The sequence below is a fragment of the Schistocerca americana genome, chromosome 6 (genome assembly GCF_021461395.2).
Source record: "Schistocerca americana isolate TAMUIC-IGC-003095 chromosome 6, iqSchAmer2.1, whole genome shotgun sequence".
NCBI classification, from domain to species: domain Eukaryota; kingdom Metazoa; phylum Arthropoda; class Insecta; order Orthoptera; family Acrididae; genus Schistocerca; species Schistocerca americana.
In genome coordinates this window covers 8,448,216-8,520,304 of record NC_060124.1, presented here as the reverse complement: position 1 = coordinate 8,520,304, position 72,089 = coordinate 8,448,216, and positions in this window count along the sequence as shown.

The following is a 72,089-nucleotide window of genomic DNA, read 5'->3' as shown; positions in this document are numbered from 1 at the left end:
GTGAGAACTCCTTCCAAGGCAAATGTCTATCAGTGTCCTAATTACAGATCACATTACTAAATGCCACCAATCGTGGACCAGATATTGGCGTCTTTTGATCTCCTACCCTCAAACAAAGCATCAAGTGGCAGCATTCTGTTGATCATACCATTCCACACTCGCTTCCTGTCTTTGCTTTTCTCAAGAGGTCACTCCCTGATTGTCTGTGTGAACCAACATCCCGAAACATGCAGACAGAGGTTTGCATCTCTCCTCAAACTGCAGTGTTCCTATTGGCTACTGGTGGAGATAAGGGAGAGCTGATGCAATTTAGATATCAAAAATATACTGAAATAAGCCATTTGCACTACCCTTTCAAATTAATTGTTAAACAATTTACAGGAGTCAAATAGATCATTTAAAATACTCACCTCCACCTTACAATGATCATTCTTCATAATAAAACATATTTTCAACATTTGAGTATCACACACAAACATTATGCAAATCAAGTATTGAAATTTGCACCACAAAAGTATCATAATGCTAAATATATCCAAGATCCTGTACGCACCAACATTTGAGAGCATAAACACCATCCTCCACCACAAAGTTCCACTAAACATACCTGACAAAAAAAATCCTACTGATCACACAATCTGGCGATCGCAATTCACGTGCCATTCACTGTCTACAGCGTAGTACCCATCTGCACTGGCTGAGAGAGAGACCTACACCCGAACACATGCCACCTGGAATTTGGAGGAGATGGCTGGGGCACCAAGGATATGATTCGTGACTTGGGGTTGTTTTCGTTGTGATGAGCTTTTAACAATATTTGGATCTCTCGCCTACACAATGAGAGATGACCATCATAATAAAACTACTTGATGAAAGAATACTTAGAGGGGATATAGTCTATGCCATAGTTCTGTACAGGATTCTCACAACACGTAATGGTACTTTAGCGATGTAAAAACGTGTGTATTGTCTGATTTTTCTATCTTCGAAAATAACTCATATGAATGGGACGAATCTACATTTAACGTGAGAAACCTCGTTAAAAAGAAAGGGTGAAGTGGTTTTTTAAACTGAGTGGTCTATGTTGGAGTGGCATTGTTTGGAACTACTGTGTACATCCAAGCTGCAGCTGCTTGTTTTGCAGTGCACTGCCTGCGGCTGCAGCAGTGGTCATGAGGATCAGCAACCAGAAGTAACAGATTAGCTCAGCCTGTGATGGGTACTAAGAATGCACTGACCTGTCTGATCTTGCCCATGGAAGCGAGGACTGGCAAAGTGGCCGGTGTACTGGGGGACTGCGACAGAAGTGATGGACATTTGCGCTGGAGGTATTGATAACATCTGAATTCCTACCACTCCCATCATCCCCAGATTTCCTCCACGGCCAGGGGTGGTGCACTCTGGCACTCTGTCATACATATGCATCCACAACTACGGCTGTGGCAGTAACTGTCACTGAGCTCTTTACATCGGGCTGGTGGTGCACGTGGGGATGGGCATAGTGTGTGGTGGAGATCGGGAAAGGAGTGTGTGGGGTGTGCAAGTGTTTTCAGCTATCTCCGACATCTATTCATGAAAACTACTGCCATCAACCAGATCGTGGTTTAAGTGTGTCATGTTTAGTGCTTCTTAATACATCACAGTGGGCTCTAGCACATTGGACTCGCATTCAGGAGGACAACAGTTCAATCCAGCGTCTGCCCATCCTGATTTAGATTTTCCGTGATTTCCCTAAATTGCTCCAGGCAAATGCTGGGATGGTTCCTTTGAAAGGGCACAACCGGCTTCCTTCCCCATCCTTCCCTAATCTGATGAGACCGATGACCTCACTGTCTGGTCTTCTCCCCCAAACAACCCAACCCCAACAGTGCACTCTGTCTTGAAGCGGTATTTGCTGTTGTCTTTTTTGTATCACGTACCTTCCTACCTCCTTCAGAATGTAGCAGAGAGAACCAATTTAGGAATTCTACTGTACTTTTAAAAACCCAATCGTGACATCAAATTCCCAATTGAGCAATTTATTGTTTCCGATAGTTGTATTGCATGTACACATGTGTTCAGGTGTGGTTCTCTCTCTCTAGGCTGGCGCAGATGGGTGCTACTCTGTAGATGGTGAGTGGTGCCCGCCCTGTGATCGATAGTTTTTGTGAGTGGTAGCATTTTTTTTCATTAGGTATGTTTAGTGGAACATTGTGGTGGTGGGGGTTGATTGTGCTCTCAAATGTTGGTGTGTATCAGACCACGGACGCTATTAGCGCTACAATCTATTTTTGATGGAAATTTCATTACTTGTTTTGCATAATGTTTGTGTGTGATAATCAGTCATTGAAAATATGTTTTATTATGAAGAAGGATCACCGTGAGGTGGAGTTGAGCATTTTGTGCAATCTCTTTGACTCCTGTATATTATTAAGCAATTAATTTGAAAGGGCAGTGCAAATGGCTTATTTCATCATATTTTTGATATCGAAATTGCATTAGCTCTCCCTTTGTCTCCAGTATTATCCAATAAGAACACTGTATTCCAAGGAGAGAGCCAAACCTCCATCTGCAATATTCAGGACATTGGTTCACACAGACAATCAGGGACCGGCCTCTTGTGAAAGACATAGACAGAGGAAGTGAGTTTGTAGATTGCTGATCAACAGAATGCCGTCACTTGACGCTTTGTTTGGGGGTACAAGATCAAAGTAGGCCGATATGTGGTCCGTGGTCGGCGGCATTTAGTAACATGGTCTGTAATTGGGACGTTGACAGGCATTTGCCTTGGAAGGAGTTGTCGATTGCACGGGTAATCCACAGGGGTTTAGCAAGTAAACACTGCTTTGTTTGCAGTTCAGTCTGATGACACCGATGGCGCATGTAAGCCCAGCAGGGGGAGAAATAGAGAGCACGTGTTTTGACAGGTATTTCTCAGGTGCTTTTGTTCAGGGACTAGCATGACATCTGGTCTGTCAGTCGCAAGGCCCACGTGGATACCGGCGCGAGGAGTGGCCACGGACGGACGTGTTGACACTCTACAGGAGGCCGCAGGGACGCCCTGACTCCAGGCAGTCTGCACAGGTAGCACGACAGTGTGAGGGATGGTGCGTGCTTCACAATCGAAAGATTTTTAACAGTGTAATTACATGTGATGGGTGTTTTATGGTGGTTTTCCTTGCGAAATCGGAATAAAAAGAAAAACTATTGATTTAATTACTTCTTTTCAATGTATTTTACGAAACCTACATCTTCCCAAACGGTAGAGAATGATGAGCAACAGAGATCTAATCCCTGAAAAAAGAATTTTTTATAAATAGACAACATATATTCTGCTATGTAATTGAATTTCCTGTCATGAGATCCTTCCTCTCCAGCACAGAGCTGCCAATTTCAGGCAGGGGAGGGGGAGAGGAGAGGGTAGGGTTGGGGGGTGGGTTTACCAGAGCGGCAGGGGTTAATTAATTGATCAATTTAACTAAGCAGTCAATCAAATTGATAAGGGTGAGAGGGGGCTATTCAAATAATCCAGGCCTAAAATTGTATCAGTGAGTGGGAGGGGGAAGAGTTGAAGGCCACCTGAGGGGTTGCGAGTGGAAGGGGGAGGGGTTGGTTTGGGGGAACAACAAGTTAAGTACCTGTCAATCAAAAAGAAGGATTATCCCCAGGGGGTCATAATCCTCTTAGCAGAACAGTAAGTTAAGGACCTGTCAATGAAAAACAGAGCAATAGGGTTGCCCCTGAATGTATACTTCACCCTGAATGTAGGCAACCACAGTAACAAAATGTGCTCATGTCGGCTTGTCCCACTACTCATGCAGGGTCACTTACCTTCCAACATCTGCCCACAGTATCAGTCCGATTCAGTCAGCCAGCGACCACCCATGGGTATTGTACATTGATCGCAAAAACAGCACCTCCAGTTGGATTAGGACATATTACAACTGAAACTGCTGTTATTGCCACCAGTTATGAACAGTTTTGAATCACGTAATTGGTCGTCTGATAGCTACAATGTGATGCAAGTTGGCTTGGGGAGTTTAGCACGTTTTGGCTACACTGCGTACTTTATGTTTGGAGGCACTGGTAAGTGATATTTACTATGGCGTAATCAGCTGTGCGAATTTCAACAGTAGCAACATTTGAATCCTAATATGTCCCTGCATGTTCTAAATGTGTGGTTACAGATAGTCATTTGTGTGTGTGGGTTTGGTTTCTTTTGTGGTAGATGGTTAAGTAATGCAAATGTAGGTTATCTGTCGAGGTATGTTTGGCTTGGTGACTAAGTGGGAGTCAGGCTATAAATCGAAAAGTCCTAGGATTTTTTTCTTTAAGGAATAAAACTATGTCGTCAGATTTAGCTTTACTTTTTATTTTACTTAAAAAAACAAGTTACGAAGATCGTCGATTTTTCTTGAGTTCGAAGAGGGCTACCCCTTTAAGATTTCTCATGCAATCCACGTAAGAAATCACATAGATAATCATTTTAATAACACAAAAAGATCTAGTTAGTACACACTCACGATATTATACTTTTCTTTCAGATATCAGGGTAGTTATTAATGCAGAAAGTGCCAAGTTGCACCATGGTTGGGTGGGGGGGGGGGGGGGGAGGCACCTTACATTGTAGGTCCCCCTACAACTGACTGGATAAGCCAGTTCAGAGAATAGAAGAAGATATTACAACAAACAAGCCCTCGGTCACAAGTATTAGTCAAAATTGACCAGGTTTCGACGGTACTATGAGCGTCGCCTTCAGAATTAGACTAACTGTTCTAAAACATATTAGATATATAATACATTAATAAAATTAAAGTTTGTACTGACTGGAAAGAGATGCAGTACTTACAAGTCACATATTAAAAGAGATCTAAGCCGGAAAGGCGACGTCATGAATAGTTGTAAGTGAGATGGCGAGCCGCTAAGGGCTGCTCGTACTGTGAACAAGGGTTGCAACAAGACTGAGGTGCCCACGTTAGAAAGTGTGGGCAAGTAAAGATGGTGTTGCTACGAGCGCCATCTAGTAGCCGCAGAAACAACTAGGCTACTGTACATTCAAAATTAAACACATGAAATTGTAATGAAGCTGATTGAGGCATAACGTAAGCACTAATAATACTAAGATGAAGTTACATATTTATCTCCTTTAAAGATATACATTTTGTAACGTAAAAAAAACGTCAGTTATGACATACAAGAAAACAGCAAAGATGTAACAGGAAAATATCATTTCGGCGAACTGCATGAGGAAATCTGAATCGAAGATCAAGAAATGGGTTTATACAGTCGAAAAAGTTTTTATTTTGCAGCTGCAGCTGTTCGTTGAGAATGAGGCCATCATGACGAGAGAGATGTTTGAAAAATCTCCAATTCCTCTAAGACTTCTAACCTACGCCCCTTCTTTTCGGTATGCAGAATATTGTTATCGGCTATGGGTTTAGGCACGTGTCTAGTAATTAAGAGATGATCGGCAAAGGATGAATTTAGGGGACTGGTGCCGTTCTTTCTCAAAAGACGTTCTTTATTTCTGATGGTGAAAGCACGTCCAGTTTGCCCTATGGCCTATAAAATAGGAGGAGCAGGTATCGCAGATGATATTATAAACGCCAGAACTTTCTGTAGGGGAGCGAATGGATTTCAAATTATGAATGAAGTTTCTCTTTAGTTTACTATTAGTAGAGAAGGCACCATTGCAGTTGTATTTGTTGCGAAGCATGCGCTGAATCTGATAGGAAATGGGTCCTATGAAAGTTTTTTGGGGTTAATTTCAGTGCATGAGGTGTTGAGTGTGGTAGTTCTTGCAGTTTTCTTTTTTAGGATATCGTCCACTATGTTAGGCGTATATTCATTATTGACTGCTATGGTTTTAAGTAAATTAATCTCCTCATTGAACTTTTCTGTTGAAAGTGGTATGGAGGTGGCTCGGTGGACGGCAGAGTGAAAAAAGGCCATTTTTTGAGACTGTAGATGAAAAGAGGAAGCAGGCACGATTTGGTCAGTATACGTTTCTTTTCGAAGAATATTGAAAGCGATGTTATTGTCTTCTATTGTAAGCGTTAAGTCTAAATAATGTAATTGGCGGTTTTCGTTTTCGAGTTCAATAGTGAAAGAAATTTTTTCATGGAGGTCGTTAAAACGTTAAATATATGATCAATGCTATCGGCGGGTTCGTTATAGATGACTAGAATATCATCAACGTATCTTGTGTAAGAAAGGATACGTAGTGAAGCGGCTGAGACACGGTTAAACAGCTTTTTTTTTTTTCAAGGAAAAGGAAAAGAGCTTGGTGTCTGAACTGCATACTAAGTTTTTTAATATTTTGGACCAAAACGTGGCTGTTAGGAACGGAATAATTATTTTCGAAAACGAAGGATTTTTTAAAGTTTCGTGTAGAAATCGGGTCAAATCGTGATATGCGCTATTCATGCTATTGGAGATTGGACGTATTGGGTGATTAGGTTTATGAATTTTAAACTGGGAACGAATTTTAGGGGGCTGAAGGCTCATATTGATGAGTAGTTTCTTTTGGAAAGGTTTTATAAGAAACTTTGCATTGTTAATGGCTGACCTCACTTCTTTCAGTAATTTAGGAGTCGGATCATCATGCAGCCCCGATATGTTGTTTTCACTGAAGAAATTTTCAGTTTTAGAAATATACTCAGAAATATAAGCAATGACTAGACAAGAACCTTTATCGGATTTAGTTATTAAAGCATTTGCTGTTTTAAGTTTATTATTAATGGAAGTTACTAAAATTCTGTCGTCATGCGTAGCATTAGACAAAGTAGCTGCATTTTTCTCTAGCATGCGAGTTACATCATACGCAATTCTGGCTTGAGAAGCATTATCTATCTTATTATAATCGAGACCGATTTTTAAATCAACAAGCATATTTTCTCTCACATTTCTGTCTGACATTGTATTTTAGTCAACAGGACTTTTTCATTCTCAGTAAAGACGATGTTGGTTTAATTTAAAATTCTTTCATGAAAGACGTGACTGCTTTTTTGAAATGTATTCTGAGGGCATTTTTCATCAGAAAGCAGACAAAAAAGATTGCTGAGCTTCTTCTCGTGTTTCTGCATTATACCTATTTTACAAATCTCTAGATGTTCGTTAATTTGCGTCCACATATCGTCAATATTAAAAATAGAAGAAGGCAGTGGTTTATCGCCTCTAATACAACCACACCTAGCAACATTACTTCGTGGCTTCTTACAGCCTTACGTTTACACTGGCATTTGATTGGTTAGGAAGGACTTTTTGTCGCCCCTTGGATGCCCTTTGTTGTATCTAGTAATTCTTCAGTGATTTATGTGCGGAGGAGCGCGAGTGTTGGCTTCATTTTCCTGGTGTGGTGGCGGCCTTGTTGCGAGAAGTGACACGTTCACAGATTCCAGAAGGCGGCGTTAGTCAGCTGGCCGGTTAGGCGGACCTCGGCTCGTAGCGGCAGAGGTGCTCCGGCGCCTGGCCACTTGTTTTCGAGGATGTCGCCTGTCCCATTAGCATTGGCTGACGACACACCACTGGGCTGGCGGACACACAGTCACATTACGAACCTCTTGCTCACGTGGACTGCGGAGGAGATATCAATTTCTTTTAAAAAGGACGGCAAAAGAAGGATCTGTCGGTCTCTGGGGAGGGTGCTTGCGTTACTCCTAATCGTTCAGAGGTATCCAATATTATCAACGTGAACGTGGCGTATATCCAGCGTCCCTCGATGTTATTCAGCAGGAGAACTGAAAGTGATATGATGCCCTCATTGCATCCGAGCTTATTCTATGGGAACATATGTTAAACGTTAATTACAAGGAAGCAGGGAGTCAGAAAACAATACGGGGCTAGAAAAGAATTCTTTCCATGGTACAGATCCATTGAAGGCAACAGGATGTTTAAAAAAGATTCGTCCGTTTTCACAAGTCTACATGTACTACAAGAATGACGACATAAGCTTAGAGTGAATTTTAAGTTATACGTCGATACTAAAGGTTTACCTTGGCGCCCCTTGTAAGTTGCTAATAGGAATCAAGAAGCCTCAAAAATCAACTTGTAAATTTCTCATCTAACTTTTGGAAAATAAAAGAGCGTGAAAGGTAAATGTCACAACAATGGCAAGCAATTGTAGAGGATTATGCGCCTTCACTTGTTCGCCCACGTACATATAACTGTTGCCTGAAACTGCAGAAAACATTCCAGACATGCAAAGGCGAAAATCCGCAGCCTGATTTTACCTTCCGTCAACAACAAAACCAGCACGGCTCGTAGGCACTCAGTTGGAATCAGCAAACCTTATCAAGTTCCCATCAAACCAAGACAGATATGGAAAGATTCTCCACCAAAATAAATAAATAAATAACAGAAATATTAACTTTACAGAACATAAATGGAAACAGATGCAAACAACAGTATGGCGCTCACATCATTTATACTCTCGAGTTGCCATACACTGCAGACGTGTGTCCACAATCGTAGTCCGGAATTGATAATGTTGAGTGTAAAGTACGATGTAGTCAAAATTGTGAGAGGTCGTTACTATTATAGGCCTGTGATTGAAGAACCAGGCAAGGATCCAAACAGCGGAGAAAAGTGGGCGGTGGGTTGCAGAAGAATATCACTGAAGTAACAAATTATTGTCCGTATACAAAATATTTTATATATTTTATTATTATTATTATTATTAAAATCCTAGGGCACCTGTGCCACGTTAAATATGGGTGTGACGGTAATTATTTTTCCGTGGAGGAAGGGAAAGAGAGATCCGAAAGCTGGATCCACTCCTGCGAGATATCATGACCGAGATTTAGCTAGACCTTCTGGAACAATCCAATATGAGTAGCAATAGAGATGGCAATGAAGCGTAATGTATTCCTATTGTACTGGAGACCACTTGTAATGCGCGTGATGTTTCATTGGCAGATCTGCTGCTGATATTGACCCTTCACTCTACCTACCGAAAAATAATATCCAACGCACAAAGGACTTTTTGTGATTCGCGAAAGACGTTTAGCAGTCAAAGAGCGATACTTACTGACGACTGTAGCTAAGTTATCAGCAATTGTTATTCATAAGCTTGGTTAATCTCCGCCTTTGCGCTTTGGAATTTATATCATAAACAATATGTATCCTTTGTTATTGCCTTGACTATACTACCCAGCATCTGGCCTTCTGCTTAATGCTTAGGACGTTTTATCTCATGAACTATTAGTCGTACATTCGTATAGTTTTGTAGGTACATTCGGCGGCATATTAGAATACTGTCTGCAAAATATGTTACGAACGGAGTGAGTGGCAACGAAGTAATAAATTCAAACTTCATGCACGATGCCGCAGTTTCTCACGTATCTCACTGTTTATGACGTCATATGTCCTGAACTATGTGTAGTACAATGATAAAATGTTGCAGGTACAAAATGGTTCAAATGGCTCTGAGCACTATGGGACTCAACTGCTGTGGTCATCAGTCCCCTAGAACTTAGAACTACTTAAACATAACTAACCTAAGGACATCACACACATCCATGCCCGAGGCAGGATTCGAACCTGCGACCGTAGCAGTCGCACGGTTCCGGACTGCGCGCCTAGAACCGCGAGACCACCGCGGCCGGCGTTGCAGGTACATTCAGCAGCATACGTGGATACTCTCTGCGAAATTCACTGCGAACAGAGTACGTAGCAAAGAAATAATAAATTTAAACGTCATGCACGATGCGGCTGTTTTTCACGCATCTCGTTCTATATGACGTCAAATCTCTTGAGCTACGTGTTGTGCAATGATATAATTTTGCAGTTACATTCAAGCATACTGATTGTAAAATGCGTCACGAATAGCGTTAGTAATAAAGTAGTCATAAATTATAGCGTCATGCCTCATGTGGTACTTTTACTGCATGAACAGCGCAAAAATAGTAAGCGATGAATATTTTTCCTTTCATCACTTTGGAGGGGCTATGAGCGAGAAAAAATTTCGTTAAGGTTTCAAATTATGTGTACAGTTTGTTGCAAGTCGCTAAGTGCTGTCATTCTCAAATACTGTCATGAAGTCTGTGAATTCACGCGTCGCTGGTCAGGTTTCTTTTTCAAGCACATCCCGAACCGTTTGATAGGTAGGTGGTTCTTAACCCATAGCTATTGTCGCCTGACAGTAAGCTAGTTGTGTTCCAAGTTTGGTTGAAATCGGTGCAGTTGTTTCGGAGGCGATGTCGAACATACATGCACACACACATACTCACACATACATACATCCTTTTTTGCAACATTCATGGATGTGTGTGTGTATTCGGTAATAGAAAATATTGCACCTTGAGCAACCAATCTGGTCACGCTTTCTGGAGGCATTCATCGCGTTGCCGGTATTAAATGATTAAAATTTCATTCCGTTCGGAGCTGATGTCCATTAACATCAATCGGCGTCGTGACCCACTTGGGTACTAACACACTCCTGTAATTGCTGTGGCATGGAGACAGACTTTGAATGGCTTCTTGCGGGAGCTATTCTATGTCTGAAACACGTGATGTATCAGTTCACGGACATAGCTGGCTAGAGGCTCGTACATATTTTCGACCAAAAACCCAGATACGCTCTACAATGATAAATCAGTGGACAGAACAAGCCAGTCAACGATCAATACATTTCTCAAAGCGTTTGTGACGTGAACTGCAGTGTAAGATTTTGCATCTTCCTCTTGAAATATACAACTTGATATCTTGCTCGTGAAGGATATGACAACAATTAACAAAACAGACCTGTTGTCATATCCACTCCACAGTCCGATGGCAGGACTTGTATGAGACTCGAGGACCATTCCCTCCTGTGTCCTTTTACCAAATCATCTATGGACACATTGTAGTGGATCTGGCAGCAACAAACACTGAAAACCGCTGAGTGCCAATGTTCCAGTTGATTCTGGCTCTTTGCCATAGTGTCAGTGGCAAATAATGTTTGGTAACTCAGTGTCTACCTCAGGGAGTCACACCTAGTGATACGTGGCTGGCGACCACGGGGCCCCGAGCTGAGTCCTGGCATTGCTTCCACTTACTTATGCCAGGCTCCTGACTTTTATCTTTCCTATCTGGCCACCCTCGGCCAGCTCTTGTTCTTTTTCGACCCTGACGCTATTAGGTTTCGAGGGCTAGGGGTCTTTCATTTTCCAACCTATACTTCTCATGCAGCGTCTGACCCGGAGCGGGCGGCTGCAAAAGGCGTCTGTATCCCATGTTAGGGGCGGCCTCCAGAACTGCGGAAGGCAACGGAATACCACCGCAGATTATCTTCCCTGCATAATGCAGTCTCCATTTTATGCACAAAAAATGGCTTCCTCTCATGTTAAATCAGTGTCCGGAGGTAAAATAGTCCCCCATTCGGATCTCCGGGGGGGACAACTTCAAAGGAGGCAAAAAATCAAAACGAGAATTGGTACCTGGAATGTCAGAACTCTGCTACAAGCAGGAAAACTAGAAAACCTTAAAAGAGAGATGGAAAAGAATCATATGGACCTCGTAGGAGTTGCTGAGGTAAGATGGAATGGACATGGAGAGTTGCAGTCAGATGAATATGTATTCTACTACTCAGGAGGAGAAGTAAAAGGAATTAATGGAGTAGGAATGATTATGACAAAGGAATTGGCTAAATGTGTGGAATATGTAGACTATGCAATTGACCGGGTTATTGGTGTAAGGCGGAAAGGAGCACAAAAACATTTACTGATTGTCCAGGTGTATATGCCAACTTCAGAACATGATGACCAAATTGTAGAGGAAACGTACAATGTAATAGAGAGAATAATGGACGAAAATAAAAATGCTGTAAAATAGTAATGGGAGACTGGAACGCCATTGTGGCAGAAGGGAAAGAGGGAAACATAGTAGGCAGTCATGGTCTTGGAAAGAGAAATGACAGAGGTGAATGGTTAATTGACTTCTGCAGGGAAAGGCAGCTGATAGTGGCAAACACATGGTTCAAGAACCATAAGAGGAGGCTCTACACTTTGAAATCACCAGGGGATAAATATAGAAACCAAATCGATTTTATACTGGTAGAAGAAAGATACAGGAATGGAATCAAGAAGGTGCACACATTACCAGGTGCAGATATTAATAGTGACCAAAACTTACTTATGGCAGAAATAGAAATAAGAATGAAAAAACTGAAAAAGGCGACAATGGTGAAGAAATGGGATCTAGAGAAGATAAGGTCCAACAAAGATCAAATTACAGAAATGCTGTCTCGGGACTTTCTAAACACATTACGAGACAAAGAAGCACCTGATAATGCCAACGAGTACTGGAATAAGCTGAAAGAAGGAATCATTAAAGCAGGACAGCAAAATATAGGATATGTAAAAGGGAAAAGGTCAAAAAAAAACCATGGGTCACACAAGAAATGATTTCCAAGATGGAGGAGAGAAGAAAATTGAAAAATAAGAACACTGAAGATGCAAGAAAGATATACCGAAGGTTAAATAACGAACTGCGAAGAGAAACAGAGCAGGCTAGGAAAAAATGGCTAAAAGAGGAATGTGATGAAATTGAAGAACTGGACAGGAAGGGAAGATACGACTTACTATACAACAGAGTAAAGACTATGACATGGGAACAAAACAGAGCAGGAAGTGCTACTATGGAAATTTTGAGTAAAGACGAAGAGGTAGTGTATAAAGATCGTGACGATGTCCTCCAGAGATGGGAAGAATATATAAAAGAGCTATATGACACAAATAGCAAACCAGAAACTCTGGAACTTGAATCACACAACAGTGTAAGTGATGAAGAGAAAGGACCGACCATCATAATGGAAGAAGTAAAGTCTGCCATTGCTGCAATGAAAAATGGCAAAGCAGTAGGTACAGATACAATACCGGGAGAAATACTAAAATGCTTGAACCACAATCGAATAAGAGAAATATTGAGGTTATGTAATAAAATATATGACAGTGGTGAATGGCCTGAGGACTTTTTGACAACAGTAATGATTCCATTACCGAAAAAACAAGGAACCAAGAAATGCAGCGAGCACAGGACAATCAGCCTCATTTCACACGCAGCCAAAGTGATGTTAAGAATAATTAATAAAAGACTTGAAAAAGTAATAGAGGAGAATCTCGGCGAGGATCAGTTTGGCTTTAGACGGAATACGGGCACCAGAGATGCAATAGGGCTCCTACGAATCTTGGGAGAAAGGTTTATTGAAAAAGGAAGAGACCTATATATGTGCTTCATCGATTTAGAAAAGGCATTTGACAATGTGGTTTGGGACAAGCTGGCGACTATTACGAGGGAAAAGAGAGTGGACTGGAAAACCAGAAGACTTATAAATTCATTGTACCTTAATCAAAAAGTTTCAGTTAAAGTGAGAGGAGAAAGTACAAACTGGATCAGACTAGGGAAAGGAGTAAGACAAGGATGCTGTTTATCACCTACTCTTTTCAACCTGTACTTGGAAAATATGATTGACCAATGCTCATTAGATGACAAAGGAGTAGAAATTGGAGGAAGAAGAGTAGGGTGCTTGAGATTTGCTGATGACATGGTCTTTCTAGCCACAGGGGAAAAAGAATTACAGGATTTGGTGGACACCATTGCAACTAACGGAAAAAAATATGGAATGAAAATTAACACAAATAAAACAAAAGTATTGGCAATAGGAGGAAATAAGGAAATAAAAATTGTGCTGAATGGAGAAACACTAGAACAGGTGCAAAATTTTAAGTATCTTGGAAGCAGGATAGACACCGACTGGAAGTGCACCACAGAAATTAAAACAATGATAGCAATGGCAAAAGAGGCGTTTTATAAGAAAAGGAGAATCTTCTGCAGCGGTATGGACAGAGAACTCAGAAAGAGACTCATAAAATGTCTTGTATGGAGTGTTCTTCTATATGGCGCTGAAACATGGACTATGAGGAAAAAAGATAGAGAAAGGCTGGAGGCTTTTGAGATCTGGACATGGCGGAAGATGGAAAGAATAAGTTGGATGGACAGAGTAAAAAATGAAGAGGTACTGAGAAGAGTGGGAGAGAAAAGGCAGTTACTAGATGTAATAAAGAGAAGAAAAAGAAATTGGATTGGGCATATATTAAGAAGGAATGACGGACTGATAAAAACAGTTTTAGAAGGTTATGTAGAAGGGAAAAGGAAGAGAGGAAGGAAGAGATTCCAGATACTGGATGACATGATGGACGGTACAACATACAGCAGCCTTAAGAAAGAAGCAATGGATCGCAGAAAATGGAGAGGCAAAGGACCTGCTAATATAGCAGATAACTGATGACGATGAACTCAGTGTCACGGCCCAGTTTCCAGTAATCTGTTTTCAACAGCTCGTGGTGATACTCTGTCTCTGATCTCTGACAAGATTTCAGCCATTGGCGGTTGTCTACTCTTCAGAGCCAGACAACAATTCTACAATCGTCTAGTGGCGTTTTCCTCGTGGCATCGTAGATTGATACCACCCCCTGGTGTCCCACGGTTTGTAAGGCATCACAAGTTTCTGTTAGACGGCGACAACAGTTGTGCACGACGCAGTGGACCCAATGAAGCACACCTGCCGTGCCACACCCACAGTTGCTCCGCAACATGAGCGCCTTCCGCCGCCGCAGTGGCAGCCACAGGGCTCATTCGCATCAGGCACGGCCCAGTCACAATGGAGCCGGCATTGAGATGCAGCCCAGTCGTGGTCCTCACCATCATTCGTGCCACAGCCTATGATGCTCTTGTTACTGTTTCATTAGCTGGACTTTTTGCTGCAAGTTCATTTCTAAAGAATCATCGTATACTCGTAGAAAGATACCAGTTAAGTAAAGCTTTTGGTTACTGTATTTGCTTGTTCATTCTCTGCTCCTGTCCAGCTTTTGTACGACGGCAGCTCTACACGACTCTGTGGCCTGCCTCTCCTTACTGTTGTGTACGAACTAGTGTACAACAGTCCTTCGAGAAGGATTTGAGCATGCTCCTGTTGCCAGACTGTTCTCCTGAGTCCGTCTCGTCACCACTCGCTCTGCAGTCATTGTACTGAAATGGCGCTCTACATCTACATACATACTCCGCAATCCACCATACGGTGCGTGGCGGAGGGTACCTCGTACCACAACTACCATCTTCTCTCCCTGTTCCACTCCCAAACAGAATGAGGGAAAAATGACTGCCTATATGCCTCTGTACGAGCCCTAATCTCTCTTATCTTACCTTTGTGGCCTTTCCGCGAAATATAAGTTGGCGGCAGTAAAATTGTGCTACAGTCAGCCTCAAATGCTGGTTCTCTAAATTTCCTCAGTAGCGATTCAGGAAAAGAACGCCTCCTTTCCTCTAGAGACTTCCACCCGAGTTACTGAAGCATTTCCTTAACACTCGCGTGATGATCAAACCTACCAGTAACAAATCTAGCAGCCCGCCTCTGAATTTCTTCTATTCCTCCCTCAATCCGACCTGGTAGGGATCCCAAACGCTCGAGCAGTGCTCTAGAATAGGTCGTATTAGTGTTTTATAAGCGGTCTCCTTTACAGATGAACCACATCTTCCCAAAATTCTATCAATGAACCGAAGACGACTTTCCGCCTTCCCCACAACCGTCATTACCTCACTTCATATTGCTCTGCAATGTTACTCCCAGATATTTAATCGACGTGACTGTGTCGAGCGCTACGCTACTAACGGAGTATTCAAACATTACGGGATTCTTTTTCCTATTCATCTGCATTAATTTACATTTATCTATATTTAGAGTGAGCTGCCATTCTTTACACCAATCACAAATCCTGTCCAAGTCACCTTGTATCCTCCTACAGTCACTCAACGACGACACCTTCCCGTACACCACAGCATCATCAGCAAAGAGCCGCACATTGCTATCCACCCTATCCAAAAGATCATTTATGTAGATAGAAAACAACAGCGGACCTACCACACTTCCCTGGGGCACTCCAGATGATACCCTCACCTCCGATGAACACTCACCATCGAGGACAACGTATTGGGTTCTATTACTTAAGAAGTCTTCGAGTCACTCACATATTTGAGAGCCAATCCCATATGCTCATACCTCAGTTAGGAGTCTGCAGTGGGGCACCGAGTCAAACGCTTTCCGGAAGTCAAGGAATATGGCATCCGTCTGATACCCTTCATCCATCGTTCGCAAGATATCATGTGAAAAAAGGGCGAGTTACGTTTCGCAGGAGCGATGCTTTCTAAATTCGTGCTGATGCATGGACAGCAACTTCTCTGTCTCAAAGAAATTCATTATATTCGAACTGAGAATATGTTCAAGAATCCTGCAACAAACCGATGTTAAGGATATTGGTCTGTAATTTTGAGGATCCGTCCTTCTACCCTTCTTATATACAGGCGTCACCTGCGCTTTTTTCCAGTCGCTCGGGACTTTACGTTGGGCAAGAGATTCGCGATAAGAAACAAAACACAACATGTTGTTATGAATGGGGAGACGTCTACAGACGTTAAAGTAACTTCTGGCGTGCCACAGGGGAGTGTTATGGGACCATTGCTTTTCACAATATATATAAATGACCTAGTAGATAGTGTCGGAAGTTCCATGCAGCTTTTCGCGGATGATGCTGTAGTATACAGAGAAGTTGCAGCATTAGAAAAATTGTAGCGAAATGTAGGAAGATCTGCAGCGGATAGGCACTTGGTGCAGGGAGTGGCAACTGACCCTTAACATAGACAAATGTAATGTATTGCTAATACATAGAAAGAAGAATCCTTTATTGTATGATTATATGATAGCGGAACAAACACTGGTAGCAGTTACTTCTGTAAAATATCTGGGAGTATGTGTGCGGAACGATTTGAAGTGGAATGATCATATAAAATTAATTGTTGGTAAGGCGGGTACCAGGTTGAGATTCATTCGGAGAGTCCTTAGAAAATGCAGTCCATCAACAAAGGAGGTGGCTTACAAAACACTCGTTCGACCTATACTTGAGTATTGCTCATCAGCGTGGGATCCGTACCAGATCGGGTTGACGGAGGAAATAGAGAAGATCCAAAGAAGAGCGGCGCGTTTCGTCACAGCGTTATTTGGTAAGCGTGATAGCGTTACGGAGATGTTTAACAAACTCAAGTGGCAGACTCTGCAAGAGAGGCGCTCTGCATCGCGGTGTAGCTTGCTGTCCAGGTTTCGAGAGGGTGCGTTTCTGGATGAGGTATCGAATATATTGCTTCCCCCTACTTATACCTCCCGAGGAGATCACGAATGTAAAATTAGAGAGATTCGAGCGCGTACGGAGGCTTTCAGACGGTCGTTCTTCCCGTGAACCATACGCGACTGGAACAGGAAAGGGAGGTAATGACAGTGGCACGTAAAGTGCCCTCCGCCACACACCGTTGGGTGGCTTGCGGAGTATAAATGTAGATGTAGATGTAGATGTAAATGCAAGCTAAGTAAGGAGCCAACGCAGTAGAGCACTCTCTGTAAAACCTGGATGTCTTCTGGTCTTGTTGTGCGATTTCCATCTGGCATGATCTAGTAACGTTAAACACACCCAATAGCCATCATGCAGTGACACCATTCTTCATCTATAAGAATATCTTTTTTCTGTCCTGATATCAAGCTCACAAACAAATGAAATATCAAATCAACGTAGCCGACAGTCAATGAAATATATCGTGATGGTCCAGTCCAGAACGCAAAACAGCACCAATTCTGAGAATCGTGAATTCGACAAGTTCTTGGCAATTTTCCGGAAGTGTGTGACCAGATGACTACGAACAGCTCACACAACTCCCCTAAATTACTGGCCGATGGTTTTTGGGCGCAGATTCGGCGACCGATGGCGTCTCTGTTGTATTCGATTACATTCAGAGTAGAGGGATTTGGTGACCAAGACATAAACGTGAGTTCACTGTCACGTCCCTCAGATCACAGCAGCACGATTCTGGCCTTCGGAGACGAACGGTTTCCCTGCCGGAAGACGTCATCAGCACAGTGGAGAACATCAGGCTTGAAAGCATGCAGGTGGTCTGCAGTAACGTTCGCACAGGCCACAGCTGTAAAGTTGCTATCTGCAAAAACTACAGTTCTGTAGTTTTGGCACATTACGTAAGTCACGTAGTAAATGGTAGAATTACTGGTACTATTGGTGGCATCGATAGGGAAAGAAACACGTGTTTTATTGTTTGTTTGGTTTTTTTTTGCAGATAATTAATGAAATATATCGTGATGGTCCAGTCCAGAACGCAGTTTTAGTCCATTGTGTATTTTGTATCCTTACAGAATACGAATTGCATTTTAAAAGTAATAAAAATTGGTTTATCGCGTAACTTGTGGGCTTTTATGTAACCAAAGCTGTTACGTTAAGCCGCGCGGGGTAGCCGCGCGGTCTGAGGCGACCTGCCACGGTTCGTGCGGCTGCCCCCGGCGGGGGTTCGAGTCCTCCCTCGGGCATGGGCGTGTGTGTGTTGTCCATAGCGTAAGTTCGTTTTAAGTTTGATTAGGTAGTGTGTAGGCTTAGGGACCGATGACCTCAGCAGTTTGGTCCCATAATACCTTATCACAAAATTCCAAAATTTTCTATTACGTTACATGCAAGTTCTGATAAATGCACAAACATGAAAAATATAATTGGTTGTTATGCTTACTCAATAGAGCATTCTTCATCATGAACAAAGGCAAGAATTTCCTGTTATTATTGATAAATACGATTGTTGTTTCTGAATAAGACAAACATGTTCATATAAGGTCGAGGAAGTATTGAAGCGATGTCTGACTATATTTTTTTGCGTTCCTTTTTCCTTTTTATTTTACCTTTTTGTTGAGGACATTACGTTTTCTACCGCTGTATGTTAAGCCTGTGTTGTTTTCTTTATATTTACTACGAGATCCCTCTGTTTACCGTTATAGATCAACAGTTTTCGAATAATACCTGAATTAAACATTGTCAGCTACAGATTTGCTATGAATACTGTTTCTTTTTAAGTAACAGACAGGAGAATATCTATGGAGAATAGAGATGATCCATAGGTTACTCAGCCCTTTACATATCCGCACTCAGTTTCCAGACGGTTCACCGTTTGCGATTGTTATGGGGATGTAGTAAGAGAGCGGCCGTCTACGTAAAGAAAGCGGTCGTTATGAGGTAACGCCAAATAGGTATGCAGCACACCTAACGTACAGATAAGACAGGTGGAGCCTTAACTAACCAAAGCTCCTACGACAACTACCATAGTCTACACTTACCTGTGGTAGTCTACGGTACCCAATGGTAGTTTTACAACTCTGCACAGCTGTCATGGTGCCTTGGAGTACTACTACAGATCACATGCAAGTCCACGTTAATGTCGCCCCCCATACCACAGCGTCTGTGGTGCGCTGCACGCTTCGAGCAGGTGTTGGATTGGATGATGGAGAATCCTGACACGACATGACTGTAGACCCGATGTAACAAGAAACGTGTTTCACCCAAGCGGGGGCACATTTTCATTAGTCCACAGGTTAGACTCGATAATCCCCACTGCAATCGTAATTGTCGGTGTCGTTGCATCGTACACTGTCGCCAGATCTCTCACGGATCGCTGCCCATCCGGTTTTGAGAACGGACAAGCCTCTGGCCTTCACTTTCTATTCACCTTGTCCCCTTGTGATTCCACCGTCCTTCACTTTCCATAGATGTGACACGACAGAAGTACGCTGATCAGCTTCGTCTTTTCCGAGATATTCGTTCCCAGGCGCCAGGCCCTAACAGTCTACCCTTTGTCAAAGTCGTTTATGAAAAATTACAATGAAATGAACACCCTTAGCTGCTTACAGGCGTTGACATACGTCAACGGGGACAGATGAAAATGCGTGCCCCGACCGGGACTCGAACCCGGGATCTCCTGCTTACATGGCAGACGCTCTATCCATCTCTTTTCTTTCTTTCTTTTTTTTTTGGACATAAATATATATATTTTTTATTTATTTTGCTCTACATATAACAGAGGAATAACAATGGAACATTTCAACATGTTTGTCGTGGAATGATCAGTACATGATTGGACTGGAATTGTTTGTGGACAGAATGCCTTCTTGCTGCATCTCTCCCATTTTATGTGCTTCTTTTGTACTTTCCCCGTATGTGCGGCATAAAAACGGAGGCAATGAATAGCAATGACATGACGAGCACTGGGACAGGGCCCACTTTTATTCCTGGAGAGTCATCTGTGTGGAACCTCCACATACCTCCACTTCCTGGTCCTTGGTTCCGGCTACGTCCTGACGATGCTGTGCTGGATGTGGTTTTACGTTGCCTTACTGTCCCTCCGCTTCCTGCTCTGGGGGCAACAGCTTTTGTTGGTGATCTGATCCATCTGAGCCACCGAGGACACAGAGGATAGCGCGACTGCAGGGATTTATCTCTGGCACGCCTCCCGCGAAACCCACATTCTCAGCGTATTGTCCCGCACTACATTCGTAGTGCCCCCGCCCATTATGCTCATTACTCGCGGCGCGTTGCAGATTCCCGTAAGAGTTCGGGCACTGTTTGTGCATTCGCACAGAAGAAGAAGATGGTCAAGTGGCCGGTGAGTCTTAACTGCATACATACTAAGATGGTATCTGTTCTTTCGGACATGTCCGAAAGAACAGATACCATCCCAGTATATATAAAGTCGTTTATGTCAGGGAATTTTCTCATTTGCGTCCCGTTTCGTTAGAAAGACTCCCCATCCGTCTCTGCGCTACGTTTATAATTTTCTTGCGATGTCACGCGCACGCAACTCTATACCAGGTGACATACAGTCTTTCTGCAATCGGGCAGCCTGTAACATTGTCCGTCACCAGGAGATAAATAGTATGTATACATTGTCTGTATCTGGTAAATTTAAATAAATTCAGCTTGAGATGGAGGTACAGGAGTGGACAAAAATAGGGAAACACAAAAAACACGATACATTGTTATGCCTAATAGAGTGTAAGAAAACAGTTGGTATGGATGAATACATTTCCTGGCTGGTTTTCAACGGAATCTTATATCATTGTTCCTGCAAAATCGTGGCTATTTCAGGTAGCAATGATTGAGGTCAATAGCGACCACGCACCCTTCTCTCCAAAGTATACACAGAGGCTCAATAATATTGAGATTTGGTGGTTTTCGTGGCGAGCGGAGATGAGGCAACTCATCCTCGTCCTCTGTTTCTGGACGATGCGAGCTCTGTAGACAGTGGCTCTGTCCTCTTGGAATGCAGCATCACCATTGGGAGATGTGATGTTTGGTTTATGGGGCACTCAACTGCGCCCTCATGAGCGTCTCTACAGAATCCCACTTACTTCACAACCCAATCTTTTTCACAGTCCAATCTAGCTACTGTTACGAATGATGAGGATGATGATAAAATGAAGAGGACAACACAAACACCCAGTCCCCGGGTAGAGAAAATCCCCAACCCGGCTGGGCATCGAACCTGGGACCCTGTGATCCAGAGGTAGAAATGCTACGCACTAGACCACGAGCTGCGGACATCACCATTGGGAAACAATTGTTGTACAATAGGACGGACCTGATCAGCCAAAATTCAGCCAAATAATAACATCCTTGGGAGTAATTCGGGGGCCCATGGCTGCCCATCTCATTACCAAACTCCTGCCATGTTTCACTATCGGTAGCAAACAGTCTGCACCGTAGTACGCCACGGGTAAAGTCGGTCAGAAGTTGGCAACAGTGTGAAACAACAGTCATCCGAGCAAATGACGTTAAATATAACAGTGCACCTGCAGCTTGCCTCGTATCTTCATTTATGTTAAAATATGTATTTCTCGCGGTGTTCCCATATTTTTGTCCAATCCTTGTATAGTCCTCTGAAAAGTGCTGTGAGAACATAAATCATTGTGGTTGGTGACGGTTATTTGCGTATTTCATTTTATATCTGTAACATTCGCAGTTCAACTAACCTAAAATGTTCGCATTTAAAGCTTTAATAACTAGCGAAAATGGTAATTTATATACTAAATTCAGTCATTTTACAAGTGGTTGATTGAAACCGGTAACGTTTAGAGGGATAATCTTGATGTTTCCTTGGCATAACTAAAAGCCCTGTCTCCTTACAGGGCCCCAAGTAACATTATGTTTATCAAAATATCCACGGGTGTACTGCCGGTCTACAGTGTCCAATGGACACAATATTTCGGCGATCATATATGTCGCCATCATCAGGTGAACTGACGGACTGAGCTCCTGTGAACGTGCCGGCACAGAGATCCGTACGCTATGGCTGCTCAGGGGGAACTGGGTTCGGTCGCGGTGGCGGCCGATTTAAATACCCTCCGACCGCAGCGCGCTCCCTCCGCCGTCCGCGCCCCGCGCCACGGTCGCGCGGTGGAACAGATTGCGACGGCGTCTGAGATGACGTCGGAGTGATGGCTCTGTCCGTCGTGGTCGTCACAACTATACGTTTGCTCGATTTACTCTCGATTAACCCAATCGCTGGTTCCCAAGCCTTGCTAAGAGTATAGCCACAGTCACGGTTTATGAGGTCGTCATTGGTGCGAATTTCGATGGCCTCCCTAACAACGCTGTCCCAGTATCTCGAGGTCTGTACCAGGATCCTCGTGCGTTCATACTCCATAGCGTGATTTTCCGACAAACAATGTTCAGCGACCGCCGACTTGCTCGGATACATCAGTCGAGTGTGCCTCTGGTGTTCACGGCATCGATCCTCGACGGTACGCATCGTCTGACCAATATACGACTTGTCACATCGACGTGTCAATTGACCCAGTTCCCCCTGAGCAGCCATAGCGTACGGATCTCCGTGCCGGCACGTTCACAAGAGCTCAGTCCGTCAGTTCACCTGATGATGGCGACATGTATGATCGCCGAAATATTGTGCCTGTTGGACACTGTAGACCGGCAGTACACCCCTGGATATTTTGATTATCAAATACGCCGGGAGAAACTCAAGAATCACAATATTATGTTTGATACTGGGTGACAAGCAGTGAGAAACCTCGAATTTTGTAGCCTTTTGTTATCAGTAAAGGACTTTCAAGCATATTTCTGTTCATTAATATGTATATCAAATGATGTTAACACCTGTATAAAACTTTTCTCTATGTATTACATAATACGATTGTGATTGTTATCTTACTGATCCTGTATATTACATTGTGATCAACTACGCATCGCTTAAGTGGAACAAGGCACTATGCTTATACGGTGGAGTGTATATACAGGGTGAATCACCCAAAACTTGCAACGCAAATATTGCGGAGATGGAAAGTGCTATTGATGTGCTGTTTTCACAGAATGCGTTGGTAGTCAGGGGCCCGTATTGTTAGCTAATACACAGATAGTAACAATACTTAGAAAGTGTATGTTTTACACATATATAATCTTTTTCAAATGGAACAATGCCTATCGATATTAACAAACTAAATGTAGGGAAATTAGAATAGCAGTGGCGTTTGTTGCAGGATTCTAGTGCGAGTTGTTTAAAAGATATCGTATTTTGAAAAGTTTCGACGTGGAGACTTGTTTGTGTCATCCAACCTGCGAAGTCGCTATGTAAGAAGTTGTTATGTTTGCTTACAGTCTGCTTATGTGTTCCTCGAATGCATTGCGACTTACTAGTCATTTAGTGTGTGACAGTCTAAGCAGTAGGTCTGGAGTGGACGATGAGATTTACCAATAAAACAAAAAAAACCGACATGCTCATGGTGTATGGAGAGTGTAGGAGGAATGCAGTTTGTTCTTGTATGCTGTATGCAGCAAGATATCCCAACAGATGTCGACAACCATTTCGGCAATTATTTCTCAACCTCTTCACCCAGTTACGTGAAAGTGGTAGTGCAACATCTAAACAACGTAACGTAAAGAAACAAGTGACGGCAGAAGATGGGGAACTTAATGTTCTTGCTGCTGTTGCAATTGATCCGCACGTTAGCTCCTGCGCAATCGCACGAGGAAGCGCCATGAGTCAGGCTAATGTCCTACGCATTCTCCATCGACATAGGTTCCATCCCTGTCAAATCTCTCTCCATCAAGAGCTGCATGGAAACGATTACGAGAATCGTGTTGTGTCATGTATTTCGTTTAGTGATGAAGCCACAGTAACCAATTATGGTCATGTAAACAGCCGCAACATGCATTATTGGTCTGTTTACAATCCCTGTTGGCTTTGTCAGGTGGAACTTCAGCGTCCACAGCGTGTAAACGTATGGTGTGGCTAGCGAACTATCAGCTCATAGACCCCTTTTTCGTACACGGAACACTGAACGTGCACAAGTATCGCAGCTTCCCAACAGAACATCGTCCAAGGATGCTAGAACAAGTTCCTCTGGAGATTAGGAGAAACCTTTGATACCAACATAATGGCTGCCCAACTACATCTACATCTACATTTATACTCCGCAAGCCACCTAACGATGTGTGGCGGAGGGCACTTTACGTGCCACTGCATTACCTCCCTTTCCTGTTCCAGTCGCGTATGGTTCGCGGGAAGAACGACTGCCGGAAAGCCTCCGTGCGCGCTCGAATCTCTCTAATTTAACATTCGTGATCTCCTCGGGAGGTATAAGTAGGGGGAAGCAATATATTCGATACCTCATCCAGAAACGCACCCTTTCGAAACCTGGACAGCAAGCTACACCGCGATGCAGAGCGCCTCCCTTGCAGAGTCTGTCACTTGAATTTGCTAAACATCTCCGTAACGCTACCACGGTTACCAAATAACCCTGTGACGAAAAGCGTCGCTCTTCTTTGGATATTCTCTATCTCCTCTGTCAACCCAACCAGGTACGGATCCCACACTGATGAGCAATACTCAAGTATAGGTCGAACGAGTGTTTTGTAAGCCACCTCCTTTGTTGATGGACTACATTTTCTAAGGACTCTCCCACAGTGAACGAAGTAGTGCAGCATGTTTTCACGAATGACTTACTACTGCAGCCTGCTTGGGCTTCTTGCTGAAATGCTAGCTCATGTGCAGTAATCGTTCCACATCAGACTGGAAGCGTGTATTGTCCCTGCCGGGGGTCATTTTGAACACAACCTGCTATGCTCAGTTGTCTCGTCACTGGTGAAAATCTACATAACTGGTATTTGCACTTGTGTAGTTCTCTAGTGCGTACTACCACAGGTACTGCGCAAGCGTCGGTATGGGAAATATTCAAAATACGATACCTCGTAAACGGCTCGCACTGGACTCCTGCATTCTGATGCTTCCTGCTTTTAGTTTGTTGATGTCGGCAGGCATTGTTCCATTTAAAAAGTGTATGTTTGCACAAAGAATACATCTTCTAAGCATTATTACAACCTGCTGCTTGGCTAACAATGGACTGTCGATGTATTCTATGAAAACCGCACATCAATAGCAGTTACCATTTCCGCAATATTTGCGTTGAACGTTTTAGGTGAATCGCCCAATATATTGCTACACAGTCTACATATAATTATGCATAACACACGGTTTTTCACAACACACCATGATACACAATACGTAAACTCTGGTAATAGACCTACCACAGAATTTTAACATACAGTTCTATGCCACATATAATCTTCGTTAATTGTAAATCAGTGACGTAACACCGGTGTTTGGTCCAACACTAGTTCACTTTCTGTTAATAAGATACATAAAATGCATTATAATGACTAGTTATTCATAGGGTGAACAAGAAAATTCATCTTACTGTTTGTTCGTATACTGTATCACACGATACAATTTATTTTCTGAAATAAATTGTTTAGAATTTCGGGGAAAGTCTACTCAGATTTGATGCTTTTTAGGTTTCTTGGCAGTGCTCGTACCAGTCTTATTTGGAGTGTAGCAATTCTCATATTAGTTGAAACACGAGGCAACCAAAATGCGTCTTTCACGCGAAGACTTGAACAGTAATAGCGGCTTTAAATCAAATAATAGGCAGTGTGTGCCTTTCTGTATTATTAAATGGCTAACCTGGTACATGGTGCCCGTTGCAGGTTGCTTATTTAATCGCGCCAGAGGACAACCAAAATTTGATTTTCAATATTTCACATAATCAATGACTCAATGTAGAAAGTTAAAATGCTGTCGTAATGTAGTCATTAAGAGCCATAATATTATGTTCAAGGTTTGACACAGTAAGATACGTTTTGAAGTTAGAAACCATGTACATGTCTTGAGACAGCGTAATTCGCGGCTCACAAATTACGCAGATTATATTCATATATTTGAGAATGAGAACACGCAGCGAATTCCAACAAACTATAAACATAATTTCAAATCTTTTGCAAACTCTTTCTCGCTTACGCTTTTAACATCAAATATTTAACACATTATCTTATCTGTAATCAAACGTTTGAAGCTGTTTTACGCATGCGAGTTCGAATGTTTAAAGAGTCGGGATTGGCTGGTTGCCTGAGGCTAACGGAATGCCAACGAGAGGCGCGACGGGAATCGCCTAGACAGGTAGGCTACCCCTCAAAATCAGTTGCGCAATACATTTGAGGAGCAGAATTCCACAGGATGAAGAGAGACTAACAAGAGCCCACGACTTTCGGATCCGGATTTACTTCAACCTTTGAACACTTTTAGTAGCCCATTAGGACAACATAGTGGCTAGTGGTAAGGCGTGCTACTTAGGCGATTTCGAGAAAATTGTGACCGTGAGCCTGAGCTGACGGCGGTCGTTCAAGCTTCGTAACCGGTGGGTCGCTGCATCGATTTCGCTCATCGTTTTTTTTTTCCTGCACTAGGCATATTAGTTTGTATTCATTTCACTTGAAGGGTAATATGATGAGAAGACACGTGCATTTGCATGAACTTTTATTGAATTTCCATTGTTTCTTGGCTGTTTATTAATGTTTATTATTACAACCAATATTATGGCACTTTTATTTCTATGGGCAAGTTAAAAAATGGTTCAAGTGGCTCTGAGCACTATGGCACTTCTGAGGTCATCAGTCCCCTAGAGCTTAGAACTACTTAAACCTAACTAACCTAAGGACACCACACACATCCATGCCCGAGGCAGGATTCGAACCTGCGAACGTAGCGGTCGCGCGGTTCCAGACTGTAGCGCCTAGAACCGCTCGGTCATACCGGCCGGCGGCAAGTTAAAAACTTTATCAAGTGCAATCAAACTTGTTTCATATTTGACTGACAACTAAGGAGAAATTAATTCTCGTGAAGATACTATTAAAATACATTTAATTCTACATCGCAAGTTCTCGGCATCAATGTTTACGAAATTGCGTTATGCATGGTTTCATCCAAATTGCCGTAAGAAAGAGAAATTTTTCAAAATGTCAGCGAGCTTTGTTTTTACTTAGAAACTCTGAAGATTCTTTGTACAAGCGGAAAAACTGCATTCATTCTATGTAGTAGATGAGGTTTTAATTTATGTTTTCCATGTCTCTATGAAAAATATCATCCTGCAATTTATAATGCTGAAAGCACATCCGACGATTAATGCTCATATTCTAACATACTGTAATGTTTGACTTGGTCTTTCCGAGCCCGTCCGTCGTCCTTGAAAACTGTCTCTGCAGATCGAAGCCTCCATGTGCAAAGCAGTTCTTGGTACCCTAACCTATTGCTAGTATAAGGTATTTCGGAAATCCCGACAGGCATACATTTTTAGGATAACTTATGAGTTTCGTCATTTACTTGTCGATGGAATATTTGTTGTGAAAATAAAAGTTAGCAAAGAACCAAATAACACTTGAAATTCAATAAACGTTCGTGCAAATACACGTGTCTTTTCATCATATTACCTTTCAAATGTAATATGTGTGAAACAACACGATTAGCGTTGAAAAAAATACAAATTAAAAAAAGAAACGTGATAGGAACTTGATCCACCGATCATTGAGCTAGAACGCTAACCACAAGACCGCCACCAGCTCGTGCTACGGAGTGCAACGCCCAGGCACATCACCGAAGCGATTGTCTCGTCTATGTAGTACGCCTTACTACTTTCATATTATGTTGTCCTAGTGGACTACTAAAATTTTACAAAGTTTGAAGTAAATCCGAGGTCTAAGCATCGTAGCCACCCCTTGTAAGTCTATTTACTTCAAGTTAAATCAGTTTAATGAATCTGTCATGATCAATCAGAATTTGTGCTGGACAAGGATAGAAACCGAATCATCTGCTTAGATCGAGTATTTTCATAGTATCCTTCCATTTGGTTCCACCTCTTTCGGCGCGTTTCATTCCGATTACGTATTTCCCAATGGGTTGGGTGCGTTCGTCTGCCGCTGGAAAACCCTCATTTATTCAGCTGGCAAAAATTCGAGGAAAACACAAGTGACTGAGAAAGTTTAGCTTTGTCGTAGAAGCTCTCTCGAATTACCTAGGAGGTTAAGACGACTGCTTACGATGAGCAGGATTTGAATCTCGATCTGGCATAAATTTTCGCTCGTTTATTTTGATTTCGATCCCACTGATATTATTCCATTCATTTCGGCGAATTTGATGCTATTAATGTATGTCAATTTATTATGCAACGTTAATGCTTCAGCATGTTATGATGCTTGCCATTTTCCTATAAATTTGTTACGTTCAGTAATATTATGTCTCCAAGCTCGTCGTCGAATATGTGATGTCTAGGAAACCTGCGTACTCGGATCGCTAGACAATTCAGACAAGTCGTATTAATGAGTTTCACTACAAAAAAAGTAAATGATAATGCTTAACTTTGACAATTACAAAGATGTGTCGTAAGCAAAGGGTGACATACAAAATAAGCAATCTTCTTCAGTATAGACAATTCCAGGTCTGTGCTACATACAGAGGACAAGCGAAATAACTTGAGTTCACAGTGCTGTACAAGTGCCTAATCTTGAAGCTGCTATTCAACTGGAGCGTCGCCAGTCGGTCGCGGCCCTTATGTCCTCTTCACACAGGGGCCGTTGCTGTCGCGTTGTCGTCCTGGAGAGGGGTCGGTCAGCCTGCGATTCGCTGACATCTTCTCACAGCCATCTCTTCTCATCGTTCCCGCGTGGCGTGCCGGCGCTTGACTTTGCGCCTGAAAAGTAACTTGAACCAATCAGAAGCAGAGGAAAGATTTTAAATAGCTCGTAGATACGGTAATCAACTGAGTATATGCAACATGACACACTTTTTTTTTCTTGGTGTCGTTCCAAAACTTCCGGGACGTTCCTGATGAGCGACTGTCGTGGATCTGGAGTTTGCTGACGTGGCCAGATGCCTTTTTTTGTCATTTATTACGTGAGGTGGAAGTACAACACCACCTTATTGTTGTAATAATTACGGTATTAAGAGTATTTTTAGAAAAGAGAATATACTATCTCAAATAAAGTAAACGAAATGAAATTATTATAAATACGTAGCTGAAGAACACAAGTCCAAGGTTTCGTGGAAGTCTCAGAAGAACTTCAGAATGTTGTCAGTTTCTTGTCGTGCATCCTAACATGAGTAATTACATTACATTTAATCTACTCGGTGCCAACCGGAGTTAGGCGTCCTAGTACTACCCTACTCTCTGTTTGCCCGTGTAGCTTGCCGCTAATCCAACTTTAATATGAAATTCCACACACTTGAGTGCATTTTAAACGTTTTATGGTATATTTCTGAGACGTAGATGGAAAACTAACTAGGCATTCGCTTAACCAGGTGGCGGAAACGTGCTGGATGTAATGTAAGTACTTGTGTGTGTGTGTGTGTGTGTGTGTGTGTGTGTGTGCGTGTGCGCGCGCTCGCGAGTGCTTTTCTGCGTGTACGCTCTTAGATTTATTAATTCATTGTGTGCGACGTTAGTGAAACTAAGTGTCAGGACGTATTTCGTAACCAACCACATCCACTAGGAGCCAATGCTCTTCTACTGTGGTGATCATGGCACTGTCCGTCTAGAGGTTACAATGGGCCGTGGAAAAACATGGAAAGGAAGGATACAAGGAGCTTCGGGAGTGCTGGAAATTATGACAGAACGAGTAAAAAGTGAGGAAGGGATAAACAGACTAAAAGAAAGAAGTCTCTTGAACTTCTTTCCCCGAAGAAAAGAAAGTTAGACATACATGTGCTAAGGCGTCTACAAAAATTTAACTTGGCAATGGAAGCAGCAGTAAACGGGAAAATGTGAAGGGCAGACAAAACCCGCAATATTTAAAACACAGTATTCAGCATTATGAGTGTTTTTATCAAAACGAACACGTAAAAAGGAGGAGAACGGTAGCAAATCAATTGAAAAACCAACGCCTTACGAGAAATGTGTATCTAAATAATTTGTTTCTCTATGTTGTGGCGAAAGATTCTCTAATTAATTTCCGTTATAGTGTAATTTATTCCCGCAAACGTTTCGGTTCGCTGGGATATGTAGTTCGTAAGGAAAAGAACAGACTTTTTTTTATTTCGAAAGATTTCAACCTTTACTCCAGAGGAGTTGATGCATGGTCCGCTTCGAATGGCCGATGCTGTTTCCTATCTGCTTTGCCCCTTTATTATAGTGCGTTTGTACATCGTGTCTCCATATATTTTGTCTTATACTGGTAATGACACCAGTTGCAAAGGGGTTTCTTAATTTGCCTGTTTTATGTTCAAGATATATATCATGCTTCGTACGCCTGTGTCTCCCATACAAATTTATTAGTTACTGTAGTGGGTTTAATATTTTTTTTGTGGTATTCAAAAAATTTAAAAACCTCTCTCACACCGGCCTGATTTAGCTTCACTGATCAGGATAATAAAAACATGCGTATGTTAAGGGAATTTTCATTCACAAAGCAGGCTTATCACATTCACACAGTTCAATACTGTTCTATCCTGATTAAATTGAGCTTAACTTAAATTCCATAAGGCAGTGAAGCAATTTCGAAGTGTCGGTGCGACGAAAATTGTTAGTCGATCTCCTGAAAACATTTGTAATAATTATTAACTTTCGGTGATCACATGGGGAAGACCGGAGATCCGCTGGTACGACCGTGTTAGCCTATTTATTTGAAGTAACTGGATATCTTGAGCGTAGAAAACGGCAGGTTCGTCCAGTGTAAATCAGACGCTCCCCACTGATCCCGTGCAACACAGCGTAGTAAGCAGACACTGTCAATAATAGTAATCCGTTAAATAATACGCGAACACACTTACTTTAGTTTAGTTCATGTATTAAATTCCTTCTCGTACAGAATCTCATCAAGATGGCGACTAGCCCAACAATACATACGTATACATCCTCCTTCTTTCACGGCTAATCGGCAAGATTTGCCTCATTCTTTTCATAAGAGAAAACAGATAGCAGAGAAGCTATTCCATGGAGTAAATGGACGCTCCAAGGAATAATAGGGCTTGAAACTACTTTGCATTGATAATCATCGTATATTGAAGTTTAGGAATCGGTAAGATAAGGAGAGATATTTCGAGATATGTACTGAGTTACATAATTTATAAAATTTCTGAAAATATCGCGGAGAGACCGCTGCAAGAGACATTACATGGGGTTTCGCCCTGTTGTTATAATATTTGAATGTAAATTTTCTTGTTCTGACTTAGTAGCTCGTTCTTAGGAGAACTGTTTAATGTACTGTACGATAGAAAGACATTTGTCCATCTGCAGGACTATTTCCTGTCACATATTGTTTACAATTTACGTAGCGCTAAGTAATTTTGAGACAGCTTGTCTGTAGCGCATGCAGATGCGCTTGGCCGCTGGCCGAGCGTCGCCGCGGAATTGCTCGCGACGCCTGGTTTCCTTGTTGCTTACATGTAACCTTTATTCCTGGCCGGCGTAGCTCCGTCTACGTTTATCTAATTGTTTTTAGTATTGACATACATAATCATATGATTATGCGTCTTTATTCTTATTAGTTTTATATTTGTGACATGGACAACGTTTGGCCTTCAAAATAATTTAATTTTTGTAACCATCACGATCATTCTTATTATGAAATAATTAGATTGATGATGTATTTCAATTTTTAATACAAGTCCGTATGGGTTAATTTATAGGTTCTGAAGAATATACCATTATTGGCATCAAAACCTAGTAAACTAAAAAAAAAATGAAGGCTGAATTCCATATTGTCTGAACAATTCACGGTTGCTGAAAAGCTGCTTTATGTTAAAGATTTGTAGATTTGAAGATGCTGTACAAGATGACACCGAACTTCCTGGCAGATTAAAACTGTGTGTCGTACCGAGACACGAACTCGGGACCTTGGCCCTTCGCGAACAAGTGAACTAGCCAAGCACGACACACGACCCGTCCTCACAGCTTTATTTCCGACAGTACATCATCTTCCACCTTTCATTCAAGATGTACTACTTGAAAGTAGTGATTAAGATAATAATTCAAAACAGGAAACGACTGCGTTTCGTACTCAGCGAAAACTGGATCCTGCGCAATGATTAAGAGGTTCGGATCTCCGTCCGGTCGCACTCAAATAGTTCAAATGGTTCAAATGGCTCTGAGCACTATGGGACTCAACTGCTGAGGTCATCAGTCCCCTAGAACTTAGAACTAGTTAAACCTAACTAACCTAAGGACACCACAAACATCCATGCCCGAGGCAGGATTCGAACCTGCGACCGTAGCGGTCTTGCGGTTCCAGACTGCAGCGCCTTTAACCGCACGGCCACTCCGGCCGGCACTCAAATAGTTCTTCCGTGGTGTCCTTAGATCAGTACAGAAGAATACCGGGATGGTTGATCCCCTCTACCAGCGCATCTCCATGCGCTAAAGTCGACAAGACGCGATACATTAATCTTTCTTCGGTTTACAACGGCACCACAAACCAGAATCGTATCCTACAACAACAGCCAACGCTATATTTTCAGTTGTCGTGCCATGCGGTGCGTGTGGTCACTGCATCAAATCGAAAATCGTGTGCCACAGCAAGAGAGACCGACTGACTTTTACGGTAAGCAGGGGCCCGCCACCCCAACCGCAGAGACCGGCTGAGCAGCAAAACAGGAAGCACCCGTGCGATGACGCCGGGCCGGCCACGTACACGCAACAGCCTCAGCGGAAGAGCTCACGTCCTCCCAGGAACATGAGATCACAGCGCCAATATCGGGTTCCACGTCTTTTGTGTACAAAGGGAAACCGCTGACCTGCAGGCCTAGCTGGCGAAATCGTACTGTCGCTTCTCCTCTTATTCTACCCGCTTCCGTAGCCGACGTCGCTGACTTACGCATCTGCGGTAGCGCTCGTCTCGGAGGTAGACGTTCCTAACTCTAATGGTGGAAGAAATGTTCACCGCTGGTGTGCAGCAAGAAGGAAACTTCCCTTTCAGTCCATCAGTCCCTCCCTGGGCTTTCGTGGTGTTCAATCAAAATCTCTCATTTCAGATTCTCACCAATGATAAAAAATCAAATGGCTCTGAGCGCTATGGGACTTAACTTCTGAGGTCATCAGTCCCCTAGAACTTAGAACTACTTAAACCTAACTAACCTAAGGACATCACACACATCCATGCCGGAGGCAGGATTCGAACCTGTGATCGTAGCGGTCGCGCGGTTTAAAGACTGTAGCGCCTAGAACCGCTCGGTCACTCCGGCCGGCTCACCAATGATAGCTTTGTCAGTAACAGGACATGTAAGCTGCGTTAAATGCAACAAATATGGCTGGTAGTAGGTTACGTGTGCAATGCTAGTGACAGAAAATGCTTTCAGGGACGAATTCTACAAATCTGAGGATGATATCGATAACTACGACTCAGGTACAGATCCCGAATATGCCCCTGAAAGAAAATGCGCTTCAAAAGTTGTTGCTAATCGGATAGATACGAATAACGCTTCCAGCAAGTAAACAATGTTGTGTCAGTTACCTCTGTTTGCGTGAATTTATGTGTCAGTATGTTGGTCGTAATGTCAAGGAAATCCTTGACACTGGGCTGAACTATAGATTTTTTTTTTTTTTTTTTTTTTTTTTTTTTTTTTTTTTTTTTTTTTTTTTTGAGGTTGTTATACTTCGTTATTGACCAGCAGGGATAGGCGTACGTGTTAAACTGCCGCTTTCGGGGCGGAGAGGTGCGCCGGCCGAATCCACCCGACCGATTGACGGCGAAGGTCTGTGTGTCGGCCAGACTGGATCCGGTTTTTAAGCGGTTTCCTACATCCCACTAGATGAAAACTGGGCTAGTACCCAAGTCCTGATTCTGTTACACGGTTGGCAAACATTTAGAAAACTATCCCTGCTTCCCATGAATTATACTACACACAGGCAGTGGGGGGTCACATATTGCCGGCCTGTGTGGCCGAGAGGTTCTAGGCGCTTCAGTCTGGAACCTCGCGACCGCTACTGTCGCACGTTCGAATCCTGCCTCGGGCATGGATGTGTGTGATGTCCTTAGGTCAGTTAGGTTTAAGTAGTTCTAAGTTCTAGGGGGCTGATGACCTCAGAAGTTAAGTCCCATAGTGCTCAGAGCCATTTGAACCATTTAGGTCACATATTCCGTCCCGGACAGGGAGCGGGGAGCGGGGGAGGGGTGAATTAGTCTTTCCACTTCTCGCTAATGGGGATATTATAGTGTGAGGAGGCATAATGTTGCCTGAGCGTTCTGATTTCGCGAATCTGTGAAAACGGTAAACTCCCCAGTCAGCGTTATTGCAACACTGCAGGCCTACTCCTTCCCCACGTACGTCTTTTCTAATGAGCATTCGCCCTGACTATGTCGACGGCATCGACCATCGCAGGTAAAGGAGCTATTGGAACGAAAGGATATTCAGGAATCGGCTGGCCTGCCCGTTACCCCGACTTAAATCCTATCAAGCACGTCTGTGTTGCGTCGGGGAAACCTACCGCAGGGCGTCAACATGTCACCAAGACCATCAAGCAGCTGCCCTCACCAAGCTTGTGGCCACTATGGAAGTACGTTGCAGAGCATACACTGTCGTCCGTGGTGATCAAAGAGCCTGTTAAGAACCATGACCCGCCTCTTGAAATGTCCACCGAGATCGCAATGACTTCAGAGTAATTATTGTCTTTGAATAAAAGTGTCATTTTGTTCGTCTTACTGCGTATTTCTTCCAGTTGCATTCTGTACTATACTGCTGCAGTTCTTTCTACCTATGGTCAAAGTTCCATCGAGCTATGTTACTTGTCAGTGACACATCAGGCGCAAGTTGCTTTAGTTATGCACGCTACTGTACTTCGTGGACGCGGCAGATCACTACCAATCTCCGAACACACAAATCAGCAACACTCTCAAACCAACAGCTCTGTTACAAAGAGCCAACGACTGCGATACCCAGGAGGTCTGCTGATCGACATTTTTTTTATATTTATTTAGCGACCTTCAAAAACGCTCCACGACAATGACTGCAACATTGGGCACATTGAGTCCCGTTTACACGGTAACGAACACGAGCGGACGCGCAACAGCGAATGAGAATTCTCTGTTGTGTAAACGCTAAGCGCGAGTGGGCAAACGGCAGTCGCACGTGTTCGGTTCGCATTCGAATGTTTACTCGTCTTCTGCTGCTTGTCGATCTTTTAGTGAAAGGCTTGTCTACTTCTGTTGTTGACACGAATTCCGCGAGCGATGGAGTGGTACAAAGAGAAGGTAAACCACGGGAAAAAGACACCTCCAGCAGAACAAAAAATGCGAATGTACTCCTGTTTATTAAAAGACTGTAACTGCAAATTGAGGTCCAACTGCCTCATTCTACCTACCTCAGCAAATGAAAAAAATTTCCAAAAATTTTGGCATAGGAACAAATTCACGATCTTTTTAACAAGCAACTCGCCTCTCAGTTCCGCAAGTCCCCCTGACTGTAACTCGCTCACGCCCAATAGTCCACCGCTGTGAGTCACTCATACCGATCCACTCCGACTTACCCATTCTCACTCACTCATCCAGCCCAACTCATTTTCATTATCTCTTGGCTTCTCTCTATCTGTCACTGTCCCTCTTTCACACCCACAGTCTCTTTCGTTCTGTCCTGCTAATAGTGTCTCCTCTCAGTGTCACTGTCCCTCTTGATCTCTCTTACTGCATCTTTCTCATTCATTCCTTCCCACTGCTGCTCCCTGTTCTCACTGCCTCTAACTCTCTCTTCCTCGTTGTCATTGTCATAGACTGTCTCTCATTGTCGCTGGCTGTCACTCGCTTTCACTTTCGCCTTCTCTTTATTCCTAACTCGTACCGTCTCCTTCACTCTTTTCCGTTCACTGTTCTGTCACAGTCAACTATGTTCTACTGCCGCTGTATCCCTCTCTTCCTCAGACACTGTCATTGTCTTCTTCGCTCCTCCTCCACAACAACCACTGCCTACCATCTTCCAGTATTTATTACTTTCCCATCCCTTTCCCACTACCATTATGTACTTCTCTCTCAGCATAAAAAAGCGCGAATATGTTCGTATGCCACAAATTTTGGAAAGATTTTTAAATGTGCTGAGGAAGGTAGAATGAGGCAGCTGTCACCCCACTTTTCAGAGGCTTTAAAACAGCAGCATTTTCGCCGTTCTGTGCCCTGATAGGACCATTTTTCCTTTAGTTACCTACAATATTACATGTCAATCACACGAAAAGAACTTTATGATCAGTAAAATTTTGATAGTTTGCTTATGTGAAACTGAAGTCACGAAAAACTATTTTTACACCTCAGACAGCATTTTACAAGCACAAAATTTTGCATGTGCTTCATTACTACAACTTCCCAGAATCTTTATGATGATAACATACATTGACACCATGTTTTTCTATACTACGTCACTTTATGGGCAACGTTTTCGCCTCATGACGAAACTTCCGAGGTCATCAGTCCCCTAGAACTTAGTACTATTTAAACCTAACTAACCTAAGGACAACACACACATCCATGCCCGAGGCAGGATTCGATCCTTCGACCGCAACAGTCGCGCGGTTCCAGACTGAAGCGCCTAGAACCGCTCCGCCACCCCGTGACGCATTTTACATGCTTATTTCACGTCTATTAGTAGGATAGCTCTAAATCTCTATGTCTCGGAAACGAATACAGATATTAAGAAAATTTTTAAGGTTGTTCAAGACCGGGATCTTAGGAACATATCGTAAAAATTACAGTCATTTGCTGTGAATAGCGGCTTTGTCTTGGTACCCAAAAACCATGTCTTTGGGGGGTTCTCTCAATAACGGATGAAGAAAGGGAAGGTGGCATTTCTAGACAAATGCCTAGAAAATGTACCATTGAAATTTGAGGAATTTGTTGCCATTCGTTATTTAAATATCTGCTGACGGTGATAAAACTGTGAGAAACGCTTTTTTTTGGGTTTTCTCATTAATTAAATGATGCCTCCATAAGCCCCTTAAGGCGCACCGTGGACCACGTCTAATGCAAAAAGAACTGACCGATTATCCCCATTTGCCTAAGCTGGTGGAAGTGTGCATTATTCATATTTTGATCCTGTACTATTGGATAGTCACTCTAAGACCATCCTTCTGTTGGGTATATAAATGGTCCCAAGCCCAAGGGCTATCCAAAACCCTTGTTGACCCTCCTTTGTATTACCAATAGAACTCGAGGTATGAGCCATGGAAAAATCCCGTTTTTATGCGCGGCGTTTTGGAACATAGTGGGAGCGCGTTCTGTCGCATGCGTACTGATTGCTGATAGAAGCATAAATTATAAGTCCTTCTGAGATCCAAGAGATACAAATGCCTTAAGAAAAGAAATATCCTTGGCAGAAAATTACCGAAGCACTCAAACGTCCTGCTGCGGACGACAGATTAATTAGATATTCGTATCAGGCAGGAAGGGAATGAATAAACACAAGTTTTGTAATTATTTTTATTAAAAAGAAAAAGCACTACAAGTTTTCTTGAAAGGTAATAAGTAAAGCACTCCGTCTTCAGGCCACGAGTGGCCTACCGGTGCCATCCGACCGCCGTCTCATCCTCCGTGGAGGATGCGGATAGGGGGGGCGTGTGGTCAGCACACCGCTCTCCCGGTCGTTATGATGGTAGTCTTGACCGAAGCCGCTACTATTCGGTCGAGTAGCTCCTCAATTGGCATCACGAGGCTGAGTGCACCCCGAAAAATGGCAACAGCGTATGGCGGCTTGGATGGTCACCCATCCAAGTGCCGGCCACGCCCGACAGCGCTTAACTTCGGTGATCTCACGGGAACCGGTGTATCCACTGCTACAAGGCCGTTGCCTTGAAAGGTAATAAATGCGAATCTTATTTTTCTATTACACTGATTAAAATTAAAAATGTACGAAAGACCTGGTTCTTCTCGTGGCATAGGTCCACGGTATCTCTAATTACATGGCTGATGTATCACTCTTATGTTTGAAACTTTTGTTGATTACTAAACATGGTTTACCCGGGATCCCGCTATCTGCCCTCTGACAAAAATTATGTAATAGATTAACCAATGTGAGAGGTCGTATGCGTATTTCGCATTTCATTAATCATATTTTACTGACTTTATCTTCCTTACACGTAATTTAATAAAATCCTTGAAGTGGTTCGCATATGTCACTGCAAACATCACAAACGATCCGATACATAGGAGCTATTGAAATGGAAAACAATCTTATTGGAAATGTCTGCGCACGCTAATAACCACAATGTAACGCCAGCATTTCTTCATGTTGTGTTCGTCGTCAATGATTAGTGTCCTGCTTTTGAATTTCCTCCAAGTTGTAAGGAGAAGTCAGCGAAAAGCGTCAACCGAGATATGTGCAAAGTTTTGGACTAATGCTAAGGAAAGCTGGAGCCACAATTCAGTGTTAAGTGCGGTACTTCCACGCATTCCACGGTTACGCACAAACTGAGACACCCAGATTCTCTCACTCTTCTATGCTGTTTTGCTTGTTCGTCAGAAACAGTGCGCTATCTACTCAAAACCTAGCTCTCTAAATATTTATGTTTTTTATTGTGGCTCTAACAGGATGCGCAGGAGGAATGGTCAGTATCCAGTGATATGACAGGAACGACATTCGAAGCAAAAAAGTCTAGCAAACAAAGATCTAAAATGCGTAACTTAAGAGCTATGAGCACTTCTTCATCTTCGCTACATATCTCGTCTGCTGTAAGCTCTTTGCTTTCCGTATTTTGAGAGGTGGTAGTATGGAGCTGAGCACTTTTTTCAGTAGAAGACATGTGTTTCACAGTTATAAAGATGAAATAAATATTAGCGTCAGTGGTGTTGAGAAACAGCTGAAATCGTTAAAATTGAACAAAGCTCCTGGACCCGATGGAATCCCTGTCACATTCTATACTGGATTTATGGCTGAGTTAGCCCCTCTTCTCACTATATCATGGATCCCTACAAAAAGAATCGTACCCAGTTCTTGGAAAAAAGGCACAGATCACGTCCGTCTACAAGGAGGGTAGTAGAAGTGATCCACAAAGTACCGTCCAATACCCTTGACATCAATTTGTTGTAGAATCTTAGAACATATTCTGAGCTCAAATACAATGAGGTATCTTGAACAGAATGATCTCCTCAATGGCAACCAGCATGGTTTTCGAAAACATCGATAATGTGAAACCCAACTCGCATTTTTCTCAGATGACATACTGAAAGCTTTGGATCAATCCACCCAGGTAGATGCAGTGTTTCTTGATTTCCGAAAAGCGCTTGGCTCAGTACCGCACCTACGCGCACTGTCAAAAGTACGATCATATGGGGTGTCAAGTGAAATAATTTGTGTCTGGACTGAGGACTTCTTGATAGGTAGGACACATCATGTTATCTTGGATGGAGAGTCAGATCTAGTAGTTGTTGTATATTAACGACCTTGCAGACGAAACTAATTGTAAAATCCGGGTTTTTGCAGATGATGCACTTATCTATAATGGAGTAATATCTGAGAGAGGCTGCATATATATCCAGTCAAACATTGATAATATTTCAACATGGTGCAGAGATTGGCAACTTGTTCCGAATGTTCAGAAATGTGAAATTTACACTTCACAAAACGAAAACACGTAGTATCCTATAACTATAATATCAAGGACCACTGTTGGAATTTGCCAACTCGTACAGATACTTGGGTGTAATATATTGTAGGGATAAGAAATGGAATGTTCACATAGGTTCAGTCGTGGGTAAACCAGATGGTAGACTTCGATATATTGGTAGAATACTGGGGAAGTGTAATCAGTCTGCAAAAGAGATTGCTTACAAATCACTTGTGCGATTCATCCTAGAATATTGCCCAAATGTGTGAAACCCATACCAGATAGGACTAACAGAGTATATTGAATGTATACAGAGAAGGGCAGCACGAGTGGTCACAGATTTGTTTAATCCATGGGAGAACGTCACAGAGATACTGAAGGAACGGAAAAGGCAGACTCTTGTAGATGCCGAGAAAGGCTGTTAACAAAGTTTCAAGAACCGGCTTTAAATGATTACACTAGGGATATACTACAATCACCTACGTATCGCTCAGACAAGGAACTTGAGGATGAGATTAGGACAACTACTCTAAGCATAGAGTCACTCGAACAATCATTCTTCTTGCACTCCATACGTGAATGGAACAGGAAAAGCCTTAATAACTGGTACAACGAGCCGTACCTTCTGATGATGATGATGATGATGATGTTTGGTTTGTGGGGCGCTCAACTGCGCGGTCATCAGCGCCCGTACAAAGTCCCAAATTTTCCACAGTCCAATGTTGTACACAGTCCAACCAATTCGCTGTCACGAATGATGATGATAATTATGATGAAATGATGAGGAAAACACAGGCACCTGGTCTCCGAACAGAAAGAAATCCTCAACCCGGCCGGGAATCGAAGCCGGGACCCCGTGATCCAGAGGCAGCAAAGCTAGCCACTAGGCCACGCCGTACCCTCTGCCATGTACCTCACCATGGTTTGCAGAGTGTAGATGTAGATGTAGATGAACAAGTGCTCAATGCTCTTACAGTATGCACCTCAGAGCCCATGTTTACTGGACTTTTTTTGCTTGTTTTGGTCCAACCTCTCAGAATATGGGAAGCAAAGAGCCTGCAATACAAGAGATCTGTTTCACAGTATGATGAACAATTGCTCGTAGGTCTTAAGGTAATTTCAGAGCCCATGTTTACTAGACTTTTTGCTTCGAATGGTCGTTCCTGCAATATCCTTGGTTACTGACCATTCCTCCTGAGACACCCTGTGCAGCATTTTATCCAGAGAGACTAAAATATTCTCTGTCTTTGGCTGTATCCTATGTACCAATTATTAGCGTCAAAAGACAATACCGCAGTGTTGATAGGCTATGTTCATTATCTGGTGCAGTCCGCCCTGGTAGCTGAGTGGACGCAGTCCGCCTTTCGCCGCGGAGCAGCTCGGACTTGTTTACGTCTCGGCTGCGAACGGTCGCGGAAGAAGCGGTGTTTACACCGTAGTCACTCGCGTGTGTTACTGTTTGAATCGAACGCAATGGCACACAATTTCCGAAAAACCACGATACAGTTCACGTTCTGTAACGAGTATGCACGACCGAAGGCTTTCGAAATCGAACGTTTCTTGAGTGACGAAGTGCATCTTAATTACACGGAGATTATTGGAATTCATTTATCAATCGTGAGCAGCACTCTTTACGTAAAGATGATTGACGACGCGGCATGCGATAGGATCATTGAAGCCGCCAAACGAGGATTCCAGTTCCGACACTCCGATGGTCATATTGGCGAAGTTTTAGTCGCGCATTCGGGCCTGGGCGTGCGTACGATTCGAATCTTCGAGCTGCCTTTCGAGGTACCGGAATCATTGGTCACTGAATCACTCCAGCCATATGGCAGAGTTATTAGTCATACGGCCGAACGCTGGGCAAGTTTTAGCACGTATCCAGTGCTCAATGGTGTCCGACAGGTGCGAATTGCCCTTACGAAACATGTGCCATCGTACATAAACATCGGCGGCTGTAGAGCTATTGTCATCTATGATGGACAGCCCCGGACATGTTCCGGGTGTGGTGGTGAAGGACATCTTCGATCAGCGTGTATGCAGAGGAGACTCGTGCAACTCCCCAGCGGAGACTTCCAGAATCCGACTACACCAACGTCACTGCCGATGACTTACGTGACGGCACTTCGCGGGGAGGTGACGCCGAGATCGGAGCGCACCATCGAACCGACGCCGCAGTTGATTGAGGCGCCTTCGGACACCACTGAAGAAGGAATGGCTCCGACCAACCTCCAATCTCAGACACTACAGGTGGCGCAGAAAGAGGATGACAGCATCCCAGTAGGCATGGAAGCTGAAGTGGAACGGCCCCAGGGCATTGTGGCGGCGGCGGGAACGCAGGAGATGCAAGATGCGCCAACACCAGAGGCCGAGGTTAGGGCCCGCAAACAACGCTCGCCAAAGCGGCGCAAGAAGCGCCGACTAAACTCTGCGGAGACGCTCCCATCTCTTCTTGGGAGCCCAGACGAGTCTAACACAATGGACCTGTCTGACTTGGAACCACAAGCTTCGGATGTCGCAGATCATATGAATTCGGACAGTGAAATGATGTCGTATCGTTCAGACGACGCATCCTCTCAGGGGCCTGCTACCCCTTCGGCGGTGGAGTCTACAGCTGCGAAAGAACAACAGATGTCACACATCAATGCCGCACAGGAAAATTTGGAGCCCACCAATAATATCAGCTGGTATGAGCAGGAAGACGACATCACCGATGCGGACCATTCTATTGGTGGGGCCTTGCATCCGTCCGCATCTCAAGCAACCTAATGCCGCAGGGACACGTTCCTCGGGCGACCCTCGGCGGATGTGCAAAGGGACTATCGACACGGTGAAACTTTGTCATTTTAACATCATGTGGAGATGACAGCTACTCGACCCCAGGCATACAGAATAGGGACAGTGAATGTAAATACCATTAGATCGCCCGTGAAACAGCAGTTGTTGAGGGACATGATATACGCGTCGGATGTGGATATACTGATGGTGCAGGAAATTTACATTCCTGAGTTCCAGGAAGTACATGGATACATCTCCTACACCTCGCCGCACTCGAACAACGACAGTGGAACGGCGAGATTGGTCCGGGACGGGATTCCGGTCCGAGACCTGGCTTATCTACCTTCGGCACGAGGACTGGCGATAACTGTTAATGGAATTCGCATTCTCAATGTTTATGCCCCTTCCGGCACAGACAACAGACGGGCGCGTGCGAGATTTTATTCGGAAGAGATTGTGCCCTTATTTACCGGCAGATTCGATCATTTCATTATAGGTGGTGACTTCAATTGTGTTTTAGCCCAAAAAGACCAGACACCACATTACAATACCTGTCGTGAATTGCATGTGCTATGCCGGGATCTGGAGTTAAGCGACACCTGGGACATGATTCATAGGAACCGTGAGGGATATACTTTTTTTACCAGTCACTCAGCGAGCAGACTCGATCGAATATATGTTTCGGTTGGCCTACAGGATAAGGTGGTCGACGCGGAACGATGGCCTGCGGCATTTACTGATCATCTGGCTTACATTTGTACCATATCACTCCCTCGGCAAAGTGTGTGGAGAAGCCGCGGGACATGGAAGCTCAATTCGTCCCTTTTGGCGGACCCCGAATGTCGTCAGAGAGTCGAGGAGGTATGGGCCACATGTCAACGCCGTCTACCAACATATACCTCCGTGCTTCAATGGTGGCTCGAATGTACTAAGCCGGCACTAAGAAGAACTCTCATACAGTATGGTCGGGATAAGACGAGATGGCAAAGAGACACTCTTGATTATTATTACACCATGCTTCGTGAGCTGTCCTTCCAGGTGCCGTCTGCAGAACATCATGCGGAAGTTCATCGTGTCAAGGCACAAATCCTATCGATCACGCGACGACGACTAGGTGGCATCCCAATACGGGTGAGATGTCTTGACACCATCACTGGGGAACGTACCTCGATGCACCATGTGTCGCGGGAACATAAGCGTTACCGCCGGGCATTGGTAACAGCGCTCCACGGTTTAGATGGCCGTCAACTGACAACACAACAGGCCATTGCAAATGAATTTTTAGAGCATTTCCGCCATCTCTATGCCGGTACACCGACGGACCGTCTGGTGGGGGAAGAGATACTGCAACATCTGCAAACGACACTGACAGAGACGGATAAGGCAGCGCTTATGGAGCCACTCACAGAAGACGATATAAAGGTGGCACTCACAAAAGGAGCGGCCCACAAATCACCGGGGCCAGATGGGATTACGCTAGAGTTTTATCGAGAATTCGTGGACATGATGATGCCACAGTTGGTGTCGATGTACAATGAGGCGATGAGTCCGAACATGCGCCTACCGTCAGATTTTGTGACGGGCTTTCTTCTTCCCATCCCGAAGATGGCGGGGAGTCGCAGTGTTAATCAATATTGGCCTCTCACTATGCTAAACACCGATTATAAAATTTTTGCACGGCTACTAGCGTCTCGTCTCAAGCTGGCGATATCCAGGACAATATCCCCTGATCAGGCTTGCCTAGGGGTGCGAAGCAACATCTCCGAGGCGTTAAGTGAATACCGTGACGTTATCGCCCTTGCGGAAACTTGTAAAATGCGAGCGGCGGTGATATCTGTGGACTTCGATCGTGCGTTCGACAGGATAAACCATGACTTCTTGGCGTCAGTCATGAGCCGAATGGAGATTCCACCTGTTTTCATCTCCATCATTATGAGGCTAATACGAGGGGCTACATCGAAGGTGATTGTAAACGGTCGGGAAGCGGGCTCGGTTCATATTAATAGCTCCGTCCGACAAGGGTGCCCACTCTCCATGATGCTTGAGCCGCTGATGTGTGTTATGAGGCGCTCACTTACTGGGATAGCGCTTAATGAGAACTCTTTCGTTTGTCGCGCATATGCGGACGACCTGATGCTTCTTGTCAGATCAGGTCATGAAGTGCGTCAGGCTGTTGAACATCTAGACTCTTACGGGACGGCGGCAGGCAGTGTCATTAACATGACGAAATCCAAAATTATGCACATTGGACGGGGTCTGGAAGACATACCGGGACCGTTTCAGACGGTGGAATCGCTGAGATGTCTGGGGATCACATTTACCCGTTCACTACGGCGGTCAGCGGCGGCGAGTTCTCGGCGGCTTCTGCAGAATGTTCGTCTGGCGATACGCAACAACTCACTGAGAGCCTTTGACATGATCCAGCGTGTGGCATACACTAACGTTCACATAGCGTCACGACTGCCCCATTTAGCGCAGATCCTACCAATACCGAAGGGTATTGCAGACCGCCTCATGGCTGCCTTTGGTTACTATGTTAGTACTGGGATGTTGTTTAAGATCACATATGACACGTTAACGCTACAATTCCGGAACGGTGGCCTCAACCTCACAAACGTGCGAAACAAAGCTCTGGCGCTTTACATGCGAGCGATGATACGAAATTGGCAACAACGAAAGCACACCATAACGTCAGCTCTGATAGAAGTACTTGTTCCGCCTTCGTACGAACCCCCTATTGCGGTGGGCAATATTTCGCCTTCTCTTGCACACATTGCCTCATTTCTTGTTGATTACAGTTATGTTCGTCTGAAAGTACCTTCGACGAGAATACCCACGACTCGGGAGATCTATAGGTGCTTGATGGATCACCATGGCCGCAACATAATGGAATTCAAATACCCGTCGAGAACGTGGAACCACATTTGGTGTGCAGTGCATACTCCATTACTGTCAACAGCAGCGAGATCGATGTGGTACATTCTTATAAACCGTAAACTTGTGACCAGGAGTCGATTACATACAATTCATATGGTCGATTCTCCTCTTTGCACAAACTGTGGCCTGTTAGCAACGGAAGAACATGGTTTAGTGTGTGGCGCAGCGAGGGACGTCTGGATGCTGACGCGTCGAATATTGGCCTTTCTTCGGCGCACTAACTACACAGAAATCACATCGGATCTACTTTTTCTACCGGACAAGACCTTTTTTCCCAAACAAAAGACGTATGCGGTCAATTGGATCGCTGGACATGCGACGAAATATTTGTATTCGTACGATATTAAGTCCGTGATGGATTATTGGATGTATTTACAAGAACAACACGAGCTCATACGGAGTCATACGAAATACAGGACTTACTTTTCCAATTTTTTAGGAAGTGTTTTTCACAATCCGCCCGACAGCTGGGGTGTCCCAGAACTGAGAAGACTCCTGCAGCAGAACGACTATAGACAATACCGTGCGCGGTTCAGTTGTATTGGCATACAGCACACTGAGAAGAAAACTGGCCCCTACATGGTCGACGCAGGAGAAATACATAAATATATGCCGCCCACAAAGGCAGAAATGGTCAAGATTATATGGCTGTCTGCCAGATTTATGATGCGACACCGCGTGCTGCAGGGATTGTGCTGCAGATGATAACTTCATTTTCACTCCCGCCCGTGACTAGGATTGTCATTTACTTTATTCATGTTCCACAAAAAAAAAAGGGCGGCCTTTACGTTGATTTTCTGGTTTCCAAATTGTTTTTGCTTTGTTTTTGCTGTCTCGAACCTTTTCTTATCCCTAAGATAGTACAATTGTACGAATAAAAATTATTTGTTTACCCTGCCTTCCTGCTCCCAAAAAAAAGATAAAAAAAAATCCGCTTGGAATACGAATTTTTATTCTTTTATTTTCACTTTCATTTAACTTGTATGTAAATCTGATTTATGTATTTGTATTAAAAAAAAATAGCGGTTCAGGTTAAAAAAAAAAGCGTAATGAAAAAAAAAAAGAAAGCGCTGCGCGCTGACTACGCGGAACGATGTACACAACACAAGTAAAGCCATAATCTCGTAGAATTTCTGTAAAACATCTCTACGGACTTCCTTCCTCAGGGTTCTAGGTACGAGTGTAATTCCATAAAAAAAAAATGATGGATAGAGCGTCTGCCATGTAAGCAAGAGATCCCAAAAAAAAAAAAAAAAAAAAAAAAAAAAAAAAAAAAAAAGTGGTCAGCGTGACAGACTGTCAATCCTAAGAGCCCGGGTTCGATTCCCGGCTGGGTCGGAAATTTTCTCCGCTCAGGGACTAGGTGTTGTGTTGTCCTAATCATCATCATTTCATCCCCACCGACGCGCAGGTCGCCGAAGTGGCGTCAAATCGAAAGACCTGCACCAGGCGAACGGTCTACCCGACGGGAGGCCCTAGCCGCACGACATTTCCATTTTATATCTGGTGCACACTTCCTTTACCTTTAGTGTAAACGTTTCTCCACAAACACAACTAAATTGCAATGGAGAGTGGGGAACTGCTTGCGGTCCGGTTAAAGGAGGCTTTAGCTCATTAGTTTCAATAGCCACACACAGGGAATTCCATTGGCCAATTGGCCATTCCCATTATTGCTAATAACATTCCAATGCAAAACAATGCTTCCTGATAGCGGTCTTCAAAAGCATATTTCCAATAACTGCCGAGAAACATTTGCAGAAGAAAACGTGGTGACAAAACTGATGGCCGCTGAAGAAACATCACATCTACATCTGCGTAGGCCACAAGCCAGCGTATGGTGCGTGCCGGAGGGTACCTTATACCACTACTACTTATTTATTTCCTTTCCTTTGCTACTCGTAAATAGAGTGAGGGAAAAACGATTGTCAATGTTCCACCATACTAGTCCTATTTCTCTTATCTTCGTAACTCTTACGCGAAACGTACGTTGGCGGCAGCAGAATCGTTCTACAGTGTGCTTCAAGTGCCGTTTCTCTGTTTTCTCAACAGTGCTCCGCGAAAACAACGTCGTCTTCCCTGTAGGGATTCCCATTTGAGTTCCCGAAGCATCTCCGTAATACACGCTTATTGATCGAAGCTACCTGTAAAAAATCTGGCAACCCTTCTCTGATTTGCTTCGACGTCTCCCTTTAATCTGACCAGCCGATGATCCCACACTCTCGAGCGTTACTCAGGAATACGTCACTCTAGTGCTCTATACGCGGCCTCCTTTACAGATGAACCACACTTTCCGAAAATTCTCCCAAAGAAACGAAGTCGTCCATTCGCCTTCCCTACTACCGTAATTAACTGCTCGTTCCACTTTATATCGCTTTGCAACGTTTCGCCTGGACATTTAATCTACCCAACTGTGTCGAGCAGCACATTAATAACGCTTAATCGAACATCGAGGGATTGTTTTCCCCACTCATCTGCATTAACTTACATTTTTCTACATTCAGAGCAAGCTGCCAATCGTCACACTAACTCGAAATGTTGTCTGAGTCGGCTTGTTCCTTCTACAGTCACTCAACGACACGACAGGATCATCTGCAAACAGGCGCAGACTGCTAGCCACGCAGTCCGTCAGATCATTTATGTATATAGAGAATAAGACTGGTCCCATCACGTCTGCCTTGGGCAGTCCTGACAATACCCTTGTCTCCGAAGCTTCCTGGCAGATCAGAACTGTATGCCACACCGAGACTCGAACTCACGCCCTTTTGCCTTTCGCGGGCAAGTGCTCAGTCGAATGAGCTACCCAACCACCACTCATGACCCGTCCTCGCACCTTTACTTCCGCATATATATGTCGTTCCTACCTTCCAAACTTCACAGGAACCAATAGGGTCCCGAGTTCGAGCTTCGGTCCGGCACACAATTTTGATCTGACAGGAAGTTTCATATGAAGGCACTCCACTGCAGAGTGAAAATTTCATTCAGGACCCTTGTCTCTGATGAAAACATGCCGCGAAAGACAGCGTACAGAATTCTATTACTTAACAAGTCTTCGAGCCACTCGCATACCTGGGAACCTATTTCAGAAGCTCGTACCTCCGTCAACAGTCTGGAGTGGGGCACAGTGTCAAACGATTCCCGAGTCTCTGTTGCCCTTCGTCCATGGCTCGCAGGATATTAGGTGAGAAAAGAGCAAACTGAGTTTAGAGCGCCGGCCGCGGTGATCTAGCGGTTCTAGGCGCGCAGTCCGGAACTGCGCGGCTGCTACGGTCGCAGGTTCGAATCCTGCCTCGGGCATGGATGTGTGTGATGTCCTTAGGTTAGTTAGGTTTAAGTAGTTCTAAGTTCTAGGGGACTTATGACCTAAGATGTTGAGTCCCATAGTGCTCAGAGCCATTTGAACCATTTTTTTAACCTGAACAAGCTGCGAAAACTGTTGCTTTGGTGGAAGATGTGTGCAGCTTGCATTACGTTGCATAAGTGTGCAGGACTACACCTTCCACGATTTCCGTAACCGTACGTAGGTACTAGAGATGGGTCGTTCGCGAACTAACGGGTCCAAAGAAACGGTTCACCAAGATGAACGGGACGAGCGAGGAACGAATCCTAAGGAACGGTCTTTCATAGTTCACTTCGGTCGCGGCTTTTTACTTACAGTTCCCGGGAAGGGGAAACGGTCGGTCTCGTTCCCGAACGGCGCGTCGGCCGGTCTCGTTCCAGCCTCGGTCCCGTTCCCGTCTGTTTCGGTCTCGCTCGGCCGGACTCGTCCTCCGCGTGGCCACTTGCAGACAGTTCCACTGCCGACTGCTAGTAGTTAGTTCAGTATCGAATTGTGTTCGTTTCTTTCGCTTCGCACGCCCATTCTAGATCTGTTTCAAATCTTTTTTGAACTCTGAACTTTTGTTTCTTTTCGTTTTCTATTCAGCGTCCACGACCGGTAATTAAAATGTATTTTATAATTACGTAAATTACATAAAAATTATTTGGTATGTAGCACATGCATCTTTTCAGGTAACAAAACGGCGCATCAGCTTACTACACTGTTGTCCGCATCTCGTGGTCGTGCAGTAGCGTTCTCGCTTCCCATGCCCAGGTTCCCAGGTTCGATTACCGCCGGGGTCGGGCATTTTCTCTGCCTCGTGATGACTGGGTGTTGTGTGCTGTTTTTAGGTTAGTTAGGTTTAAGTAGTTCTAAGTTCTAGGGGACTGATGACCATAGATGTTAAGTCCCATAGTGCTCAGAGCCATTACTTCACTATTTCGATAAACAGTAGAAGAAATACTTCTGGAAAGGCAAGATTTTTTGTTGTTACACCTGCACTACACACAGGAAGCGGCTACAAGGGTAGCGGAGTACGTGTGGAGTGCACATTTGGGTTTTTTAGGTTAGAGAATTCCCTCCCTAGGCCCGACAAGACGCCTCCTGAGACGCGGCAAGGTAGGAGTAGGCAAAATACAACAGGGAATAACAATATTACTGTGCTAATAGTAAACCGCTGGAGCGTCTATAGAAAGGTCCCAGAACTTGCTCTCATTAATAAACGGTCACAATGCCCACATAGTACTAGGGACAGAAAGTTGGATGAAACCAGATGTAAACAGTAATAAAATTCTAAACTCAGATTGGAATGTATACCGCAGAGACAGGCTGGACAGTGAAGGGGGAGGCGTGAAACTAGCGACAAAGAGTGCAATAGTGTCGAAGGAAATTGACGGAGATCCGAAATGTGAAATAATTTCGGTGAAGGTCAAGGTTAAAGCAGGCTCAGACATGGTAATTGGATGTCTCTATAGGCCCCCTGGCTCAGCAGCTTTTGTGGCAGAGCACCTGAAGGAAAATTTGGAAAATATTTCGAGTAGATTTCCCCACCATATTATAGTTCTGGATGGAGATTTTAATTTGCCGGATATAGACTGGGAAACTCAAACGTTTATAATCCAGTGAAATTTTTTTAAGTGCATCATCTGAAAACTACCTTGAGCAGTTAAACAGAGAACCGACTCGTAGCGATAACATATTTGACCTTCTAGTGACAAACAGACCCGAACAATTTGAAACAGTTAACGCAGAACAGGGAATCAGCGATCATAAAGCGGTTACTGCATCAATGATTTCAGCCGTAAATAGAAATATTAAAAAAGATAGGAAGATTTTTCTGTTTAGCAAAAGTGACAAAAAGCAGATTTCAGAGTACTTGACGGCTCAACACAAAAGTATTGTCTCAAGTACAGATAGTGTTGCGGATCAGTGGAGAAAGTTCAAAACCATCGTACAATATACATTAGATGAGTATGTACCAAGCAAGATCGTAAGAGATGGAAAAGAGCCACCGTGGTACAACAACCGAGTTAGAAAACTGCTGCGGAAGCAAAGGGAAATTCACAGTAAACATAAATATAGCAGACAAACAAAAATTACGCGAAGCGAAATGTAGTGTGAGGAGGGCTATGCGAGAGGCGTTCAATGAATTCGAAACTAACGTTCTATGTACTGATTTGGCAGAAAATCCTAAGAAATTTTGGTCTTATGTCAAAGCGGTAGGTGGAGCAAAACAAAATATCCAAACACTCTGTGACCAAAATGGCACTGAAACAGAGGATGACAGACTAAAGGACGAAATACTAAATGTCTTTTACCAAAGCTGTTTCACAGAGGAAGACTGCACTGTAGTTCCTTCTCTAGATTGTCGCACAGATGACAAAATGGTAGATATCGAAATAGACGACAGAGGGATAGAGAAACAATTAAAATCGCTCAAAAGAGGAAAGGCCACTGGACCTGATGGGATACCAGTTCGATTTTACAGAGTACGCGAAGGAACTTGCCCCCCTTCTTGCAGCGGTGTACCGTAGGTCTCTAGAAGAGCGTAGCGTTCCAAAAGATTGGAAAAGGGCACAGGTCATGCCCGTTTTCAAGAAGGGACGTCGAACAGATGTGCAGAACTGTCGACATATACCTCTAACGTCGATCAGTTGTAGAATTTTGGAACACGTATTATGTTCGAGTATAATAACTTTTCTGGAGACTAGAAATCTACTCTGTAGGAATCAGCATGGGTTTCGAAAAAGACATTCGTGTGAAACCCAGCTCGCGCTATTCGTTCACGAGACTCAGAGGGCCATAGACATGGGTTCCCAGGTAGATGCCGTGTTTCTTGACTTCCGCAAGGCGTTCGATACGGTTCCCCACAGTCGTTTAACCCTTTCAGGTACATAAGAAAACTAAAGTGCTAGTGATTAAAATTTTTGTAGCTCTGCGGTAACTGGAGGTATTATAAACAAAATATGCTATTATTTCAAACATTTTTATTTGTACTGATAAAAAAAAAGCTGGGACGTATTTGTCCCTATAGTCCTTAAAGGACAGTTACAGAACACATTACACTTAATACACCGAAAAATTACAGAGGCTGTGTATATGTTGTCTATTTGATGTGAAATTCTGCAAAACAGTTCCTGCTTGAAGTAAAGCATAAATTAACACCACACTTCTAAACATTCTGCGTGGTGTCTGTTTGTTCTATATCGTGTCTCCCTACTACTTTCGCGCAACGACGCTCTGAGCGTGTTTTTAGGGAATTGACTAGTTTGAACCTGGGACCTGTTGCTGGTAAGGAGACGCCAGACCACACATGACATGTAGAATTCAGAAGAGTTCAGTGAGACTAGCGATGATATAACCAAATACTTAATGATTTCAGCGTCAGCTCCACTGCACTCCCTGTAAAAGAATCTTAATACTAACTAAATTTAGTGGAAGGGGTTCAAGGCTTTCCTACTTTTAGTTAGCTGGTAAAATAACGACGACAAAGCAGTTAAGTTTACCGTTGGAAATTTTATTCTACTCACAAAACATCGTTTATAAATTGCACTATTGATAAAAGGAAATGTTTTAATTCAGGGTGGTAAAAACCAACAGTGTTCAACAAAAATGTGAACGAATATTCCCTGAATGGGTTTCCAAGTTCTACAATGGATCGGAGGATGACCTATGCCATATCACATCTATAATCTAGGTTTAAATTAAGTTTCACAAGAGAGCAAAGTATCAAAATGGTCTACAGTGACTCTCAATTATCTTTAATTACTTATCTAACTTGTCGTAAATTACAGTGGCTGATGTGGCTTCTCAATAACTATATAACAGAAAAATCATCGTGTTTCAGATTTTTACTTCACGTGGCAAATGTGAACACCATGAGCTTTAATTGACGATCGACACTAGTATTACGCAAAAAGGGAGCGTAGCAGATGAGACTTCTGCAGTTCTGAGTGAAGCCTTACACGCTCGAAGATGCGGCATCGCGTGCGTTCATTACCTTGTCGGTGTTCGTCAGGGGGCGGCGGACAGCACAGCTCTGCTCACCTCGCCGTCTCGGAAGCAACTCTTCCCTAACTTCTCCTTACTACAGTTTACCGAAGTTGATTTAAAAGAAACTATCTGGATGTGTTTTCATCTGACCAATCAGGGTCTCAATGTTAACCTGAAGCTCCGCCTACAAAAATTCTGTCTATCCAATGAGAAACGTTATACTTTTCGTGGTGGGGCAATGTTTTTAAAGTTTGCAACGTAACAGAGATGCGAAAAAGTCTCACGCTGAAAACTTGCGGGTGGTGTGGTCGTAGCGGTTAGCTGGCGACGTGGGTGTCCGTCCCTTATCGTAGGGCCTTCCAGCTTAACGCGGTTCTGCTCTCGGCTTCTGTTCTCGTTTCTCCCCTCGGAACTGCGTCTGTATCACGTTGGGAAGGTATGATATGCATTTAGGCATTCTTGTGTTAGTCTGTGGTATTCCATTTGCTCACTCGTTACTCATATTACTTTGGTTAATTTTATGTCACGATTTATTCGGAGCTATGTGACATACTACTGGATTTGCTTATCATGTCAGGGTTTTCATGGAAGGTGTTGGATTTGCCTGACACCTTACACACTGTTCACAAATATTGTAAATGAGATTTTCAACACACTTTGAAGCAAAATGAACACATCTCTTCCTTACGTCTGATTTTATCATTCGGTGCTCTGGACTCTTTGGATTGCAACTGGTCTGCAACCTTCTTGATGTTTTCACTACTGTTGATAAATTCCTTTGTCGACTTGAATAATTTCCAATTAGATTTCTTGCAATGCATTGTCTGAACTCTAGGGATGATAGAGTTGAATTGAATCCTGATTCTACTGCCAATTTTGAATACATTACATACCCATTGTTTACACCAATGTCAAGAAGATCAAAGAAAATTTTCAGGTAATACTTAATCTTTGCCTTCCTGTCGATCTCATAAGTCACTTTCTTCTGGTCCATAAGATCCACCCCTCCCATCCACTTGTACTTTCTTATCACAAGAGGACACTGAACATTGATCTTTTCAGAAAAACCAGACTGACGCCTCTTCACTGTCATACATGGTACTGGGGAAATAAAATTAGTCAGTAGAAAAACTGGCTTGTTATGCATCCATTTGAGGATTGTCAGACCATTGCTACTAAGACTGTATGAATCACCTCTTTTTATTTCCTTGTCTGGAGGGAATGTCTTTGGGATGTTTTTACGATTGGTGCACACTGTTCCACATGATCTGATATTTTGTAAACCAAGGTAATACTGCAAATCTGGAGGGTTAAAAAAGTTATCTATGTAAATTTCACATCCCAGTCCGGATAGTGATTTTGTCAGTTGCAGAACTACTGACTCACCAAGCCCTACTTCAGGACCTGAGGGTTTTTTTTTTTTTTTTGCCAGTGTATAAATCACACTCAAATAGGTAGCCAGTTTCCGAATCACATCTGCACCACATTTTGAAACCCCACTTGACTGGCTAATTTTTGACATACGGTCGCATAATATTATGTCATTTGAATCTGATCATATGCTCATCTACAGATTGAGCCCTAGTTGCACTAAGAGATTCCTGGAAGGTTTTGTTCAAATGGGTAATTACAGGTCTCACTTTGTATGTGCGGTCTTCCTTTATTGGCTGATCTGCATTGTTGGAAAAATGTAAGTCCTTTCGAATCTCTTCAAACCGATGTAGTGGCATAATCTGAGCTATATAAGGAACACCTAAATCGGGTTCAGTTGCTCAGTAGCTTCTAAATGTAGGCAAAATATGGTACCCCATTACCAAATCATTTAGGCCAATAAGTGAAGAAAAAAATTTCAAATGGCTGTGGCATTTCACGATTTCCACTGACACTAAACAAAAGCACTTTCCCAAATTCATGATTCATGTTATCACTGACCTGACTTGGTTGGTAAGTTCTGAACCAATTAAATTCTGATTCATCTGGAAGGGAATCAGGTACCTCAGCATTTGGTTCTGATATTTCGTCTGTATGCCTTCTTTTGCTAGGTGGGCTACGTATTTCTTTTTCAGGATCTTCTATAATAACATGTTCTCTTTCATCTTCCATATCTCCTTCAAGAAAAATTTTATCTTCTTCATCCAGTAACAGATTATCTTTGTCATCACTACCGCAAGCCTCCAAAATCTGCATAACACTTTCATCAGTGATGAAAAATTCTCTTTTTCTGAAGCACATGACCTAAAAGCAGATTTGAAATTATACCAGTACAATTTTTTTCCGCTTATTTAATAAAATGAAAGATAATATATTTTCAACCGAATTTTAAATGCCATGCTGCTCGTTTTTTTTACGTAATAGTAACGATTTCATGACATTCAAAGACAAGTACACAAATTACCATTGTGGTACATTGGGACAACTATGTCCCAAAGAATGAAAATAAAGATTTCCACTGATGAAATACAGTTATTTTCTAAATGAATGGTCTAAAGTAAAAGAGAAACTTACTTGAATATACTTTCAAGATTTGACAGTAAGGCAGAGAACACAATAAATGAATAAATTTGTGTGTCTGCTCGAAGTGAGAACCACCAACAATAATCGACGACTAATGGTAGTTATAGTAATTGTTGCCACCAAAGATGTACGATATTAAAGAAAACAAATGTCTCTGCTTCAAGTAGAGCATCTGCAGCACATCAACTGTGATTACAGTCCAATTAGTACGGTGATTTATATGTGGGACAAATGTGTCCCATGTACGTGAAAGGGTTAACGAACAAAGTAAGAACATGTGGACTATCAGACCAGTTGTGTGATTGGATTGAAGAGTTCCTAGATAACAGAACGCAGCATGTCATTCTCAATGGAGAGAAGTCTTCCGAAGTAAGAGTGATTTCAGGTGTGCCGCAGGGGCGTGTCGTAGGACCGTTGCTATTCACAATATACATAAATGACCTTGTGGATAACATTGGGAGTTCACTGACGCTTTTTGCGGATGATGCTGTGGTATATCGAGAGGTTGTAACAATGGAAAATTGTACTGAAATGCAAGAAGTTCTGCAGCGAATTGACACATGGTGCAGGGAATGGCAATTGAATCTCAATGTAGACAAGTGTAATGCGCTGCGCATACACAGAAAGAAATATCCCTTATCAGTCAGCAACTGGAAGCAGTTAATTCCATAAATTATCTGGGAGTACGCATTAGAAGTGATTTAAAGTGGAATGATTATATAACGTTGATCGTCGGTAAAGGAGATGCCAGACTGAGATTCATTGGAAGAATCCTAAGGAAATGCAATCCGAAAACAAAGGAAGTAGGTTATAGTACACTTGTTCGCTCACCGGTGTGGGATCCGTACCAGATAGTGTTGATAGAAGAGATAGAGAAGATCCAACGGAGAGCAGCGCTCTTCGTTACAGGATCATTTAGTAATCGCGAAAGCGTTACGGAGATGATAGATAAACTCCTGTGGAAGACTCTGCAGGAGAGACGCTCAATAGCTCGGTACGGGTTTTTGTTGAAGTTTCGAGAACATACCTTCACCGAGGAGTCAAGCAGTATAATGCTCCCTCCTACGTATATCTCGCGAAAAGACCATGAGGATAAAAGCAGAGAGATTAGAGCCCACACAGAAGCATACCGACAACTCTTCTTTCCACGAACAATACGAGAGTGCAATAGAAGGGAGAGCCGATAGAGGTACTCAAGGTACCCTCCGCCACACACCGTCAGGTTGCTTGCGGAGTATGGATGTAGATGTAGATGTAGATAGACGTCGGCACGGCACACAGGATTGGCCATTTTGCGTCTTTTTTTGATCCAAGGTAAAAGAGCATGTTCATTGTTATGGAAGGCAGACCGACTTACAACCGAATGAAGCCCGCGCTTCGTAATCGAGTGTATGGTGTCACATTTTGTAAAGAGAATATGATAACTCCTACAATGTTATTTCAGATGGTAGAGGGTGGCGCACGAAAAATCGGCCCCGTGTACTAGACTGCTCATTGTCGCTTACCAATCGTCATCTATTGTTTCGAAGTTGTTTGCATCAGCTTATTTGTTATTTCTTCACTGCCTAATTACTACGTGTTTATCTATTCTGCTCGTAGCGGTCAATAAATCGTGCGTAATTTGCGAGCAGTCTGTACTCGGGGACGATTTTTTGTGCGCCGCCATATATTATTTCACTGCGATCAGCAACATAACGCTACAGGTGGCTAAACGAGATGTTTTGCAGAATCACGAAAATTACAAGTGTGTGAGAATTCTGTTGTGAATAAAAACTCTGTACTGCAGGGGGGAGGCAAGTGCCCCCTCTTGGCGCCTTCCATCTTCAGTCACCTATGCTACTAATTTTCAGTTTTCCCTAAGAACCATATAGCAAGCACAATGAACGGTGAACGAGCAAAAATGAACGGTTCCCAAAAACGAGCGGTCACCAGTGAACTAGTTCCCAAGGATGAACGACTTTGCCCAACTCTAGTACGTACCGGTACAGGGAAACTGGAGGCTTTGCAAGCAGACAGGGAACAGGCCCGAGAAGAGCAACATCGGAGAGAGATGACCATGTCTTACAACTTCAAGTTCACCGCACCCGTTACACCACGGCTACTGAAGCACGAAATCGACACCACCATGTTCGAAGAAGCCTGGAAGAAGCCAGAATTCAGTCCAGAAGACTTGCTACAGGTCTAGAACTAACCAGAGAGCATTGCAAGCTCGGCTACATTTCACAAGGAAACATCTTGACAGAACAGTACAGCGATGGGAGCAGTTGTTGTTCACCGATGAGTCGCCATTTGGCCTCCAGCAGTCACCTGACGGAAGAGAGGGTCTGGAGCAGGCCAGGGGGGAGGGGGTATTACCCTTGCACATTCTCACCCAGGACGCGTGTTCAGGGTGTCTGCGTGAAGGTGGGGTCAGGAATCAATGTGGCTGCCTTAGCGCACACCGGTAAGTAGAGGAAGTCCTTCTGGAGCATACTGTGCCATTCCCTCTATTTATTGGTGACGATTTTACACTAATGCACGACGATGCAAACCCACGTGTTGCGAGAATTCGTGGATGAAACAGTGATTCATGCTATGGTTTGGCCTGCTCTGGGTTGTAGTCTATTGAGCACGTTTGGGATCGTCTGGGGAGAAGGGACCGTCAGCACTATCCAGAACCCTATAGGACCTATAGAATGTCCTCCTGGAAGACAGGGATATGATTCATCAACAGGACATTACTCCATTAATCAGGAGCTTGCCAGAAAGGTTGAATGCTGTCATTGGTGCATGATGTCGCAATATCGTCTCCGAGGTCTGTGAAGTAAAGTGTGAAGTGGTAACATCAAAACAGACGTGCATTACCTTTATGTGCTTACTCAAAATTTCCTTGAAGTGCGCATCTCTGGCTCAATTTGTTAAGTTTGTTTATAATCGTCTTTCTTTTTTCATTATTAGACACTTAGATGGGACCATACCACAACATTCCATCATAAGATAGTGGATCAGCGTCATAAAACTGTCATACATTTAAAATAAATTTCAGTTTTTGTAAGAAATTGAAGTTTTGCGTTTTTCGTGCCGGTCAGTGTATTTTGAACCAACCCACACACCATCAATACTATTGTCAATATCTTCAGTTGGCAACGCGATTCTACAAATATTTTCCATTGGCAATGGGATTTTACAAGGTTAACATGCCGAACACCCATAGCTGAGTGGTCACCGCCCCAGAATTCCATGCGAAGAGCTCGGTTTGATTCCCGGCTGGATCGGAGATTTTTGCCTGCTCGGGGAGTGGGTGTTCTGTTATCGTCACGTCATCCTCATCGACAGGCAAGACCCCGAAGTGGCGTCAACTAAAAAGACTTGCTCCAGGCGACCATTCTATCTGACGAGAGGCTCTTGCCACGCAATATTAGCTGTAATAACAGAAAAACAACGAAAAAGAGGAAACTGGTCAGAAAATGGCTGCAAAACAGGAGCAACTTACCGCATGTTACTCTACTGACTCAAATCAGAATCACGTTCCTGAAAGAGTTCATAAACTATTTTCGGAACAAAAATTATTTATGTCGATACGTAACAAAATGGAGAATAAAGTAGGTTAGCAACGGGTCGATCACTGTCGACAAGGGATTGGCAGCAACTTCGAGATAACTGGCGACAGACAAGTCATTCTAATGCTTAAAAGTTTCGTCCTGTAATATCAGAAAACACAATCAAGTGTACTAAAATTCTATCTACACCTGTGAAGTAATTATAACTGCCTGGAAAGCTTATGTTCAGACAACATTCTTTCCCTTTTTGTGATAGTTTGGTGAAACTGACACGCATTTTGCAAACCACTAAAAAGTCATTACAGATGTTATATACCGTATTTTTCGAATTGCAAGAGTTTTTCCAAACTACTATGCAATTTATCAACCTACACCATATTTTTGGATTAATAAAGCAAAGCAGTGTCATAGCGAATCCGTCGTTGACATTCTAAACTGTTATACACGGCGAATCATCTAAAACTTGCACCCGCAAAATATTGCGGAAATGGAAAGTGCTATTGATGTGCCGTTTTCGCAGAATGGGTTGGTAGTCAGGGCTCGCACTGTCAGCCAATCAACAGATTGTAATAATACTTAGAAAGTTTTTTTTTGTGCAAATATGCACTTTTTAAATGGAATAATGCGTATTGATTTTAATAAAATAAAAGTAGGATAAATCTACCGCCGGCAACCGGCAACGGCAATACACGGCCGGCCAGTGTGGCCGAGCGGTTCTAGGAGCTTCAGTCCGGAACCGCGCTGCTGCTACGGTCGCAGGTTCGAATCCTGCCTCGGGCATGGATGTGTGTGTCATGTCCTTAGGTTAGTTAGGTTTAAGTAGTTCTAAGTTCTAGGGGACTTATGACCTCAGAAGTTAAGTCCCATAGTGCTCAGAGCCATTTGAACCATTTTTGGAATACACGTTTCCAGTCTGGTATGCAGCGACTGCTGCACACGTGCTGTCAGTATCAGCGGAGATGTCCGAACAGGATGAGGTAATACGTCGTTGGCATGTCCTTGCAGAAAGCGTCTTTCACGTGTCCTCACAGAAAAAAGTCCACAGGCGTCAAATCCGGGGAATGGGCCGGCCAAAGTACAGGTTCTCTGCGCCCAATCCAACGATCTAGAAACAAGTCGTGAAGACATGGCTGCAGTACTTCGTGCGCTATGGGCTGAACAGCCATCATGTTGGTACTACAAGTTACCCCCACTCTACAGAAGAACTTCTTCTAGCATCCGTGGAAGATGTTTGTTAGAAGGCTGCAATACTTGTGCGCGTCGAGCGTCCGGTCTATGAAAAACGGGCCTATGAACTGATGGTTCACTATCCAGCACGACACGTCTCCACTCCACGGACGGTGACGCTCCACGTGACGAAGCCAACGGGGAGTGTCAACGACCGGCAGTACATGTTTCGGCTGTTTACCTGGCCATGATTGGTAAACGTGGCTTCATCTCTAAACAAAATACACGATAATCTGGAGTATCCTGTTTTAATGCGCATGTGCAGAAGTTAACACGATTCTCACGATCGTTTCCACGCAGCTCTCGATGGAGTGAGATGTGATACGAATGGATCCTATGTAGATGGAGAATGCATAGGACACTTATCTGACTCATGCCACTCCCTCGTTGGATTGCGCGGAAACTAACGTGCGGATCAGCTGCAAGAGCAGCAAGACCATTAACACTACCACTTTCACGTAACTGGTTGAAGAGGCTGATAAATACTGTGATCGCCGAGACGGTTGACGTCTATTGGGGTATCTTGCCGCATACAAGAACGAACTGCATTCTTTCTACACTCTCCATACACCATGAGCATATACGCTTTTCTAGCGTTGGTAAATCGTCCATTCGCGATCTACTGCTTGGACCGTCACACAACTGACTAGCAAGTTGCAAAAAAATGGTTCAAATGGCTCTGAGCACTATGGGACTTAACATCTGAGGTCATCAGTCCCCTAGAACTTAGAACTACTTAAACCTAACTAACCTAAGAACATCACACACATCCAGGCCCGAGGCAGGATTCGAACCTGCGACCGTAGCAGCAGCGCGGTTCCGGACTGAAGCGCCTAGAACCGCTCGGCTACAACGGCCGGCAGCAAGTTGCAATGCACTCAAGGAATACACAAGCACACTGTGAGAAAACACACCAATATCGTACCAAGCAATTACACAGTATGAATGGTACAAGCAAACTTTTCAGAACACGGTATCTCGTAAGCGACTTGCGCTACACTCATGCAACAAGCATCACTGACTTTCTAGTTTACCTTACTTTTAGTTTTCTAATGTTAATATGCACTTTTACATTTAAAAAGGTGTATGTTTGCACAGAATATTATTACAATCTTTTTATTGGGTAACAATGCGAGCCCGTAACTACCAGTCTCTTTTGTGAAAACGGCACATCAACAGCACTTCACATTTCCTCAACATTTGCGATGTAAGTTTTAGGTGATCCATCTTGGATACAATGATTATCCTTGCATAAGCCCATTAAAATTGTTTTATGTTAAAAGACTACTTGAAAAATTAAATCTGGGGTAAGATATTCAAAAAAGCGAGTTGAAAACAAACAGTTCACACTAATGCCATGTGGCTGGTTTATGGAGTTGTGTTTTCAGTATGTATTAACATTACTGAGAAGATTTTGAGGGCCATCAATAGTGCTCGTCAATATTTCTAGTACTGACAATACAATGCTCATTCACATTCATTGTCCATGCTTTCAAATGTAATTTTACAATGCAATGCATCTTAAAGATAGCGATGGGGCAAAGTGTGGCATCTTGCATACTCATATTCTTTGTACTTACGTTCAGTGCTTACTTAGCGTAAATGACTGTGGAAGTAGATGCAGCGAAATACCGTGTATGTGTGTCTATAGTGTGCAGAATGAATTTGTCATGGATACCGCGGGGCAATGCAATGTACAGTACACATCCTTTTTTTTCGTAAGCTTTTCGTTAGCAGTAACTACATTTCCTTTATTTCCACCAGCACCAAGACCATGGCATCTAGTGCTCATGCGCTGATGATGAGCCTGTAGTGCCTTGAAAATAAGTTAATGTTACAAAAAATAAATCGGATCAAAATTAAAAACACGAGTGGTTGCTTATTATTTCCTCACAACTCAGCAATGTAAACCACAGTTGCTATTCGCCATTCACAATGGATAGAGGAAAGACTAAACACTCCTTTCCGACAATTAGTATTTGGTTTAGTATCCACTTTTCAATGTCACAAACCGCTGCTAGAAACCAGCAAACAAACCATTACCTTTTCTTACGAGCGGCCGTGCGTTAATCTTTCTCCAGAATTCGGCAATGACTACAAATCCTCTAAAATTCAGGTAATAGCTTAATGATACTCGAATAAAAGCATCCGTGTCGCTTGCATATCTCACCAAGATGGTTTATTCTTCCACCTTCGACTAAGGATTGCGGTCATCGCAGAAACGGCCGGTTTTCGGTTATACACGTTTCAACTTAGGGGAGACTGGGGCACGTTGGCCATATATTTTTTTTTTTTCAATTTATATTGTTGACCACATTTTTAAAAAAAAATTTATATTAATTTTTTTTACATATTTAAGTTTATGAAATTATTGCTAAATATTTACAGCAGTCTTACTGTATCTGGATCACAATTATTAACCTTGAAAATATGAGTTAAAAAGTTTTAAAAAAATAATTACTGGACATATGTCAAGTGGGCCAATCTACCCCTACCTCGGGGCAAGTTGGCACAGAGGCTGGGGCACGTTGACCCATGTAATATTTTGATAAGTTAAACTAGTATAAAGTTAGGATATCAAAATAAAACGAATAGTTATCAAGAAACATACTTTAATGTAGAGGGTGGGCTTACTGGTAGTTGGGAGCTCCAACGTCAGGCGCGTAATGGGGCCCCTTAGGGAAATGACAGCAAGAGAGGGGAAGAAAACCAATGTGCACTCCGTGTGCATACCGGGGGGAGTCATTCCAGATGTGGAAAGGGTCCTTCCGGATGCCATGAAGGGTACAGGGTGCACCCATCTGCAGGTGGTCGCTCATGTCGGCACCAATGATGTGTGTCGCTATGGATCGGAGGAAATCCTCTCTGGCTTCCGGCGGCTATCTGATTTGGTGAAGACTGCCAGTCTCGCTAGCGGGATGAAAGCAGAGCTCACCATCTGCAGCATCGTCGACAGGACTGACTGCGGACCTTTGGTACAGAGCCGAGTGGAGGGTCTGAATCAGAGGCTGAGACGGTTCTGCGACCGTGTGGGCTGCAGATTCCTCGACTTGCGCCATAGGGTGGTGGGGTTTCGGGTTCCGCTGGATAGGTCAGGAGTCCACTACACGCAACAAGCGGCTACACGGGTAGCAGGGGTTGTGTGGCGTGGGCTGGGCGGTGTTTTAGGTTAGATGGCCTTGGGTAAGTACAGAAAGGGCAACAGCCTCAACGGGTGCGTGGCAAAGTCAGGACATGCGGGGACCAAGCAGCAATCGGTATTGTAATTGTCAACTGTCGAAGCTGCGTTGGTAAAGTACCAGAACTTCAAGCGCTGATAGAAAGCACCGAAGCTGAAATCGTTATAGGTACAGAAAGCTGGCTTAAGCCAGAGATAAATTCTGCCGAAATTTTTACAAAGGTACAGACGGTGTTTAGAAAGGATAGATTGCATGCAACCGGTGGTGGAGTGTTCGTCGCTGTTAGTAGTAGTTTATCCTGTAGTGAAGTAGAAGTGGATAGTTCCTGTGAATTATTATGGGTGGAGGTTACACTCAACAACCGAGCTAGGTTAATAATTGGCTCCTTTTACCGACCTCCCGACTCAGCAGCATTAGTGGCAGAACAACTGAGAGAAAATTTGGAATACATTTCACATAAATTTTCTCAGCATGTTATAGTCTTAGGTGGAGATTTCAATTTACCAGATATAGACTGGGACACTCAGATGTTTAGGACGGGTGGTAGGGACAGAGCATCGAGTGACATTATACTGAGTGCACTATCCGAAAATTACCTCGAGCAATTAAACAGAGAACCGACTCGTGGAGATAACATCTTGGACCTACTGATAACAAACAGACCCGAACTTTTCGACTCTTTAAGTGCAGAACAGGGAATCAGTGATCATAGGGCCATTGCAGCATCCCTGAATATGGAAGTTAATAGGAATATAAAAAAAGGGAGGAAGGTTTATCTGTTTAGCAAGAGTAATAGAAGGCAGATTTCAGACTACCTAACAGATCAAAACGAAAATTTCTGTTCCGACACTGACAATGTTGAGTGTTTATGGAAAAAGTTCAAGGCAATCGTAAAATGCGTTTTAGACAGGTACGTGCCGAGTAAAACTGTGAGGGACGGGAAAAACCCACCGTGGTACAACAATAAAGTTAGGAAACTACTGCGAAAGCAAAGAGAGCTTCACTCCAAGTTTAAACGCAGCCAAAACCTCTCAGACAAACAGAAGCTAAACGATGTCAAAGTTAGCGTAAGGAGGGCTATGCGTGAAGCGTTCAGTGAATTCGAAAGTAAAATTCTATGTACCGACTTGACAGAAAATCCTAGGAAGTTCTGGTCTTACGTTAAATCAGTAAGTGGCTCGAAACAGCATATCCAGACACTCCGGGATGATGATGGCATTGAAACAGAGGATGACACGCGTAAAGCTGAAATACTAAACACCTTTTTCCAAAGCTGTTTCACAGAGGAAGACCGCACTGCAGTTCCTTCTCTAAATCCTCGCACAAACGAAAAAATGGCTGACATCGAAATAAGTGTCCAAGGAATAGAAAAGCAACTGGAATCACTCAATAGAGGAAAGTCGACTGGACCTGACGGGATACCAATTCGATTCTACACAGAGTACGCGAAAGAACTTGCCCCCCTTCTAACAGCCGTGTACCGCAAGTCTCTAGAGGAACGGAGGGTTCCAAATGATTGGAAAAGAGCACAGGTAGTCCCAGTCTTCAAGAACGGTCGTCGAGCAGATGCGCAAAACTATAGACCTATATCTCTGACGTCGATCTCTTGTAGAATTTTAGAACATGTTTTTTGCTCGAGTATCATGTCGTTTTTGGAAACCCAGAATCTATTATGTAGGAATCAACATGGATTCCGGAAACAGCGATTGTGTGAGACCCAACTCGCTTTATTTGTTCATGAGACCCAGAAAATATTAGATACAGGCTCCCAGGTAGATGCTATTTTTCTTGACTTCCGGAAGGCGTTCGATACAGTTCCGCACTGTCGCCTGATAAACAAAGTAAGAGCCTACGGAATATCAGACCAGCTGTGTGGCTGGATTGAAGAGTTTTTAGCAAACAGAACACAGCATGTTGTTATCAATGGAGAGACGTCTACAGACGTTAAAGTAACCTCTGGCGTGCCACAGGGGAGTGTTATGGGACCATTGCTTTTCACAATATATATAAATGACCTAGTAGATAGTGTCGAAAGTTCCATGCGGCTTTTCGCGGATGATGCTGTAGTATACAGAGAAGTTGCAGCATTAGAAAATTGTAGCGAAATGCAGGAAGATCTGCAGCGGATAGGCACTTGGTGCAGGGAGTTGCAACTGTCCCTTAACATAGACAAATGTAATGTATTGCGAATACATAGAAAGAAGGATCCTTTATTGTATGATTATATGATAGCGGAACAAACACTGGTAGCAGTTACTTCTGTAAAATATCTGGGAGTATGCGTGCGGAACGATTTGAAGTGGAATGATCATATAAAATTAATTGTTGGTAAGGCAGGTACCAGGTTGAGATTCATTGGGAGAGTGCTTAGAAAATGTAGTCCATCAACAAAGGAGGTGGCTTACAAAACACTCGTTCGACCTATACTTGCTCATCAGTGTGGGATCCGTAACAGATCGGTTTGACGGAGGAGATAGAGAAGATCCAAAGAAGAGCGGCGCGTTTCGTCACAGGGTTATTTGGTAACCGTGATAGCGTTACGGAGATGTTTAATAAACTCAAGTGGCAGACTCTGCAAGAGTGGCGCTCTGCATCGCGGTGTAGCTTGCTCGCCAGGTTTCGAGAGGGTGCGTTTCTGGATGAGGTATCGAATATCCCCCTACTTATACCTCCCGAGGAGATCACGAATGTAAAATTAGAGAGATTCGAGCGCGCACGGAGGCTTTCAGACAGTCGTTCTTCCCGCGAACCATACGCGACAGGAACAGGAAAGGGAGGTAATGACAGTGGCACGTAAAGCGCCCTCCGCCACACACCGTTGGGTGGCTTGCGGAGTATAAATGTAGATGTAGATGTAGAATGTACATCAAATCAAGTTGAATATTGAGTTAAATGCTTAACATTTTATTATGACAGCGGGAAAGCTTAAAATTATTAGGAATTATAGTGTCTTAATACAAACCAATCAACTTTAATCACTGTCCACATCCAGAGGATCGACATAGTTATAACACTCATAAAATAGTCCACGGATTTCATTTTTCACGCATGTCTGTTGAGCCCAATGCTTGCAGTTTGTGCACTGAATCCATTGTGCTCCAGGTTGACTGTTTGAAAAAGGCTTGAGACACCTCAGGCACAGTGGATCTTCATCTTCCTCATCTTCATCATCATCTTCATCATCGTCATCTTCCATTGGCTCCTTCTTGCGTTTTAGGCCTACTGCAGTTGATTTAGCTAACTTCATACTCCCATTGCTCCTACTTTCTTTTTGAAAAAGTGCTTTTTTAGCCTGTGATTTAAGTTTTCTTTCCAATTCTTTCGCCTTCTTTTGTTTTGCATCTTTTTGTTCTTCCTCGAGTGCATTTTTTACTGGAGTGTCTGTCACTACGGCAGAAACTCTTTTCCTTTTCCCTGCTCCCACACTTTTTCTGGGCTCTGCTTTTTCAGAAGGTCTGACCTTTCTGCAGTTGGAAACGGTCTTACGTTTATCTCAGCTCGAGTTGATGGACTGTTTTCAGTGTTTGGGTCTGGCCTACCCGAAGTGTAGGAAGGCATAAAATCACTGTCAGTAAGAATATTTTTGTTAAAGGGATTGATCGCAGTTACCTTGAATCCACTGGTTATGTTATTGGGAGTTGCAGCATTTGGAAGTGCTATTCGCACTATAGACGGGATGTCGTAAATAGTCATAGGCCGTTTATTATTGGTAACCCATGCATCACATGCTGAATTCACGAACTTTTTAAAAGGCCCATAAACACTTCTGTCTAAAGGCTGCAGCTTGCGGCTACAATGCGCCGGAAAAGATAGAAAGGTGATTCCATTATCTTTACAATAATCAAGAACTTCAGAGTCGAGATGTGAACTGTGATTATCAATCAAAACCAAGCAAGGGCGTTCTTTTGAGCACCGAGCGTGTAGAACAAAATGTTTCATATATTTTACAAAGTTTGTCTCCGTCATCCATCCCGAAGGATGAGCTGCTCCATCACACCCAATCGGGCCTTCAAGGATAAAATGAGGCTTGAAGTTGACCCTCGGGAAGATAAAGAATGGAGGCACACTATCACCCAACGTACTAACTGCAAAAGCGATCGTAACAAGTGACCCTCTCTCAGCCGATGTCACTCGCCCTATTTGGCGAAAACCTCTTCGAGCGACTACACGATCAGGACGCTGGACGGTAGTTACTCCAGTTTCGTCGATGTTCCAGATGTCTGCAGCGGTCACTTTTAATCTTTATAAAACTATGTCGAGATTATTAAAAAACAGTTATACATTATGCTTGTTGAAACTGGTGCACCGGGCTAAACTAGTTGCTTGAGGAGTCCGGATAGAGAGTTGAAGGTGCCTCTTCAAGAATCCTGTGAACCAATCACTTCCCGCCATTTCGGTCTCGGTCCATGTTTGGGGTATTTTATTGTTGCATGCAATAGTATATCTATACGCAAACAGCCTGACTTCTTTCGGGGAAAGACCATAATTTATGTCACTTGCCTTCATGAGGTATTGTTCAAGCATATCTTCTTGTTTGGAATTAAATATCTGAAAATAAACAACTCTAGTTAAGTTACCCATAGAGGCACAGTTTTTCGTTTCATGTGTGTGTGTGTATGTGTGAGTGTGTGTGTGTTTCTGTGTGTGTGTGTGTATGTGTGTGTGTGTGTGTGTGTGTGTGTGAGAGAGAGAGAGAGAGAGAGAGAGAGAGAGAGAGAGAGAGAGAGAGAAATCAGTAGGCCTACAGTGCACGAGACGACGTAGAGATAGACACAATAACAATGACAGGGATAGAGAAAAAAACATTACAAATTGAAAAATAGCTTTGCAAATTAAAATAATTTTAGTTAACAACATTTCATACCTGAAATCTTTTATCATAGCCAAATTTATGCCAAGGCTTCTTTTTGTCATTAAGTGTTTGTAGGACTTCTCCAGGCTGAGGGTTTTGGTCCATTGGCATGGGTTGAGGTTCAGTTTCATTTTCCTGAAGTTCAACGGACTGTGTAGACTGTCATGAGGTCTGTTTGTACTTAGCACAGTACCTCCCCACAGTTTTTCTTGGAATCCCAAATACCTCCCTAGTAGCCCTCACAGATCTTCCCTTTTCTTTTACTTCTAAAACTGCTTTTAGCATCGTATCTTCAGGAATCATTCCTCTTTCACGTTTCCTTTTATAATTTCGCACCATTTTCATTGCCCTATAGGTAAAACAAATGGTTTAAACTAAGGCTGTAACTCTGATGTTCTAAAAACAAAGAAATGGACCAGATTCTGACTACTCAGATCGCTATTTCCGATTATAACAAAATTTACAGGCTGGTGTTTTCTTTTTAAAACGCTTTTTATCTCGTGAATATGACGATCTTTTGACCTCTGAAACGTATCCAAATACGTTTAAATTCGAAAATAATGTTAATAATTTCATAAACTAAAATAACAAATCTTTCATCGAGTTCAAAAAATATATAGGACGGGGCAGGTTGGCCCAGGTGGGCACCGCGCCCCATCGTCTCTGGGCAACCTGCCCCATCGCCATGTTTACAATAAATTCTATTCGTCACAAAACCCACTGAAGCAGTTTAGATTGTATGCCATATAGAAATAATCCTTTAACTACGATGTTTAATTATACTACTCTTGCGCCTAAAGTAAGCAAACTTTACATAACACACATTTAACCGACGAGTTCCGGCCGGAGTGGCCGAGCGGTTCTAGGCACTTCAGTCTGGCGCCGCGCGACTGCTACGGTCGCAGCTTCGAATCCTGCTTCGGACATGGATGTGTGTGATGTCCTTAGGTTAGTTAGGTTTAAGTAGTTCTAACTTCTAGGGGACTGATGACCTCAGATGTCAAGTCCCATAGCGCTCAGAGCCATTTGAACCATTTGAACCGACGAGTAGAATTTTACTCACACACGCACAAAAACAGTTAATCAACACAATTTTTCAAAAACTGCTCCGCCGGACATATTGCTCCTGTAGAGGGAGCGGTACAGTGCTACCAACCTGCTGATTGATTCCCAGCACGATCTAGCGGCTATTGTATGAACCTACTCGATTGAGTCATCCTGCCCCTATGGCCAACGTGCCCCGGTCTCCGCTACTGTTAAAACCGCTCAAAATACCGTTTTCTGAAATAGCCCACTTTCGGTTTTTTATTACTATTATTTGCAAGTAATAAACATAGACTCCGAACAAAGACTGAAAAAATTTAGTGAAGGTGAAGACGTAGGAGATCTTCCGATCTTGAGGCTGTGACAGAAATCGGTCTCTCTCAAGCAAAGATGGCGGAGGCGAAGCAGGCGAGTACAGCGGTGAAGTGAGCGGAAGGTCATAAGTTGATGACTTTCCTGCATCGTCATTTTTCGATGATATCAATTTTTCATCCTGAGGTAACCACAAAATTAGAAGTTCAGTTATTACCCCAAGTCTACAGCATCTCAATGCTCACCCAAGGAACACTGTGGACATTTTGTCCTTATCGTAAGTTCCTCCTCCCGTTCTTAATTTTTTTAAGCAAATAGAACAGTGTGCTTCATTACTACCGCACTTCTTAAAATACACTAGGCAATCAAAAGTATCCGGACACCTAGCTGAATATGACTTACAAGTTCGTAGCGCCCTCCGTCGGTAATGCTGGAATTCAATATGGTGTTGGACCACCCTTAGCCTTGATGACAGCTTCCCTCTCGCACGCGTACGTTCAATCAGGTGCTCGACGGTGTCTTGGGGAATGGTAGCCCATTCTTCACGGAGTGCTGCGCTGAGGAGAGGTATCGATGTCGGTCGGTGATGCCTGGTACGAAGTCGGCGTTCCAAAACATCCCAAAGGTGTTCTATAGGATTCAGGTCACAGGACTCTGTGCAGGGCGGTTTATTACAGTGATGTTATTGTCATGTAATCACTCCGCCACAGGTCGTGCTAATTTTGAACAGGTGCTCGATCGTGTTGAAAGAAGCAATCGCCATCCCCGAATTGCTCTTCAACAGTGGGAAGCAACGAGGTGCTTAAAACATCAATGCAGGCCTGTGCTGTGATGGTTCCACGCAAAACAACAAGGTGCGCAAGCCCCCTCCATAAAAAAACACGACCACACCATAACACCACAGCCTCCGAATTTTACTGTTGGCACTACACACGCTGGCAGATGACGTTCACTGGGCATTCGCCATACCCACACCCTGTCATCGTATCGCAACATTGTGTACCGTGATTCGTCACTCCACACAACGTTTTTCCACAGTTCAATCGCCCAATGTTCACGCTCCTTACACCAAGCGAGGCGTCGCTTGGCATTTACCGGCGTGATGTGTGGCTTATGAGCAGCCGCTCGATGATAAAATCCAAGTTTTTTCACCTCCCGCCTAACTGTCATAGTGCTTGCAGTGGATCCTGATGCAGTTTGGAATTCCTGTGTGATGGTCTGGACAGATGTCTGCCTATTACACACTACAACCCTCCTCAACTGTCGGCGGCCTCCGTCAGTCAGCAGACGAGGTCGGCCTGTACGTTTTTGTGCTGTACGTGTCCCTTCACGTTTCCACTTCACTATCACATCGAAAACAATGGACCTAGGGATGTTTAGGAGTGTGGAAATCTCGCATACAGACGTATGACACAAGTGACACCCAATCACCTGACAACGTTCGAAGTCCGTGACTTCCGCGGAGCGCCTCATTGTGCTCTCTCACGATGTCTAATGACTACTGAGGTCGCTGATATGGAGTACCTGGCAGTAGGTGGCACCATAATGCACCTAATACGAGAAACGTATGTTTTCGGGGGTGTCCGGATACTTTTGATCACATAGTGTACTTCTAAACTCCGCATAGTTCCAGCCCGAAATACAGACGATGTCCAGGGTCGACAGTGAAAAATTACTGTTTAGACTAGGTGTAGACACCGCATACGCGCGTGCCTTCTAATAGGCCACGACACACGGCAACTGGTACGTCATTGAACTATTGAAAACATAATGAATATTCGTTTTTAATGAATGTTTTCCATTGACGTCAATTTTACTGCACTTCACGCACTTAGCCACATGTAACATGTTCCACGTGGTTTACAAAACGTAAAAAAAAATAGCATGTGGATCGTGTTACCTGTGGCTAAGTGTGTGAAGTGCAGTAAAACTAACGTCACTGGAAGACATTCACTGTGTTTATCAGAATGCTGTGCGCACCAACAACCAAACAACGGCTACTAATAACTTTACACGACTTCCACACTGGTGTAAACAGTCAATAATATGTACCATCCAGTTGATGAATCGCTAGGCGGTTCGAAACCGGCAATGGGATAATTAAAACTGAAGAACAAAATACAAGGCGACTGGCTGCAGTAATTTCAAGAAACCTTGGTACGTCATTGGCTCCGCAATGCTGTACCGATTCTTACGTCATGTCTTTCTTGGTAGTTTCTAACTGCCATCGTTGTTACTGAATTAACACTGACCGCTTTCCTAATATTTTACTAATAAACATTACTCGTTTTTTCAAAAAAAAAAAAAAATTGAAAGCAAAAAAATTAAGAATTGCTACTGTAGCAAATAGATATGCTGGTTTTTTACCCAGTTATTATGGAAAAATTAAAGAAAACCTTTTATAACTGAGACCAAAGAAATATCGAAAAACACCAACCAGTTGTTCGAAATTAAAACACCGGTATCCGTTTTAACCGGCCGGTTTTTCACATCCCTACCTAGCACTCGACAATGCTTGGCTGATTTATACAAATTTTTAATTCTCACATCACTGCCAACTTGGGTTATATAGATGATAACGTCAGTGAGGTTGAAAAACAGCTGAAATCGTTAAAATTATAAGAAGCTCCAGGAGCCGATGTAATCCCTCTTAAATTCTATACAA